This window comes from Hordeum vulgare, chromosome 2H, assembly GCF_904849725.1.
Source record: "Hordeum vulgare subsp. vulgare chromosome 2H, MorexV3_pseudomolecules_assembly, whole genome shotgun sequence".
NCBI classification, from domain to species: Eukaryota; Viridiplantae; Streptophyta; class Magnoliopsida; order Poales; family Poaceae; genus Hordeum; species Hordeum vulgare.
Window position 1 is genome coordinate 606,800,544 of NC_058519.1, and position 72,089 is coordinate 606,872,632.

Genomic DNA, 72,089 nt, shown 5'->3' on the forward strand with positions numbered 1-72,089 from the left:
GTTGTTGCTTTTTCACGTCAAGATCTTTGAACCTAGATCTCTAGTTCATTTGATGAACTTTTTTTTCGAGCAAATATGTGCTTCCAACTGGTAGCAACTTGTGCTTCACCTGGAAGCACATCAAATGCTTCACTTTTGTAGAAGCACAATTATCATGCGAGAAGCACAACCGTGATTGATGAAGAAATAGATAAAAACCCAGAAACTAAAAAACCATAGAAGAAAACAGACTCAAAAGATAGAAACTCTAGAAAAAATGAAAAAACTTACGGATACAATTGGGCTTCACTTTTTTGGGAAGCATAGTTTGTGCTTCTCTTTTTGGGGGGTACAAAAGTATAATTGTGCTTCGCTGTAAAGCATAATTGTGCTTCTCACATAAAAAACACATATCACACATGTGATTTCGCGCAATAATCACCAACTCTTGTCAGATGTAAACCAAAAAAAAAACAAAGAATTTGGAAAAAGGAAAAAAATCCCTAGGAACAACCAAGAAAAATTGAATAAACCTATAAACCCTTAAAAACAACACAACACGCGACTCATAGCAGCACTGGGTGCTCCCGAGCTGTCCGCTGGAACTACCCCGCAAGGGAAGCCCGTGAGTTAGTTGCCCCTACTTTGATTTGCATATATTTTTTTGGCTTTGAAATATAATCCAACCCATCTTAATTCCAAACCACGAATCAATTAATAGAACAAACCAACAAAATCACTAATTAACTGGTACCCTGGTGACTTGCAAGACACACATAGTTATGTAGCTCCTTCATGTCAATATTTTAAATGGTTTATCATTCCAACTAAGAGCGGAGGAGAGTGTTAATAGCTGGCCTTACGTTCACACATAAGTTATCATCGGTCTTTACTTCTTAAAGAAAAAAATTCACCAATCTTGTGTGAATTAACTATTTGAAAAATCTGCAAGGATGATCTTAGTCATGGAAGACAAATGAAAGGGAGTTAAAACAAAGTAACGAGGGCGAAAAGTAAAGTACATAAAAATTAAATTGCCGAAAATAAATCATCGTATGTCTGTAGTGGAGATGTTATGCGGGGGAAATTCGGATCATAGCTTTCATCAAATGTGCCAGTGCGACGGTAATACGGGTTACCTTGTCATGTAACTCTACCTCGTTAATTGTACGTTCAGTAGGCGGTTCACCCTTTGGTAGTAGAAATCATCCATACCGGAATTGTTCTCCTCTAGTATTCTGCATCGACGCAGCCATGTGCATGACCATTTCAACAATTAAGGTTGTGGGACCAAATCAACGCTTTAATAAGTCTAGTTAAGTCATGTTGTCCTCATACCGTCTTCGCTCCTCGTAGATATCAACACCATCATCTAGTGGGCTTGGATTCGTTGAATCATATGTGTTACATGTAAGTCTTTTGATCATGTTGCCTAGACCCTTAAACTGGACAACACACATTTCGGTCACCACATGTAGACAACTTAATAATCAAACATAGAACTAGTTTCACAAATAACATATCAAATAGGCACGAATGAATCTCACTAATCCCCTACACCTCCCATGCTTATGGAGGATTACTTGCTGCAATAAGAAGAACGATCGATCTGATCTCAATCTTCAACAAAGTATGAATACAATTAGAAGTTGGAACTAATCTCTCTATGGCGATGGTGCACATGAATGAATGGGGGTGATGTGGAGGAAGCCGAAATGGGTCTAAATGAAGTTCTCTCTCTGCTAGATCTCTTCTCAAGTGTTCTGATGGCGATCGCGATGTGGTCATCTCCTCCTCTCTTTGTGCGTCCATAGAAGTTTTCCGTATATATGAGAGGGAGGCGGCGACGGCTGGTATGAGCGATGCACTTGTACTAGCACTGGTGCAACAATGTCCTAAGCAAACAGTTTTTAACCCCTTTAAGTGACGCGGTTTCAAACTGTCACCTTGTCTGTGTGTGCGATAAAAGGGGGGTTGAGGGAGTCCAGGATTTTGGGGTCCTCGGGCGGCCGGTTAGTCAATACCAGGTGGGCCCATTGGACCGCATTGTAGAAGACCGGGCCTTACAACGACCTTTACTTTGGAAGGAATATCCTGAAGATTGGCGTGTACTTCAAGCTTAGGAAGACTAGGTCGGCTCATCTATTCCTTATTATACTCGGTAAACTTGTAAACCCTAGGGTCCCTGGTGTCTATATAAACCAGGAGCCCCTATCTGTGAGGAAGAGGCTGAATCATCTAGGGTTTAGCATATACGATCTCGAGGTAGATCTACTCTGTAATCATCTTCATCAATATAATCGAGGAGGACGTAGGGTATTACCTCCATAGGAGGGCCCGAACCTGGGTAAAACCACTGTGTCCACTTCTCCCTGCAACCCATCGATCCTAGGTCCACAGTTCAAGACCCCCTACCCGTGATCTATCAGTTTTCACACTGACATTGGTGATTTCATTGAGAGTTCCACTGTTAGATCGCCGAAGAGATTGATGACTCGTGTAATCGTCTGCGACAGGATCAGCAACGGGGACATCCTCGTCCCCGGACAGGTCCTTTCGTTCGGCAGCATCATGCTGCGCGCAGACTTGACTGGCCGCCTCGGGCATATCGGAGGTTTTGCCCCCGACCATCAAGCAAGGCTAGGGAATCTCAAATTCCCAAACAATTCGCGGGATGATCTAATTCCAGCGGATTCTGCCGATGAGACCAAAGACTCCGAAGCTTTAACTTTGGACTCGGCGTCCGACCGAGTCTTCGGATCCCTAGGAGTCGGCCTCTAGTTCGGACTCAATTTCACCGCCTGGATCACAGCCAGCGGCTATCGCCAAACATGCCTTCCTCACGGAGGCACTGGAGGTCAACTATGAAAACCATCTAGCAACGTATCCAAACAAGCCCTGAATGTTAAACGAGGTGCTTGGACAGATCCAATCGTTGCACAAATAAATTGTTGATATAAAACTCGAAAATAGCTTTTTCTTTCGACTCAATCCTCTTCTTCTCCTTAGCATTCGGGAATAACATGAAAATTTTGATCAAACCAATCCATTGCCACAAACTGTTCATGGGTTAGAAGTATTTTTCCTTTCCAATGTTTTTCTATTGGGGGGTTCTCTCATTCAAAATTTCCTTGCCAAGCTACATGAAACAGATTTCCGTATGTCCGAAGATCATTCTTGTTCCTACTTCGTTTTGACTTATTATTTATGTACAAACAGTCAGCCAAAATAATTAATCGGAGTTCCAATTAATCATTGAAGAAATAAAAAAGGGATTAAATAAAAAAATCCAAGAACCATGGTCATTCTTGAGAAATGATCACTATGAGTCAGACTCAATAGAATTAGATACATTCCAAATAGCAATAATTCTTAAAAGACTTATATTTAGGAACGGAGGGAGTATTAACTTAGTCACAGCCGAATCACACAACCCATGTTATAGTCCATACATGATAGAACAGTTGGGACATTTTAGATAATATAGAGCGGACACACATCGTCAAAGCTTTGCCTGGTGAGCCAGCATCTTCAGGTAAACACTCGGAGGTTTCAAATCATCACTGGTCTCAAGAGTTTATACTTGTCTGGGACGAGGAGGGACCAAGCAACGGTAATCTCCAGCTCAGCATCATCAACATTAAATGTCTTTTGACTGAAGCCAAAACATTTGGCAGCCAAGAAGATGTGCCCTTGTGCTGTCCTAACACAGGATGGTGAGTAGGCCTCTACAACAACTACCAGGAGGCCTCCCCGTTGTACAGAGACCACACGCCTCGACAGATCAAGGTAACCATCTGAACCCTGTGGCGTTGCATGTCTACGAGGATCAAGCAGCACGACTTCACCAAATGGGGCATCGTCAACATGCTTGGAGTACGATGTTGTCAAGCAAGCTACTCGGCAATGATGCTCAACACGCTGCCGCCTCCCTTGTTTGACAACACGGACACTGCAGACTGTGGCCTGAATTGACTCCAGGACCAGCTCCATGCATAACTCTATTTTGCAGAAGGCGTTCTCAAAGCAAATGGTATGCATACCAGGAAGACCTGCAGAGAAAGTGTGCATCGTACTGATCAATGCTCTGTCTCGAGGCATTGCTCCATGTTCAACTCTCAGTTGAATTTCAAACTGGACAGGATCTTTGAACAGGATTGCACGTGATGGCCCAATCAAGCGCAAAAAAGGATCCTGCAAGCATTATCCAATCACCCCTTCATTAACTACTAATCAACAAGAGAGATGACCAAACGGTCATATGCCAACAGAAATATCTCCAAAACAAAATCATCAAAAGGCAAAGATACTATACATACATTTTCCCGAACAATTTGGCTCATTGTGCTATCACACCAAAAGAGAAGGTTGCGATTAAAATCGACCGAGTCCCTGGCAGCAACCACACCGTACACAAACAATGGCCATTTGAAGCCGCCTTTGATTTCTGCGATTTTGATGGAGAAGATCTGCAAGGTATTTGCGACCACACCATCCACTAATCCAGGTATAGGTGTCAAGTGTGTGAAGTGCATGGAACTCAATAGTGCTGCATGCAAGCACCAAAGTGAAGCATGTGTTAGAAATCTAACATGTACTAGTGCTAGATAAGCAAAAGGGCAAATCAATCCCCATGCCACTTATAAAAGGAAGGTCGATCAATCAAAAGAAAAGAAAAAAACAGGAACTCAGGAAGGAATTGAAAACTACGTACGTGGCTAGCTAAAGAAAACTGAGTAAGTATGCGTGAATTTCAACTTACTTGTGTCTTCAAAGCGGCCGCACCCCATGGATCCCCGTACAGATTGCCAGAAACTTATGTGGCCAGAGAAATTCTTTTCCTCGGTGGCCATCTCCTCCTGCTCCGTGGCTAATTGTTGGACTGATTTATCTATGTCAATATCGTCCATCTCAACCTCCATCTTCCGGATTTGATGGCCATGAAGAAGTTGAGACTGCCCCTGCTTCCCAGATCTGCCTTCCGTCTCCTCTATCTTACAACTGTCCTCCCTCGCCGGTTTTCTAACACAAGAGACAGCTGGACCCTTGCGCTTGATCTTATTCCTAGAAAGTGGAGGAACTCGAACCATACTCTGGATCGGAGGGAGCCAATAAAGAGCTTCAGACTGCTGCCTGGTGGACTCGCCGGTTTCCCGTTCCGTCGCCATCTTACGAGGCGCCGTCGCCACCACCTGCGGCCGCCGCCGCCTCGGCTTAACTTAGGCCCTGTTTGTTTCATAAGTTCTAAGACTTTTTTAAGTCTCAACTTATGTTTGTTTACAGGGACTTATAAGTCCCGAGTCCCTACCTGTTTGTTTATAGGGACTTATAAGTCCATGTTGCACCTAATAATACACTTGTTTACATGGATCGTCATCAGCCAACGCGTACGGCACACAGGATAAGCACCGCTGCAACGAGGCTCAGGAGAGGGTCTGTCCGGCGATTGGAGGCACCGCTGCAACGAACCGAGGCAGAACGAACCGAGACGGGGCGGCGAACCGAGGCAGAACGAACCGAGGCGGGGCGGCGACGGGGCGGCGACCGGAGCGAGAGGCGGGGCGGCGACGGGGCGGCGACCGGAGCGAGAGGCGGGGCGGCGACCGGAGCGAGAGGCGGGGCGGCGACGGGGCGGCGACCGGAGCGAGAGGCGGGGCGGCGACGGGGCGAGAGGCGGGGCGGCGGCGGCGATTGGACCGAGAGGCGGGGCGGCGTGCACGGAACGAGCCTGGAGCGACGCGGGGTAGGTCTGGCCCGGGATAAGTCCCAGTAAGCTCCTCCCTGAGAGTCTTATTTGATAAGTCCCAAATCATCACAATAAGTTCCAATAAGTCCCTTGTGTTTGGTTTAGGTGGGACTTATAGGGACTTAAAAGTCCCTAAATCAATAAGTCCCTGGAAACAAACACCCGTTTCTATTACCATAAAGAGCCAGGACCGATGTTTATATATTCCGTCTCACGCTCAGCCTGGCCACGCATCCGGCTCAAACTGCACAAGATTGGGCTGGCCCAACTAGAAACAACTGTTTTGCAGCGGTTTCTTCTTTTGTTTTTGAGTTATAAATACACTGTACCTTCTCTCAAAAAAAAGTTAAATACACTGTACCTATACTCTCCGTATAAACTCACTTTTGGTCACAGTATTTTGTAAACCGCAAATTATGATCATTTTTCTTTTTAACACAGTATAGACGCAAAATGCTCATATAAATGCTCATATGCCTTCTCGGGCCGCTCTGCATCTCCGCCGGCACGCGGGATATGTCCTTCACCGCCGCTTTCTCTCACATCCTCCGTCGCGAGCTCCTCCACAACAGATGGCCATGTACAGCGCGAGCTCTTCCGGTACAAGCGGTGCTGCTGCTGTTGTGCTTTCTCTCATCAAGTGTCGTGACTGTGGTGTGGTTGTGAAGCGATTTTCTCGCAAACCCCGAAGCATACGAACATCTTATTCTACAAATGCATCAACCATAACGTGAGTAACTTGTGCCATCTTCTCAAATCCGTGTGTGTTATTATCTGCATTTGTTCATGGTTTGCTTTTATATTGTTTCTCGAACAGACAAAGAAAAGAGCTCTCATATGTTGTGCATTTGGTGAAACATGGTCATCTGGGAGGGCATGGGCATCATGTTGGTCAGGGGCATGGCCATCATGGAGGAGATGAGCATCAGGGAGGACATGAAGGGCTGGGGCATTGATACGTCTCCAACGTATGTACTCTTTTGTCGGGACCCCGATCATAAGTCATAAGAACCCAGCATGTAACATAACACATCATTTTGCGGCCTCACGCACGGTTAACTCCACGGTTGCCACCTTACCCGGGCCGGGACCGTTTGCGTCTTTTGGCTCATGTATGTGTATATGTCGCCAGCAGTCAAACGACAGAGAACCGGGTCGACATGACTAATTATAAACCCAAGTGGCACATCCGTACAGGGACAGACATACATAACCCATAAAGCAGGTGTCGGTCAACATCGTGTGTAGACGAGTCATAGCAAGCTACAGGGACTCCATTACATCGCGTGACATTTCCCCGAAGGAACAGACACAGCAGCAAAGAAGGATACATGTCGGTCAATCAATGTGTCCGGAGCAGTAGCAAGCTACCAAGGCTCGGTGGAAGCACAAAGAGCCATTTCCCCATAAAGAGTACTACTAAAGGCACACAACTAGGTGTCGAATCCCACACATACAATGCATTTCAAAACATACACACAATATACACAATATGTGTAGATACCACATGGCATCACAACATAACTCTATGACTCAAGCATTTATTAATGACTCATAAGAGTCAACATAGTATGATATTACAAACAGGGGTCACATGACCCAGCACTCGAGTCATACAAGCATCAAGCGGAAGCAAAACATGTCTGAATAGAGACATCTACTAAAATTGCTGGAGGAGCCTCAAAAGCTACAACGACCCTACCAGAGGAGCCAGACCTCTGTGTGGGATTCCCAAGCTATTCCGGTCAACATCGAACACATTGCGTAGAAACCTTTAATGAGACTAAGGTCTCCTCTGCAAAAACATAAATAAGCAACCGTGAGTACAAAGGTACTCAGCAAGACTTACGTCAGAACAATCTACATATGCATCAGTATCAATGAAGGGGTTGTGGAGTTTAATTGCAGCAAGCCAACTTTGACTCTTGGCTAACTTGTACTAGGGCTACAAGTTCTTTCTTTGAGGTGGAATAGCGAACGCGAGTCCACATATTCACCAATTTAATACACCACTATGGATCCACTCTCGTCTCCCTGCGAGAAGGCCATCCATAGCACTCACACGTATCTTGCATATTTTAGAGTATCCATTCAAAGTTGTCTATGTACCACGTAATGTTTTCAAGTAGTCCATATCCGAGGACGCGGCTATTCGAACAGATTAATTCACCCTGCAGGGGTATACTTCTTCACACATGCTCTCACCACATATCACCATATGCACGTCATGCATCTCGGCAACCTTCAAGCGAAAGAACTGGCGTGGGTGTCGGCCACGACCGTTAACCACACAAGACCCTAGTCTAGGTTTATCGCCTATTTGAGACTGAATCCGCAAGGAAGTCCGGCCGAAGTTTCCTCTGCGGCCCCAAACGATGTGTACAGGGTTCCCAAGCCCACCTCGACGGATGGTACTACGCTTGGTACACCGGACCACTGTGTATCTACCGCACTGAAGCCTATCCCGTCGGGCAGAGCTAAACACGACCGCCAACACTTTTCCTACAAACACGAGAAACTAGTTGCAACTACTGGACAGAGATCTAGGTGATTAATAAGCCCCATTGGCCTCGAATTTTTGGGTTGGGTTAATGACCGAGCGAGCTGACCGTCCCATTCCCATCCTAAATGTTAGGTTATGAGTGAATAAGAACACCATTTATGCAAAATTCTCAAACATGCACTTATGAGCATTGGGTCTTTACACATATATACTACCCCTTTGTAAACTAATATAAGAGTGTTTAGATAACTAAAATAGTTATCTAAATGTTCTTATATTAGTTTACGGAAGAAGTAGTAATGAAAAAATAATAGCTAATATTATGAACATGTTTTTATGTGAACCTATTTACTCCTATAAATAGGTGAGATCATTGCAATGATCTATGTGCACAACGAAAAGGTGCGATGGCACCCGGGTGTCCCGACCCCCTTTTATCTATACGTTCAACTACGTTTAGATTCGTGCTATGGTCTGTCCAGCGGTAGACTTTTTTCAGAGGCAGCATAGTTCACGAGGTCAGTTAATAGAGAGAAACAGCGGTATGAAGTAGGCAGGGTAGGGAACTGAGCTCCTACTCTGCGTCGAGTAGGTCTTGCAGGGAGTCGGTACTCAAGCAGGTCAAGGTTGAAAAGACAACTCGTATGTGTTGTTTTTGCTGAGAGACAACTCATGGGGGCTGGATGCGGCGTCAATAGAGTTAATCGTGCTACAGTACCTTTTGTCAGAGGAACTAGGTTTTCACATCAGTGCATGTGCATGTGCATGTTTTGTGCTATCAATATGCATACAGCCCGATGGGTGTCTGCCATATGATGGACAGTACCTTTTGTCAGTTCTCCCGTGCATAATCAAGTAAAAGACCTGTTAATTTATTTGACCAGTAGAGTATGTGGCACAGATCTCTATGCAACCTAGTCTAAACGGACGGTATAGATAACAGGGTGTCTAGACACCCGGGACCTAAAAATCCACTCTCATGTGCTCAAACACTTTGTAAGTGTTACTGTTTTCCTTCTTCTTTGTGCGAAAGGGAAAACACTTCGTTTTACTCGTTAGCGATTAACAGGCCAGCAGGAAAAAATGAACATTTCGCTAATATCGTCCCCCTGACCACGTAAGGCCAACAGAATCACAAAGCCCATCTTAGCACGCCCGCAGCAGTAGCCTAGCAAACGGGACAGGATCAGATCAGGATCGTTTACTTTTGGGTGCCCTTTTTATTTTTCTTGCGTGCGTTGCCTGTCGTCGTGGTCTAGCCGCCTAGGGCAGTTCTTGACCAGCGCCAACCCTAAAAAAATTCTTGACCAATGGTGTTTCAATCTGATCCTGAGCGGATGATTCTTGCGAGCACGAGGTTGTGTGTGCTGTTTTTTTTTAGATAAGGAGGGTCATCCCCCAGGTCGTGTGTGCTGATGAGGTGCGAGGGCCTTCCTTCCGCGGATGTGCGGCCGGCCGGCCGCGACCGGATTGAGAAGCGGCGAGCAAGGGAAAAGGGGTTAAGGTTAGTCTTGTTTCTCATTCTTGTTAGTTAGCCCTCGCTTATACCTTTCTAAATCAGATTAATCTGTGCCTCCACAACTAGACAATTCGAACTGTGGTAGCAATACAAGAAGAAAAGATCAATTAAGGAATATTTCCCTTTACGGCTTTACCCACAACGTTTTGCATTGTTTATCACATCATGTAGTAGAAAGATTTGAGTTAATTAACTCGTGAATTGCTTTTGGCATTTGCTTTATGATAACTTTTGACAAAAATATTTGAAATTGTTCACAGAAGACACATATTTCGATGAATATTTAGGCTGTCTCCTTCACAAAAAAAAAACTAAACTACCTTTGTATGTTTTTTACGAGTCTCTACATTAGAGGCAAAAAAATTGTCTGCCCCTTATGTTTGAATCCTGGCTCCATCCCTGACCCTTGCATGTGCAAAAGATGATGGACACAACTATATTTATTGCGAAGTTTTCAATCCTTACAACAGGTTAAGACAAATCAGACGCCAAATATCTGCAGCTACTAAGCAAAAGGAAAACATGTCACAACTCATGCTATAGTAACCAGTACATAATTAAACCAGGCAAACATTACAATATAAAACTTCCCTGGGGAGAGCACTTGTTGAGCATTTTTGTTCAGTTCTAGCATGCAAATCTTTGATCTTATACAAAGAGTCTTTTAATGTTTCACCTCCACTTTGCTGAAAGACAAGAATTTCTAGCTCAGGTGTCACCACATTTTCGGATAGGCTTTCCATCGCTGCTAAGTAAAAGAAAATAAACTGCATGTTGAAGTAAAAATATTTTTGTTGTGTAAATAATGCAGAAAAGTAAACTACAATAAATAAAAACGACTACATAACATAAATAACAAGGAAAATGAAGTAATAGTATTGCGAAGCCTGTGAGACTTAATATTACCACCGCGGCAAAGATGTCATAAAATTTGTTTGCTGCTCCAAGGTGTCAATCTTGATAACAATTGTTGGGACCCCAAGTGCAAGGGCTTGAAGCAAGTGGCAAGTCTTCTCCTCATTTCAAAAAACATGGATCAACCCGTAGTGGCAACGCCTAACTCTAGAAACAAACACTGCACCACAAACAAGGAACTTCACTCGTGTCCCCAACAAATGTAGTGAGATTCCCAATCTCACTAGTTTTGCTAGTTGCAACATGTTATGGGTTTATCTTTAAGGTTGGAAGTGTTTTTTTCATTTCAAAATAAGTAATTGCAGGAAACTAAATGCATGTAAAAGTAAAAGTTGTGGTACTTTGTATGAGGAAAATTGGACTAAGATTATGGTAATACCAAACATGATTCACCACTGGTACAACTCTTCCCATTTATTATTAGTACCTAGTAAATGCTTGGTTACACCGAGAGTTCCCCCAAACACTTCACATAAGCCCCCCAAAATGTGTTTCGTAAAGTGCTTGAAGGGAATTCCTAGTAATACCAAATGTGCTCCGCCATTGGTGCTTCTCTTTTTGTCGATGACATGTAATGTCGGCTAAATGCTTGGTTTAACCAAGAAGCCCCCCCCCCCCCCCCCCCCCCCCCGCGAAACACTTCACATAATACCTCAAAAGAGTGTTTCATAAGGTGCTCGAAGTAACCTCCCGGTAATACCAAATGTGGTTTGTTATTAGTGCATCCCTCTTATGGCATGTGGCTAGTATCTAGTATGTGCTTGGTGACACCGAGAGTTCCCCCAAACACTTCACATAAGCCCTCAAAAAGATGCTTCGTGAAGTGCTTCAAAGGAACTCCGGGTAATACCAAACGTGTCTTGCTATCTCTCTGGGTATATAACCTGCAATATCTGTTAAATGCTTGGCCACACCAAAATTTCCCCCAAACACTTGACATGATACCTTGGAGAGGTACTCCGTAAAATGCTTGAAGGGAACTCTCGGTAATACCAAACTTGGTTAACCATTGGTACATCTCTCTTATGGTATATGTCCCATATGTTTACTAAATGCTTGGCGACAGCAAGAGTTCCCCCAAACACTTCAGAAATGCCCTGAAACAGATGCTTCCTGAAGTGCTTGAAGGGAACTCCCGACGTGGCCAAACTCGATTAATTCCCACGTACCCATCATCATGTATATGGATTTCATACATGGACCTACCACTATAATTGAAACACAAGCACTCTCAAACCTGTATCGATATTGCTGGTCGCCACCCAGAGTTCCCCCAAACACTTCACTATGCACAACTGTCGAGCTCACTGCGCGCACTTACAAAAGTGTCAATGCACTGAGACATGGTTAAGCTAGCTACTGAAGTGATTTGAGGAGAACTCCAGTTGACAACCAACCAAACTTGTTAGGACTCTGCTCATCTCCCGTGGACCACACCTCACTTGTCTAATCTACCCTGCTGATGAGCACATAGCCGGCTGCTATTTATATGTCTAGGCGAAAGACTAAAGATCTACAGAGAGTAGTAGCTAGCAAGCTTGTTTGTGTCATGTGGACTGTGGTGTTCAAATGCATGCAAGGTCTTGGAGCCGGATAGATGAACCTGGGAATGCACCTAGCCGTGATGCAGCCTAGGTTAGAAGCTAGAGTGAAGGGAATCTCATGTGACGTGTCCTTTTTTTGGGCGGCACTATTCAGCTAGATTTGCAGCTCTAGAAAAGCTGGCTCATGGAGTAAAGATGCGTGCCCAACCTACAAATTCCTTATCTCCAGCAGCTAGCTAGAGATCAGTGTCGTCGTCGTGGTCGCTCCGTTCCTGTCCACGAACATTTCTGTCAGCCCATGCGAAGGGAGTTACAGGGATCACGCCATAATCACCGTCATATCACCATGCAAAGCTCGGGCCACTTGCAGGATAGGATTGGGGCCAGACACACGAGCAGGGATCCGGGGCAATCTTTGCTAATAATGCGCTGCAGGAAGTGCTCCATAGATCTCATGGGTCATGGGTGGACGTGTTAGTTGCTGTAGTGCTGTGAGTGCAGTATCTTTGATAAAGTGAGCAGCATGGTGAAGAACCATAAAGTGATCGGGAACTTAGGTAGACGAAGACAAAATGTTTTCCGCGCCCTGATACATGCTGAAGATTTCACACTGTTCATGACTTGCATTCTGTGATCGGTGCACAGTGGCGTAGCTAGCTCGGTGAGACAGGGGGTCCAATAATAAAAAAATTATGTAATTTTATGCATTGTAAAAAATATATATCTTTTTTTATCTTATATATTGGCTATGGTGGAATTTCAGGGTGGTCCATCGACCACCCAGTCCACCCCTGGCTACGCTACTGACGGTGCAGCCGGATGACACGGGTGCCACCTGTACTTACATAAAAATAGGAAATAAAAATCAGTGCTTATGTACAGTTTAAAAACACAGTCGGTTCACTAACTTGATGGCCTACTAATCTACTCTACTTTTCGCAGCCGTGGCTTATTCCTGCCATCAGGCTGGTTAATCCATGTTGTGATCGATCTGGACCGGAGAGTGCCGAGTTGGTCTCGTATTACTGATTATGAACTGAGCGTGAGATCACCATCACACATGAACAAACTAGTGTTTCACGCAGCACGTTCATCATCAGTGCTTTTTAAATTTTAATGAAAGGCCAGCTATCACGCAGACAAATGATGCTGCTAGGACACATTTGGTAATCCTAATGGCAGATCACATAGACCTAATCCGGCATTTTCCATTACAAAATCCGTCTAATCCAATGGGCCAGCTAGTTACCTGTCCCGTTACACGTGACTGTTATGGGCAGGCGGCATAAAGGAAGAATAAGAAAAGCAGGGACACCGACGGGGCAACGCGCCCTGCTGTGGCCTGTGCCACCACAGTGCTGCAACAGAGGGAAAAAGCTACATGAAGGCGTCCAGGTTCAGTGCACAGGATCCCTGTCACTGCAGGAGATCGATGCTGTCGTTCAAAGTTCATAAACCCGGCCAGATGACGAGTTTCAGAGCGGGTCAAATTGGGCATTTCCCAAGGGACGTGTGCGTGGAGATGCTCGCAGTATAAGTATCTTTGGTGCTGAAGCATCGCTCCCAGAGACGAGATGACGTTCTTCTTCTTCCTCGTGCCGTAGGAGGAGGAGGAGAGGCCGTCGTCATCTCCCATGGAGTTCCCTCATTCATCACTTCGTAGTTCGTGCCGTGATCGAGCCCCCTTGTGTTGTTCGTAGAGATTCATGGAGGCGCGTCTCCTTTTCTCCTCTTGCTGCTGCGTGTCGTTGCAGCAGCTTGATTGTATGTTTGTTGTATCCAAGCAGATGAATCTTTGATGAGCAGAGAGTCTGCTCGATCGTGTTTCCTGTCTCTTTTCCTTGCTTGTGTTTCGTTGGTTCTCTTGTCTGATTGTGATGGCGTCCGGAGATGCAAATGTGTGTGCGTGAGTGCGTTTCTGCTCCCGATCTGCAAGCACTTTTGTTTGTTTTTGAGGATTGAGTAAAAACCCAAGGAGCATGCAGGGTTTCAGCCTCCTCCATCGTTGTGAGAGCGCGCGCTGGCCCGGTGTTCCTGAATTTTACCCTGTCTTCCGCCATGTGTATCTACCAGCCTCTGGTAGAATGCAGCGGCATGGAAACCGAGGCAAAATGAAAAAAATTAACCCAAAAGCGCAAATGATTCACAAAATAAACCGTCTTCGAAAAAATTCCATTCGTCTGACCTTTTTTTGTGACGCTTTTGACTTAGGCGCCATACTACATTGTGTGACGTCCGATACTACGTTGTATGGTGTTCGAGACATAGTGTGGCGTCCAAGTCATAGGCACCACACCACACTGTGTGCCGCCTAAGTCATAGGTGCTACACCACACCGTGTGACGTCTAAGACAAAAACGCCACACAATGCAGTGTGTCGCCTGACTGTCGGTCGTCACACAAAAGGGCCAGCTGAATGATTTTTTTCAAACACGGTTTAGTTTGTGAAATACTTTCGTCCACGGAACAAATTCGTCAATTTTGCCGGAAACCAACCACTGCATTCTTTTACCAGTTCCACCATTTAGAAAACTTTTAGATTCCCGTCTTGAAAATCCAGAAGTCATGACTCCCTCCGTCCAAGTGTGTTGGGTACCTAAGAGAATTCTAAAATTTAAGAAGTATAAGTCATCTATGTCATTATACGTGCATCAATCTTCATAATTAACCTTTTTTGAAAAACATAGTACCAACCCATGCAATCCTCCCACTCTTAAACTTAATCTCAATTAATTACTCTAGCGTGAGAATTGGTTGCATGTTATAAATTTAAATTCATGGATTAGTCAAACTGTGTGGACCCCCCTCATACCCTTACCATACCCAATTAATTAGTCAATTCATGGATCCGTCGAGTTTGGATATTGGTGGACCCCCCCCCTCCCCATATCCTTACCAGTCATCCCAAACATTATTCATCATCCATACCCATACCCATACCCATCGATAAAAATAATTTTTTCCTATAGCCATGACCCGTCAGGGTAAATTGATACCCACGGATAAAATTATCCAGATTTGCAACACATCAATTTAAGTATTACTAGTCATAAACAACAACTTATGATAAAATGTATAAACAACATCATCATGACAACAAGTCAACAACACATACTCATAAACAACAACACATGCTAGACGTGGGTTAGCTGCACGGTTTATGTACATATAATACGTTTAATATGTGGATAAATAATATTTAAAATCATTTTTTCAGATTATATATGTTTACATGGTTTATGGGTAAATCATACCCGTATTCACTATACCCGATGGCTTTTAATTTTTTTATTTGTGTATCCATGGATATTTTTTTGACCCATATCCTTATCCTAACAGGGTTTTTATCCATCAATACACGGATAATGGATACCTATTGCCATCCTTACTTCTAACTAACAAAAGAATCTCAAAAAAATATTTTCAAAAAGAATAAAATCATAGCCAAACCGAAGACGAAATGGAGAAACTATCTGGTGCACCGAAGCTTATGATGCTACAGGTGCACCGAACTCGATTTGCATTTTAAAAATATTTAAGAAAATTTGATTTTTTTTAAGCACATTCGCACAACATCAATGTAAGTTGTCACAAAATTTCAAGCTAAAACTCGAAACATAGATTAAAAAAAACAAATTCAACACTAAATAGGAGTACATAACATAATTTAGGCTTTAGATTTTGATCCATTATCATAGCAATGTCAAATCAGTTGTTTTTATATCTTAAAAAACATTTCAAAATCTGATAGTACAAAGTTTTATGACGTCGTGCATTGATGTTGTGCTATTGTGCTAGGTATTTTTTTCCTTCAGATTTTTAAGTTGTTCTATGACATTCCGTGCACTACTGGTAGCACCACTATTGCGGGGGACTTTGCTAGACGTAGAGACTTTTACGGGAGACTAGTTAGCCGCCCGTGCGTTGCAACGGGGACATACAAATTTCGATCGATCAACACCGATCATGGGTAAATTGTATCTTTAGATAGATTCCACATGCATAGCAGGTGATATTGTATTATTTATTTTATGGGAGAAAAACAAAAGGTCCGTGTAGCTTCCCCTTCGCTCGAAGTACACTTCCGGTGCACTTCTCACTGCTCAACCACTATCTCTAAATAACGAGTTATTAAAAAGAGAAAAAGGGAAAGGATTGAGTAGGATATAAAAAACACAATACATACCCACTGGTCTCTTTGTTCACTTTGTTCATCACATGCACTCAAATGCTATGTTCATCACATGCACTCAAATGCTAGTTAACGCCTAATCTCAAGATGACAACTTTCATGCTTTGCTAAAATTCTGAACTCATGGTAGTATTTTTCTAGAAAAACAGTGTCTCTCAAGAAGGAATAAATGATTCACAAATTTATCTGCGAAAACATAGTCCTCATAGAATATCATCAAATCATACTTGATTCTCATAATAAGACTATCCTACCTCCAAACAAGGTTATCTGAAGATAATCATTCTCCCTTCTTAAAAAGAATAACCACCTTGAATTTAAAGATCGGTGCTTGCATAAAATTGTAGTTGGAGAGTAACTTCACTTTTAACAAATTTTATATTTTAGTTTTCAAATAATTCACTTGTTCCAGAAGGCCTCTTCCCACGTGTAATGGACTGACAATTTACTTTTCTAATAATTCACTTGTTCCAAGAATTAACTGTCTCAAGTTCAGCATGATTGTCTCTCTCTGATTCACACAGCAAGGCCCTAACACATTTTGTACCAAATAGTCTACCGACTAAGCTTTCATCCTCACCTGCAATGTTCAATAGAGAATAATAAGGTCCAGCAAGGCCATATAGAAAGATTTGGCCTTCTACAAAGCTTGAATTATGGGCAACATATCTGAAGAAATTCACAAGAAAGTAAGGTCAACAAAGGAAATTCACAAGAGAGTAAGCCCAACATTGATCCCTCTCCTTCTATACCAATGCCGCTCACCTTCCAGCCCAACATCACTCCCTCGATGCCAATCATGACCAGACCATGAAACCAGGACGAAGAGAGGGGGTGAGGGGGAGAGGCTGCACCTCGAGCATGTAACACGAACATGTTTCAGATCATTCTGTGCATGAACATTTGTCTATCAGGAGCAGATGTCTATGAGGACTTTTTCCTATTTATAACTATATATGGATTTCTTTCTCAAGCCATTGGGAAAAATTATATATCCAATAGTTCTCAATGTGCAGTGTTCTCCTTGGTTTAAATCAATCTACTACCATTGAACCCACTGCTTACATATATCAGGAGAGGCATTTATAAGAGGTTCAGCAAGAAAGCTTTTCATAAAAATGGACTGGGTATAAGCCGATTTTATTCTAGAAGGAGCTGGATTTCATCAATGTTCTCACCCGGACAAACTACCATCATATTTTTTTGAATGAAGGTCAATGCAAATAATGCAAAATATACCAGAAATATTGTTATTTATTGACAAAAGATATAAAAGTAGTGTTATTTGTTGGCAAAAGGAAATGAAAGCACTACTTTTCGTAATCTTACTGCCAATATTAAGTGTGCTTTCAGGTTCCATATGTATGATATCGCATAGCTAGTCATTGGTCAGGGAACAAATGTCCTGACTGATTCGCTCTGAACAACTGTGTTTGAAGATACAAAGAGTTGTTTAAACACTCACCAGAGACTTTCGTGCATTGAATTTTTGAACAATTGGCCATCTCGTGCTGCTTGCTTACTTCGACCGAAATTACCAAGCTATCAAAATCACATGATGAATATGTGTTAGCGACTGCTCACACCTCACCAATCCAGCATGCTGTCACAATCACATGACTCATTTGTATGCCATATAACAATTATATATCATTGTTGTATATACGTCAAACGTAATAATCTGTGAAAGACCCTTTATATGTACATCATTGTTGTTTTCATAGGAAAAGATAAAAAAAACATTCAGCGCCTTGTACAATTAATGTGACCGTACAACAATATGTACATATATATGTACTCTATGCTCAACAATCTTTACATATGCATTCTACCCTATTATATACCCGAATTGGATGATGAGTTAAGTAAATAGAGGGAGGGAATTCGTCCATGTAAGTAAACCAAATCAGTAAAAGAAAACTCAACCAAGTCAAGCCGAGAAACCAGAGATGTTTCGTCCAACCCACCTAGCCGGAGGAGGTCGAGCTGTTTCCGTTCAGTCGAGGAGGCTGCATCGTTGGAGGTGAAAGGCGTCGAGTGCCGGATCAGCTGCCTTCTGTCCAGGCCGGCCCACGCAGAGGGGACAACGCCGGTACACCGGCTCGCGGCTCGTCATGGGAGCTACAATGGCGACCCATCAACAACATAACCAACGGTGCCACAATGGTGGCGAGCAGGCATTGAGCTGCCACCAGCAGAAGGGACGACACCGCCGCCAAGGAGGTGGTGATGGTATCTGTCCACGACGTTGGGGGAGCTAGTACGGAGGAGATCTGATGCAAAGCAAGGGGAACAAGATTGGGAGAGAATATCTTTGCGGCGGCATGGGAAGAAGAATGGGGGTGGGATAAGAGATTGACGGCTTCTACCTGGATCGGTAGATGCGGTTGGGAGGGAGTACTTCTATTGGAACAAGACAATCATTTAACTTCTTTCTGCGGTATTCCAGTATTAATAAAGTAAATAGGTTCCTCCATAATCTTCATGGATTTCAAAGACAATCATTTGTTAGCAATATTATGAAGTGACAAAAAAATCCAATCCTGTTAATAGAGCACCAACAGAATCTCTTATATCATTTGGAGACAAAGGAATAAGAATATACGACATATAAAACCAGTGGTTTAACTTTACATGCTTGATAAAAGAAAATGGTGTAGTGGGCATATATAAGATGTCAATCAAAATCTTAAACCATGCAAAATACTTCTGGTCCAAAAAATTCTACTTTGTTCAAATCAACCTGCATATTTAAGAAACAACAATTATATTCTTTTTCGGAGACAAACATATATTAGCTGATAATACTAATAGATATTAGTGATGATTATCATAACACCTTCCATGTGCATATTATCCATATGTTATAACGGCCACCCTTATCCATGGCCAGCGGCGCCTCAGGCTCGCTGGTTTGGTGTTGCCCCTTGTAGAGTCAACATGGGTAACAATCTTATAGGGGTCACGAACACGCAAGATACTGAAAATAAATCAAACACAATGGTCTGAACCCAATGATGCTAACTACTGGAAGTCATAGCCCAGTTGACAGACAATGAATCCAAAGAAAGACAACTAATGATTTTATCAGCAATGAAGACTAAGAAACACATGTTGAAACCATACACAGGGCAGAGCCGGTGAGGCTGCTGGTGCCACCCGACAACCTCTAGCCTATCTGCTTGTTGGATATGGCTCTCGACAACAGTGTCCAATGGCACCAGGCTCGTGCTAGCCAGACCTACACACATGGGCTCCTCTGACCAATGTAATCAGAAGTATGCCAACCAAACGAACAATAAGTGTAAACGTAATCCAAGGTTTGCAGGTGTATTGTGTTGATTTTTTTAACTATTTTCTGAATAATTAACAGAACAGAACAAAACGACAGAAAAAGAAGGGTTAGGTACAAGCTAAAAAGGACAAGCAGAGTTCACCTAAATTGTTCGTCAAGAGTAAAAAAGATCACGCGGCTCGACTGTTGAGATAGAATTGCCTTGTAAAAGTGAAACAGAGAAGTGAGAAATCAATGTATTTGGCCATTTTAAGGATTGAAAGAAAGCAAAAGATCACTCCAGGTACTTGGTTCACTTGTTCCTTCTGAATAACTTTCCGGATGCCTTCTTTTTCCATTTGATGCTGATATACCTATAGTTGAATGTGGCATATCATATTGTCAGCACAAAAAAGTAACCAGCAACTCAGTATTTCTTCGTAATGGAAAAGAATTTAAAAGACATGAAAGATACAAGATTTGGAGTTGGCAACCTTCTCCTCGCTGGTTCTAGTCCCGAAGAACATGTATACGTGCACTCTCTTCTTTTGTCCATCTATCCATACTCTAGCAGCAGCTTTTGCAAGTGCCAATAGGTGAAAAGGTTCAGCTCAGGCAAGGTGTGTGGAATTAAAAAGAACCTTCAGAAGGTGATAAATTAGTGACGTGCAGATATAAACCAGCTCCGAGCCCCTCGTGTGCCTCTTCAACTCGGCTTGATCTATTCCCCAAGGGACGAGGCCGGCGCCGGCAGCGGCGGATTACAGCCTAGAGCAGCGAATGTCCGGTGGCGCCTCCAGCAGCCTGAAGGTGCGAGGCCGGCCGCCCGAGGGGAGCGCATTGGCTGTAGCTGCGCGACAGCGTTGTGTTGACTGAGGATGGGCGCATGGTGGCCTGATTTTTCAAATAACCTTTCAATTAAACTGATTTGGGGGATAAATAACATTATTTAAAAATCAACTTATTTGCTTTCTTGTTACGATGGAAGCCGGATAAATTGAACAACTCCAATTTGGTACTCTTTACTCATCTGAAGATCCTTGAGTAGTTTTGCCAAGGTCTCAAGCAACTTCTCAATCTCCCTAACCTGAATGTCATAATAACACAGAGTTCAACTTACAATAAGAAAATCATGCCACATGAATTCTACCGGCTATGTTCACACAGAAAGAGACTCGAAAATACAGAAAAGGAAAATGATGCACCTGTTCAAAGAAGCCATCCAAACCTGGTTGTGCGGTACCTGATACATCGCCTTGCAAACCTAACTCAATATCAACATTCCCCGGGGGGCGTTCCTCCTTGTTGAGCTCAAACGAATTCTATTAAATTGGCAAATGTAACTTTGAAATTACTTTTCAGTGTTATAAAGGCAAAGCCAGTATAACCTTTTACCTAAACTCACCATAGATAAGTTAAAAAACTCACTGAAGAGCAAACTATCTCGAAACACGGCATGTGGAAAGAAATTACTGAATCTTATTTTTGTGTTACCCTCCAAGCAGAAAATAATAGATTTTTGGAAACTTATGTTCTCTTGTGAAGAGTATATCAACGTGTACATGACAAATGGTGAACAAAATTTAGCAGTGCAAACGGCTTCTCTTAGCCTTGAAATTTCCCGTATCAACAAGATACTCAATTCTACGGATGATCTAAAGACTGAACTTTCCAAAACAAAACGTCTAAAACGTTTAACAAACATCAACTCAGCACATAAGAGGGGATCCTGGGGATGAGCAGACGACCTTTGGAAGCAAAATCAGGGAGGGTGGAGTCCACCAGTGCCTTGCCCCGACGGGAGCTTGGGGAAGCACCGCCCATGCGTCCTCTGTGTGGTCTCAGATTTCACCGCGCGACAATCAGCTCACCCGCCTCATATCCGTGTACAGCGAGATCCTCAGAGTCAAGAAGAGGTAATAACGAGTGTGCATGAATGGGAGACGGTTCCGGTCACGTTGGAGGCATGGTCGGGGCTCAGGAGGCACCGGCGGGTGCGGACGGGGGCTCAGGTGGCACGGACAAGGGCGGGCCGAGCGGGCGCCTAGTCGAGCGGCCGCACCGGCGGGGGCGGGGGCGAGTGGTGGCACCGGCGGGGTCGTGGGCGAACGGCGGCACCGGCGGGGGCGTGGGCGCGCGGCAACACCGGCGGGGGCGTGGGCAAGCGGCGCCACCGGCGGTGACGGGGGCGAGCGGCGGCATCGGTGGGTGCGGGGCGAGCGGTGGCACCGGCGGCTGCGCGAGAGTGGGAGCGGTTCGGCGACGGGGAAAGGAGCCGCGAGGGCGATGGCGGCGGCGAGGAGGGCCGGTGGGAAGGGAGAGGGCGCGGTGGCGGCGCGGGGGTGGTGCGGCTGCGCGAGAGGAGCGGTTCGCACGAGTGCGGGGAAGGGATCGGGGAGTGCGGGATCCCGTCGGGTGGGGGGACGAGCGAAAGAGGGGAGACGTGGGAGGTGGATGGTACGATGTTTTTTTTCTTCCTTGCGAGGTGGGATCGATCGCTCGAAGGTCGAACCATCGCGTTGGTTGAACCATCACGACGACGCATCCTGTTTTAATAATAGAGATTTACGGACTGCTTAACATCGATTGACAGGGGAGTGATTAAGGCGCACAGCCATCGGTGAAATTCAGGGGAGAAGCTAATTAGAAGAACCCACAGTTTTCAGTCCGTAAAACTCTGTAAAATGTGTCCGTTCGAGCATTATTGCTACTGCGGGTGCATCGGATACATTCCCATACGAAATGATACTTACAAAATTCGAAAAATCAACAGGAGCTTCTCCTCCGAAACCGAAACCCCGCTCACTCCTCTCCGCTCCGCTCCCCATTCCGTTCACTTCTCCGGCCGCCTCAGATCTAAACCTAGCCGGCGACCAGAGGGGGAGCCCTCCTCTTCCTCCTCCCCCCTCCACCTGTTGCTGCTCCGCCATGAACAACTTCCACGTCTACGAGGCCATTGGCCGCGGCAAGCACTCGGTAACCCTCCGGCCCCCACCCCCTCCACTCCGGCCGGCTTCGCCCCCTACCCCAGCCTCGGATCCGCCCGTATCGGGCCGGTGCCGCCTCGAATGCGAGGGATCTCTGATTGTTTCTCTGTTTCTTTTGGGTGGGGTGGGGTGGGGTTGTGGTGCGGAAGACGGTGTACAAGGGGCGGAAGAAGAAAACCATCGAGTACTTCGCCGTCAAGAGCGTCGACAAGTCGCAGCGCTCCAAGGTCCTCAATGAGGTGAGCCAGCCCCTCTCTCTCCCGCCTCGATTTTGGTTTCTGGTCAGTGTTTTGCTTCAGAAATGATGCAGTATGAAGGGGAAACTTAACTGCCCCAGGCTAGAATGCTACATGTAACCTGTGACTAAGATAATGATAAGCTTCATGTGCTGAATGCCGTGCTGTTTTTTCTCCCGGTTCTTATTTTTAAAGTGCTGGGAAAACATCAACATCCTAATAATTTTGCACAGAGTTCATTTCCCATACACAATTATACAAGAGATGTGCCCATGAGGATAAGCTACAACCGCTCACTAATGAATGTTGTTGACTTACTATTGGCAAGTGCTCTTCTTTCGTCGGGTTTGTAGTTAGTCTTTGTTAGTGGCTCTTCTAAGTACCTGTTTTTCTTTTGGATGTGCTTTTGTCTCTCTGAGCAACTGCCCAAGGGTAATTATCAATAAAATGTTACCAGATAGAGAATCACGCTCAAACTTGGTAAGCATTCTTAGATGTTCTATCATAGGTTTGATCAATGCTTATGCTCATAAGTTGTTTATTTATGGTTTGTTCCTTTGTGCCAATGGTGCTTTTGAACTTACCTTTGCAGGTCCGGATGCTTCATTCTTTAGATCATGCAAATGTCCTGAAATTTTACTCTTGGTAAGTTTTTAAGGATTCATATTGACGTATTGCTTTGGCCTGTATTAATTTTGCAGTATACCAATGACAAGTACTTTGTTAGTCTTGTTGAGGTTATCCTTATTATTCACTTAACATTTGACCATTCTAGTGCATACCATAACCATGCCTTGCTTTTCTCCCTAGGTACGAAACTTCAGCACATTTTTGGCTAGTATTGGAATATTGTGTTGGTGGAGACCTCAAGGGCTTGCTCGAGCAGGTATCTTGCTTATCCCTTTAAGCATTGTATGCATTTCTCTAATTTGAAGAAGGGAACACAAAGCATCCTTTTGTGTACGTTTGCAACTGATATATTCTGCAGATATCACAGATACGTGAGAAAAATTTGCACCTAAAGTTCAGGATCTTGGAATATTTGAACTAGAAGTACAAGAGACAAAACTTACCGTTTTTATCAGCTTTTAGGAAAATTCGACATGAAACATTATAGGACAGCTTGCTAATTGTTCTTCCAATAGGAATAGATGTTTCAAACAATCTTGTTATTGTTGCTATCTATAATTGTGCACATTGAAAGAAACTTCAATCTGACAACATGAAGTTGTGAATGCTACTAAAACTATTTTAGCTTTAGAAAACTATTTTTTATTTCATTGAAGTATGGTCAGCCCGAACCACCTGCTTTTACGATCTTAGTTCTATTTTTCTTTTATAGCATTTACGGTTTTTATACTTTGTGTTAATGCATTGAAGTACGAATGCTAGTCTTGCTTGTGCTCCACTTGGAAAAGGATTAGATAGTTAACTTTTCAAGATCGAAACTGGAGTGCTGCTCTCCATTTTCTCCAATTGGAAACACTGAAAGCACCCTGCATAGTCTTTGGCTCTAAGAAATGCTTGATTTATTTGCTATCTTGATAATGCTGATCTATTGTTTTTAGTAGTGTATTATATTGTTGCGGCGCAGTGCTTTTGCTAGCCGTTTACTAGTACTTGCTTGTCATCCTAGACAACACGTGTTGATAAGGGCGAGCCACGTGATTCTCTGTGGTGGTTGTTTGTGTTCCAGAGACCTGTTGTGCGAGTAGATTTGATCTTTTACTGTATGTAACATCAGTGAAGACAAATGCTACCCCATTTTTCTTCTGCTTGCTTGTCATCCTAGACAACACATGTTGATAAGGGTAACCCACATAATTCTCTGTGGTGCATGTTTGTGTTCCAGAGACCTGTTGTGTGAGTAGATTTGCAGATCTTTTACTATATGTAACATCAGTGAAGACAAATGCTACCCCATTTTTCTGCTTGTTTGTCATCCTAGAGAACACGTGTTTATAAGGGTGACCCACGTAATTCTCTGTGGTGCCTGTTTGTGTTCCAGAGACCTGTTGTGTGAGTAGCCATGTAGACCTTTTACTATATGTAACATCAGTGAAGACAAATGCTACCCATTTTTATGCTTGCTTTGTCTTTATGTATTCTGTCTCATGTCTCATCCTATGTATTTTCATGCAGGATAAGAAGCTGCCTGAAAGTGCCATGCACGACCTGGCTTATGATCTTGTCAAAGCCCTCCTGTAAAGTTTCTTTGGTATCTTCGTTTCATTACATCTATTGTGTTATGGGTGGATTTTGATTGACTGAAAACATGTTGGGTGTTAGGTTCTTGCATTCACAAGGAATTATATATTGTGATCTGAAGCCATCTAACATTCTACTTGATGAGTTTGGATGCATGAAGGTAATCAGTAGACCACTGTGTAATATGTAAATACAGTGACAGCAAAAGAATAGACAATTGCTGGGAACTAACAGTAGTTTCCCCTTATTATTGTAGCTGTGTGATTTTGGATTAGCAAGACGTTTAAAGGACATCGAGAAGACTGATCCTGGAGATGTGAGCTCCCATTTTATTTTCTTGCATTTCGTTTCGTTTGGTTTATCTTATTTTAATGATGTTCCCCGGTTCCAATACCGTGCATTTAGGTGCCACAACCTATGAGGGGGACACCATGTTACATGGCTCCTGAGTTGTTCCAAGAGGGAGGGGTCCACTCATATGCTTCTGATTTCTGGGCCCTTGGTTGTGTGCTATACGAATGCTATGCAGGAAGACCTCCTTTCGTGGGCCGTGAATTTACCCAGTTAGTCAAATCCATACTTTCAGAGCCTGCACCAGCTTTACCTGATAACACGTCAAGGTCTTTCCAGAATCTGATGGACTGCTTACTCATGAAGGACCCAGCTGAAAGACTACAGTGGTCTGAACTATGTGCACACAACTTTTGGAGGAACAGTATGCCGATGATTCCTTTACCTCCTCAGCCTGCCTTTGATAACATGGTTGGACTTCCCACTACGACATATTTAGCTGTGCGAAATGGGGATAAACCCTCCAGACAGCTGACGCCACCCAAGACTCGTGAACGCCTACGCAAGAAAGATGAAAATTCCACCAAGGTGTTCACAACCCCTGTTAAGAATGTGCAAACTGGTAAGAAAAATAATCCCAAAACTTGTAAGGCTGATGGTTTGAAGGGTGTAAATGTCCTTAGGATGTCTCGCATAGCTAAGAAAAATTTGCAAAGGGAAAGGGCCAAGGAGAACTACAGGCGCCCTCCCACAGAAACAGACGAAAATGAGGCTGAAGTTAAGATCGAAAATAATGACATGGAGCTTGATTTTGGTGAGAATCCAGAAGGCGATGCACCTGATGATAATGATGGATCAGATAACGCTGGATCCACATCAGATGAAAAATATAGTACTCAAGGAACTGATGAAAATGAAGAGAACTGCATAAATCAGGTGGACATGCTCACGGACGAGTGTTCTGTTAAGCCTGACACCGTTTTGAAAGCTGAGCAGAACTGTTCAGAGAATCTTGATGTGGTGGCCACTCCACCTAGTTTCTGTATGAGGAAAGCACGTCCAAAGATAACTTCTGGTGCTGCAACGGGTTCTGAGCCGTCTAACATCTTTGAAGCATTCTGGCATCCAACAGACCTTGCAGTTAAACCAGTCATGCCCAGTAAAAAAGGAGATAAAGCTACAGAGACCATCTCTATGCTTCCTTTTGAAGCTCTTCCTGCTGCTGATTACATCAAGTTACCACGAGAACAGGTGAATGCATTCAATAGCCAGATAATTCAGAGTTTGAGCGGATCTTTTCAGGTTTCAGAGAAACAGAATATCATCAGATACCTGGAGTTGTTAAGCATGAATTCTGATGCTGCAAATATAATCACTAATGGCCCAATTATGTCGTTGCTTATAAAAATGCTCCGACTATCAAAAACTTCAGTTTTGCGTGTCCAGGTTGCTTCACTTATGGGACTGTTGATACGCTACTCCACTATCCTTGATGCAGAGCTAGCTAGTTCAGGAATTATTATTGCCTTGTCAGATGGCCTAAGGGACCGGCACGATAAACTGAGGAGATTCTGTATGGCAACACTTGGAGAATTACTGTTCTACATATCAACTCAATCTGATCAGGATAGCAAAGAAAGCAATGCCGAAGAATCTCCTATGAAAGACAACAAATCTGGTGCTTTGTGGCAGGTTAGAAACTCCAAATGAAAAATATGCTAGTTTTACATTTTTTTGCATGCCAGTGGTTGATTTACATGGACTTACCTTGTATTACCCTATACTGGCATCACGTTCTGAAAAATAAGCCGTGGTGGTAAGATACTGGGACTTAGATTCCAACATCTCTAATGGTTGGTACTGATTCTTCCATGGGAGCATATTCTCTTTGCCTATCGTAATGTACTGAAGTAGAAATTCATTAGGAGTTGAAAGTATATTAACTAAAGGAACTAAATGCATGCATAGGGAGCATATTCTCTTTGCCTATCGTAATGTACTGAAGTAGAAATTCATTAGGAGTTGAAAGTATATTAACTAAAGGAACTAAATGCATGCATATACATAAATATGGTTAGATGGTAGATACCGACTTCACGTTCCAGTACATGCTCTTTTCTTTATTCATGTCTCTAGGCGCAAATTTGTTTTTAATGTGTGTGTTGAGCTTTTGCAGTTATTGTAAGTACATAAAAGGGTATGTATTGGAACATGAAGATATTTATATGAATATTTTAGCTGTATGTGGTCATGATATACATATTTAGTGGTTCATTTCCTTTGATTTGCAGCTACAAGTTCAAGCTACTGTCTTCCCATGATTTAACTTGGCAAACTGTGCAGGTCCCTAGTGCTGTAATCGCACTGGTGTCATCTATCTTGCGTAAAGGGGAAGATGATCTGGCCCAGCTTTATGCCTTACGAACAATTGATAATATATGTAGCCAAGGGACAGATTGGACATCACGGTTTGCTTCCCAAGATGCAATTGGTCATCTTTGCTACATCTATAAAGCAACTGGGAAGCAGGAGAATACAAAGCTTATTGCAATTTCTTGTTTGAACCGCCTAGCTCGATTCAGTTCGTCATGTACTCATTTAATACTGGAGAAGCTATCGTTCAAGGATATTGCATGCACACTCTTTAAGGGCAATCCACGTGAGCAACAGATCAGTCTGAATCTTCTGAATTCAGCACTAGTGAACAGTCATACCATACCAAATATGAATCGCTATATTCAGTCGTTAAACGAGGAGAAACAGTTGGTCCCTGGACTTATTTCTCTGATAGAACAGGGATCTGACATTCTGCGTGGAAAAACCCTTCTATTTGTTGCCCTTCTTTGCAAGAACAATCGAAGGTGGCTTCCACAATTCTTTTGCAATGCAAAGCTGCTATCAGTAGTCGATAGATTGGGAAAGGAGAAGGATGGTTTCATTCATCAATGCACAGAAGCATTTGTTCAGTTAGTTGCTTCGTTGGTCCCAGGCATTCTTGACACTGTATCCAGTGATATACAGCAGGTCATGGGTGGCAAACGTCATGGACCTATTACTGCTTTAACTGGACGTGCTCATCCAAAGAGCACAATTCATTTGTTCCCTGTTATCCTTCATCTTCTTGGTAGTGTATCCTTCAATCACAGAGTTGCGACGAGTCAAGTATTGCTCCAGTTGGCTAATCTTATAAAGATATTGGAGACACAATTTCAGGTATGGCCTATAACTACCTGGACCAACGTTGTTAGAACTGCTAGGTTCTCAAACCAGGATTATTCACTGTTTTCTCTTACACACATGTGCGCAAGGAACTAGTATGAAACTCTGTAGGTTATATCAGTGGAACACGCTTACTTCTACAAAACAGGGGTGCATGTCCTTTTATAGGACTAGCCAAACCGACCATGTGCCAATACTTATAGCTAAGCTAGGATAGCTCAGTTCAAACTTTTACTAGAGTCTAAGGACATACTGCTATTTGTCTATAGCTCAGAGTCATATCAGACTTTGCTTTTTTACTGCTGACAACTATATCCTATATTTGAAGGGTCTAGCTGCTGCTCATTGCTGACATATGCATAGCTAGCTAATTTTGCATGCCATGATACAACTTCCACATAACTGACCGTGACAAGATTAATATACTAACAAACCTGATGAGAAAATATGGAGACCATTCATTAATATTTGCACTGCAATGTCGAAAATAAACTCATCCTAGTGTTGATGCTGCCTTGCCTTCAGTCTTTGCATTACGCCATGTGTTCAATAAACTCTTGTCTTTTATGGTCATTTGTGTACACTTCATTGTACTTCCAGGCTCAGGATGATTTCCAAATGACATTGCTGCGAGTTCTAGAGGCAGCTATGGAGGAGCCTTCTGTTATACTTACGGAACACAAAATATTCACAAGTCGATTTCTTCCGAGCTTATTCATCTTATACAAGGGCAATAAAGACTGTGATGCCAGATTCCTATGTTTGAAGCTACTGTCTGATGTGATGATTGTGATCTTCAGTGATTCTTCATCAACTGCAGACGAACAAACATTAGCTGACCTGAAGACAATCTCTCACAAATATTTTCTCCCGCTGTACCCTTCATTTGCAGAGGATGAAGATCCAATACCTATGTATGCACAGAAACTTCTAGTAATGTTGATGGAACATGATTGTGTTGAGGTATCTGACATCCTGAATGAAGCGACAGTATCCCAGTGCTTTGAGTTTTTGCTTGGAGATCTTTCAAATGCAAACGTAAGCAATGTGAAGCTTTGTTTTGCTCTAGCATCTGCTCCTGACATGGACTCCAATATTCTTTCCCAGCTTCAAGTTGTCAGAAGAATAGGGAATCTAGTTGAGTTTGTGACTGCCAAAGATATGGATGATTTCCTCGAACCAATCTTGGAACTCTGCAGAGCTTTCATTATCCGTGGCATTGGCAGCAACAGAAGTATCGCCCTTACCAAAGAACCAGCACTCCTTGTTGACAGTGCCTTCAGCATGAGCATTGCTGTTGATCAACAATCTTGCATCACGGATATATGCGACCTCGGTGGCAGTATGGGTGTGTTTCTTGAGGTGGTTGGAAATTCAGATCCACAGATTAGCGATTTGGCGTCAGATTGCATGGTGTTGCTGCTCAAGGCAGCACCTCGAGAGGCCACGATGGGCTTGATGACAAATCTTCCTAAACTGAGCTCTCTTTTGGACTTGTTGAAGCATCGTGTCTCTCTTCAGCTGACTCGCCTGTTATACAGCATAGCATTCTCTTGCAGGCAGTATCTAGCCCAAGGAATGCTACTCTCAATATCTGTGCCAGCTCTGATGCGAGTAGAAGCGTTTGTCTCGGCTTTCAAGGGCTCACATGACAGCTGTCTTGCTGATGCTGCTTCATGTCTGGGTGCCGAACTGCAGCGCCTACCTCGCTGTGGTTGAGCAGAAATGTGGTCAAGGAGCCAGCCAGTTGGCTGCTACTGCACACAAGTGATCTCAATAGGAGGATCTAGGCTTGGTATTTCTGGTGCCAAGTGTATGAGCAGGGCCATTCTCATCATGAGAGGTACGGTGCTAACCTCCATTGCTACTGTCTGGCATGGGAGTGCTCTGGGTTTCCAAAGTGATATTCTGAGCTCGAGCTCCATTGTGCTGGTCCTTCCACTCCGAAATTCTCAACTGGCAGCGTACAAGCCCAGGTATACCGTTTGTCTGAGTTAGCCCGGCTCAGACGGTCGCACAAGATGTACGATTCTGTTCCAATGGCAGCACTTCCTGTGCCCAATGGATTTTTTAACTGACAGAAGATTGCAGTCTGAAACACATGCCTTAGCCCTCACCGGTAAAGCACCATGACCAGTGGACCTTGCACCCACACCCGTGATTGTAGAGGAGGCACGGAGAAGTGAGATGGAGCCAATCCAGTGATTTCTCTTGGAGATGTACAGCTTCAGTTGGGTGGATGACTGAGTCACTGAACCAGACTGTACCTTCAGTTCTCCCCAGCATCTCACTGTCCATGTATAGATGGTGCATGCATTCCAAGCAACTTCAGCTGGCGGATGACTGAACCAGACTGTACCTTCAGTACTCCCCAGTACCTTCAGTTTGGAGAGTAGTACACCAAGCAATCTGTCTCATGTATTCCATGCTTCAAGAATATCTGAAATTGAGCTCTTTACAAAGTTGCAGCTCATCCAAACAACTTCCAACCTGACCACCAATCAACCGGTACAAATACATTACACTTCTCTCTAAAATCATCCGTACATGAAAATGAAGTACTCCCTCCTTCACAAACATAAGATGTTTTAGATATTTTAATATGGACTACATACAGATAGAAATGAGTGAACAAGCACACTAAAATGTGTCTATATACACCCGATTCAGAAAAAGGTTTAACATTTTATATTTGTGAATGGAGGGAGTACTTATTAAGCACAACAACAATGATAAGCAAACAACCATAACATGTATTCTGAACAAACCACTACATCGTTTCATCAAATTAGTGGACACATAACTTCAACAAATTTTCCTAGTCTTACACGCCACCTATGCACATATCCAGGAGTCTCAGTTCTGGAGCTTTGGTGCAGACGTGCAGTTGTTTCGCCGGTAACCCTCGACCCCATAGTTCTTGCACCAGACAGGCCTTTTGAGACTGCTTAAGATCATTCCATTGTCATTCTCTTGTGATCCTGCTTTCGACAAATAGTGCAAAGATCTTGTCCGTTTACTCAACCATTCGTATGCTGCCTTCTCCCTACTTGTCGTAGGTCCAGTAATCCAGCTAATATATTACCCGACTCATTAGTAGATTGATTATACCATTGACATCACCATTCTGTCCTTCTTTTCCTCCAATTACAATCACCCCTTTTGCCTGAATTGGGTTGACAACAAAACATTTGCAGCAATTCTATCATGTAATTCCAGCCCACTTGATGGATTTTTGTGGGCATTAATGTGAAGGATGAGATGGAGAATGTCCCTTGCATCTCTAGTCCATCTCTCCACTAGGACAAGTTCTAGATAACTTCTCCCTTCTATATTAATTGTGTTATTAAAGTAAACCTCCATGTTCACATATGTATTGCATACTATTGATCGTTGATGGACAGTTTCCTCTTAATTGTTTCTAGAATGATGGTGATGCAGCAATTTGGTCTAAAGTTTCTCTATTTTTCTTATATATTTAGCGTTTGAGACTTCAAGCTACAAGAAATCGCTGGAACTACATCTGCTTAGTCAGTTGTATTCATGCATATTACGATTTGCACGATGCATACATATACGATAACTATTGCAATATGCATATTAGTTTCTTCCTCATTCTAGTCTAGTGAAAACGGAAGAGAAATTCGAATGGATCTGGAAAAAAATCAAGTACCTGAAATAGTAATTGTGTATTACTATTAAGCTGCAATAAAACTGCATTTATATAGCTACAAGAACCGAATTCGTTTGTTAGATGCTACCAAAAATAGTATTTTTGTTTGTTTGTTTGTTTGTTATATTGCCTTTGCAGCTGATGTAATCACTACCGAGGGAATGACAATGTGTGATGGGCTTAATTTTGCTAACTTAGGATTTTCTCGTTTGGAAGCATAATCTGACTCCCTAAATGTGATAGACTACTTGTCAGCCAATATGGTGGGATGCGGCTTCAGCCATATTTGCGGAGTGTGTAGACATTCTTCGATCGGGAAGATCAATCTTAATTGTTTTTGTTCTGCTAATCAAGCGGCGCATGTGCTAGCTAATTTTTGTGATTGTAACAAGACTTCACTTGGACAGACGAGCCCTAAGGTTACCAAGCTCGTGGACGATCGAGTGCTTGTTTAAATTCAATAAAGCTAGCCATGATGGCCTTTCCACAAAAATATATTTTTCATTTCAAAGAAAAGGAATGAAAGTCTTTTTGTTTACAAATCTGACATATAATTATAGGCACAGATCTAGTACACCCATTATATATCCACATAAAACAACAAGTACATCCATTATCCGTCCCCTAACACGAGCAGAACAAATTACTATTATGTACTCTACTTATTATTGTTGTACTTTATTTATGGTTGGGTTTTGGAAGAGGACCAGGTGGTCGGATCTTTCCGGTAATGCCTTGAAGGTGGAGGAGACGGGACCGAAGGGCTTGCAGTCGGAGGGAAGAATGGTAATGGCGGGAAAGGCCAAGGGAAGGAAGGCGGCGGAGGTGGTGGCGGAGGAGGAGGAGGAGGCGGTGGCGAATACAGCGACGGCAGAGGCGGAAAATGAGGAAAAGGAGGCAGCTGTGGAAACGGCGGCAAAGGGAATGGGAATGCAGGCGGTGGTGGCGGCGGCGGCGGAGATGGTGCCGAGAAAATCGGTGGCAGATGAGGGAACCGGAACGACGGTGGAGGTGGCGACGCCGGCGGGGTCCATGGCCACGGCGGCAAAGGGAAAGGAAAAGCCGGCGGTGGCGGCGACGGTGGCGTGAAGAACGGTATCGGCGGGAATGGCGGCAGAGGAAACGGGAACGCCGGCGGCGGCGGCGTGAGGAACGGTATGGGCGGGAACCACGGGCGGGGCGTGCAGAACGGGATGGGCGGCCACGGCCAGTGCGGGCAGTAGAAGAGCGACGTGTTCAGCGCGGCCGCCGGCGACGCCCCAGCGCCGTCGCACCGGACGGCCTTCTTGCCCGGGCGGTAGTAGAGGGAGTTGAGGTTGTAGAGGCACGCGCCGGGGTCCTGGGCCGACGAGAAGGAGATGTGGCGGGCGGTGGTGGTCAGGGCCGGCACGTCGCAGAGCGGCGAGGGGTTGTGCAGCACGGCGGCCCGGCAGAAGGACGCGGCCTCGCCGCCGGTGGTGCACCCGAGGCCGGCGACCGCCGGGATGTCGAGCCGGTAGGCGCCGTGGCTGTCGGTGGTCCTCTCGGCCGTGATCTTGACCTCCTCCCTGGACGGCGAGCTCGCCCTGATCGCGCAGTCGATCCTGACCTTCACGCCTGACGAACGAGCAAAGGGAGGCTGCTTCAGAAATCAGAACAGGACACGAGAGGAAATGAAATGAGAAATGGAGGGAAGAAATGGGTAGTAGTACGACGGCAATGGAACCTGGCAGGAAGTAGCTGTGGTTGGAGAAGGAGCTGGAGGAGCAGGCGTCGCAGAACACGGTGCCGGTCACCGTGAGGTTGGCGTTGGCCCCCTGGGACCCCTGGCACCGGCCGGGAAGAAGCAGCAGAGCGGCGACCAGCAGAACCTCCAGCGCAAGAAACAGCATTGGTTTCTTCATGGCAGCCTAGAGCTGCGAGCTGAGAAGAAGCTAAGCTAGCCGATAAACCTTCACTCCGGCGTGCTTTATATCCGGGCAGCCATGCCTTGGCTAGTTGTGGGTGGGAGATGATCCATCCGATCCTTTTTTTTTTTTTTTTTTTTGTGAAAGCCCAATCCAAGTTTGTTTATGCGGGCAATTCGCTCAAGATGAGCAGCTAGCTAGCGGAAAGGGACGAGGATCACAAGGAACAAGCGCATGTGAAGGGCATTTGGACCCTTTTGTTGTGACCAAGCCGTGCCGCCATTCAACAAACGGTAGGCAGGCTTGATTCGATTTCACGGGCTCAACCCGTGACTCAAATGCTCACTTCCACCGCGTGTTCCGGTCTCTTTTCTGGAAGGATCACGGCTTGGAATGTACTATGTCGAGTGCCACAGGCCCACCACCCACCACCCACCGCGTGGCAACAGTTTTTTTCTTTCTTGAACTGGCGTAGCAGCAGTTCTCTTTTTGCCTGATAATATGTGTCTTATTGATGTCATAAGATCACATTTTAAGTCAGGTACTCTCTCCGTTTTTAAATATAAGTCTCTTTTAGATATTTGACTATGAACTACATACGGCGTAAAATGAATGAATCTGCATTTTAAAATATGTTTATATATATCCGTATGTAGTTTATAGTAAAATCTTTACAAAGACTAAAATTTATGAACTGATGGAGAACATACAATTCTGACAAAACTGAAAAGACCGTAGAACCCTAACTTTTACACAAACTGGCAGCAGTTGGAGCGTGGCGTCAGCTAGCAAATGTATGGATACACATGCCTAGTGTATTTCTGTATGCACATGATTTATTTATTTTGAGTGGTTGTATGCACATCTTTTTTTTAGAAGAGTATGTACATCATTTATTTCTGTACTTTCTGCAACTGGAGCCTTCAATTCCAATTATTTCTGTAACTTCTTAAATCTGTATTTCAAACCGGTTGCATTTCAACTATCTCAAATTTCAATCATTTCAATAAACTATTTCCTTATTTTAAAAAATGATTCATTCAACCTGTATAATAATTAAAAAAATGATTTATTGTTTCAAAAGGGTGGTTTCAATTATTATATTGTTTTAAAACAACTTGAGTTATGTTATTTCAGAACAGCGATTTCAATTGTTTCAAAACAGTGATTTCACTTACTTCATTTTAGAGAAAACAATTCGTATTCTTGTTTAAAAAAACAATTCGTAGTTCATTGTACCAACAAAGTGATTTCATTTTATTTCAAGATATTATGATTGCATTATTTCCAAAAAAAAATCTGTTCTGTTTTTCTTAAAAAAAGCAATACAATTTATTTCAAAATAGCAGTTACAACTATTTTAAATAAGTGGTACAATCAATTTCATTAGTGCAAAAAATGCGATTTCAATTATTTATTATTTTTAAGATATAGTCATTTATCAAAAAACCAACTCTTTTGAATAAAAAGGTTATTCATTTATTTCAGACAAGTGATATAAATAATTTATTTAAATCAAAAAAGAGATTTCAGTTATTATGATTTTTCCCCAATGAATTCATTTTCTTTACAACATATATTTCTAGTAACATTTTTGATACATTTAAATATTTCAAAAACATATATCTGAGTGATTTAAGCAACTAGTTCTAATAATGTTCTCTGAGTGAAGTGCACTCACAAATTTTATGTACATTATTTTGGTAACTTCACAACTATACATTCCAATCTAGAGATTTAAACTATTTCAAAACAATGATTTTAATTATATGTAAACAATTATTTAAATAATTATTTGAGTTTTTCAAAAGAGTGATTTATTATTTCTAAAAGGTGGTAAATTAATTCATTAATTTAAAAATATTGATTTCACTTATTTCTAAAACGTGATCTCAATTATTTCGAAAGAGGAGTTTCAGTTATTTCATTATTTAAAAGTAGGGTGATTTTAATTATTTGTAAAAAAAACATTTCACTTTTTCAAAACAGTGCGACTTCAATTAGTTTGTTTGAATTTATTTACTTTTATTATACTTGGATATGTACTTAACATTAAATCATTTTACTTCTGTAATATTTATTCTAAGTTGCCCCTCATATATATCTAAACAACATAAGTATTCTCTTGTTCTCGATCATATGTTAGACTCAACCGTTGTAGTAGGTGCAGGTTTTTTGTGAGGAAGATAAAGCGTTCCATGTGATCACTCCTGTCATACGTTATAGTGTCAAATCGTTTTGTGTCCTGTCAAAAAAATGTTTTCGGTGGCCAAGACCAATCGTGAACTAAATAGAGTCGTTAGCCAAATTTGGATGGGACGGTTGGTATCACCATTTTCACCGCATTTCATATTTAGATTGAATCAAAATTTCACAACTTTGGTTCAATTTATTCTTTGAAACTTAGCAAAATCACACTTATGAGTTTTGTAGATTATAAAGAAATGTACGTCATATCAATATTAGGTAGAAAATGGTGCCTATAATTTGTGGTAAAACAATATGATCATTTGAAATTTGTGAAAAAATGTGGAACATATTATTGTCAAGAACAAGTTATGTAACTATTGCAGAAATTCGTTTTATGTTATTTTTCGCATAGGTGTATCATATTATACTCCCTTCGTTCCTAAATATAAGTCCTTTTAGATATTTCACTAGAAGACTACATACGGAGCAAAATAAGTGAATCTACACACTAAAGTATGTCCATATACATCCGTATGTAGTATTTTAGTAAAACATCTAAAAAGACTTATATTTAGGAACGGAGGGAGTATATAATTTCTCAAAACTACAATATTTTTCCTTCGAGCAACAAAAAAACTACCATTTTCTATCACCGTCTTGGAAAACTAACACCTAATTATCCTGTGCCTTTTTAGGAAGAATTTAATTGTCCCCCCCCCCCCCCCCCCCCCCCAAACACTTGATGTGCTAATGATGTGTGGGCCGTGACTATCAGTTTTCAAAGTTGTTTTTTTTAAACAATAAATAGCAAGTGTGATTTCATGACAATTCTAAATAACAACCATTTCACGCAGCAAGTTCACACCAGAACTCCTCCATTTTATTCTCAGTAGGAGTAAGCATCAAGAAACACAGAACGGGTAAGTAACCATCTATGAAGAATCACCTATTCTACCTGTAGCTATGGATGTCGTCTAATCCATGTTATTCCTGCACAACGATGCATCATCTAACTGAAGTTCAGGCCCACTTTTATCTTTTCGACAATGAAGAGTTCAGACCCAATTGCTCAGTCATCTTCATTGTCAATGCAGGACTGGTTGCAGGGATACGGGCAGTCAATCCGCTGAGACACAGCCCGGTCGAAGAACCAGTCCCCCACCGCTTTGCCAATTTTCTGCAAACAAACAGATAGTGGAGATCATAGATAAGCTAAGCTGCGACCGGGGTTTCGCACATTCTCCCTGAATCTCTGTTAATTTGAAATGTTTGAAACTGAATTGTCAAGAAACTGTTTGGCCAATGTCATAACTGTTACACATACCGTCTTCTGAAGCGAAGGGGAACCGTCGGCATTCCACGAGTCTTGGGCTCCAGATTGGCAGTGAGCAAAGCACGAGTCTATGAACATGCCTACCGAAGGAGATTGCCCCGGTTTAGGGAGCGCTGACAGAAACTCGTCCCTGAAATCTGTGCCAAAAATAACAAACAACAGAGATAAGTAACATGATCAAACAATCCAGATGAACATTAGAGTTGGATCATCCAGGAGGATCACTAACGTTGTAAGGTCACTAGCTGGCTGGAGGAGCAGCCCTTTATGTCAAGCTTGCATTTGGCCCACTCCTTCTTCTTATCGGCGGCGCTAGGCACCAGGATGTTCCTGATCTGCAATGAAATGTGCCATGTTGTTTAAACGAATCTTTTTTTTTTACTCGGCAGCTTGTTATACTGCAGAAGAAAACACTACTGCCATTGTGCAGTGCTGAAAAATTACCTGCCATGAATCATACGCCGCGTTAAGTATGAACAGCGGCGTTTTCAATGTTGGGAGGACATGCTGTGGGAAGAAGCACTGCATATACATTTTTTTCCCTTTCATGTTAGGTCACCTGTTATAGGTAGCTAGGAGAAGAGCGTCTTCTTCAATCTTAAGTGAATAATACTGACCAGCTCAGGCGACGTCCTCGAGGTACATGAAGATGGCAAATTTTTAACCGATCCCTGCAGGAGATTAAAACGGTTATCGAGCTCGAAATGGCGAAAAATCACATGCAGTGTTCATGAATTATTATTCAGGTAAGATAGTCAGCCATGAAGTTCATGATAATGATGGAAGAAGAACCGGTGAGAATAAAAGGTGTGTCTAATTGTCATTGGAGAAAAGGTATAAAATGCAGATAGTGAACTGAATTACAAGGCTGGTGATTGCAAGATATGGCCAGTACTGTAAGGTCAGAAGAACATACATGTAGGTTTACAACGTTCTTGAAGGATGTCCTGACAAACTTGTTGCCGGTAATATCCGTCCTGCAATGATAGCGGTAACAATCACTTGACACGAAATGGTTACCCATAACCAATAGGACACCAGGAGCATGGTACTTACCCATCAATAAAATAACCAGCATCAGAAACGCACTTTACAGATGCAGACGGTGGAAGGAGGTCATTGAATTTGTCACAATGCAGTATTGCCGCTAGACCTCCGGCCGAACACCCAGAAAGAATGGCCTGAAAAGGTGTAACGCATTCAGCACCTCAATTTTCAGAATCATAAGGTTCATGGAGGAAGATCTGCAAATTGGAATTTATGTATGCACTACTGCAGGTATAGTTCATGATTCTAATTGCTGAAATGAGTTTACATTCATTAGTGGCAACTTTTTTTTACTTCATAAAATCAGCATCATTATAGAAAGGGAAAGTTAATGTTGGCATCATTAACTAACTGCTACTCTGCTGATAATAGCAGTGAAGAGTAAACATACATTCTTGGCCTTGCTCATCCCTCTGTTGAGCAGATCTTCGATGATGGCGTCCCAAACTCTGGCCCCCCTGTAGTGCAGGTTCGTCGACTGCATTGCAAACACGAGGTCAATCTGGATACATATCTTGCACATAAATGAAAATGCATACAATCCAACTCCAGAACATACGGAGTCCACTTCTTCAACATCGCCGGTGAACGATGAGCCGTCGCAGTATCTGACCTTGACTCTGTTCCAGTTGTAGAAATCTGCGATTGGTCTGTTTTAGATGGGGAAGTTGTGACTGCAAGGGGGCAAAGGCAAAGGGCAAGAATGGCATACCGGGGTTGTACTGCTGGCTGCCCCCAAGGATCCCTGAGAAGGAGAGTGGCTTCATGTACTTGGAGGAGCCCCTGAAGTTGCCCTTCCGGACTGCACACTCTTCAGGGGTCTTGCACCACCCTCCTCCCTTCCAACCAAAACAATAATGATGTTACTAAAAAGAGATCGTTTCATCTCCAGAAGAATGATTACATCGTTGCTAAGCGTTTAATTACATTACACTGGCCTAACTAATTACCTCCATGTGAACCACCCAGTTGTCGGCGCCGGAGCCGGAGCCCGGGGAGAAGTGGTACACCGGGGGGCTCCCATCCAGGCACACTGCGCCAAGAAAATGCCAGCCATGAGTGACCGAACAACAAGAACACAAGAATGGCGGCGAACGAACGCAATGGAGTGCGCAGATGGATACCCGCTCCTTTGGCCACCGCGCTTTTCACGAACACCATCGACACCACATCGTCCGACGCGGCCGACGCCGCGGCGAGGCACAGCAACAGCGTCACCGCCGCCGCGCGGGGCAGCCCAAATGCCATCATCACGCGACGCGATGCAGTGGCCGGACCTTTTCTCTTCTACCTATCAGACGACGCCTCGTTGGAGTGGGAGAGAAGCAGGGAGACGGAGATGGAGATGGAGATGGAAGGATCCTGGAGGAGAAAGACAGTGAGGCAGAAGAAGTGGAGCGGAAGAGCTGCGCAGCCTCAGGCTTGGGCAGTGGTCACCGTATCTGGTCCTCTCTCCTGGTGGAGCAAGCGACATAAATAGCAGCAGCAGCCCTGTGCAAGTGGCCATAAAGGACGGAGCCAGGGCGCCGACAATGCCGGTGGCATCAAGCAAGGTATATATGGATGGCCATGGCCGATGCCGGCTCTTCATGCAGCAATGCATATATCCAAACCATGGCTCGCTCGCGGTACATATATGTATAGAGGAGTATATATCGAACCAAATAACATTGGATTGCTGCTGGTCACAGATCAGATAAGGACTGGTGTTCTGCAGTATTAATTCTATTCTTTCTGTAATATCCATGTTACGCATCACGGGCACACATGAGACATGACGTGAAGTGGCCAGCTGCTGGCTTGTGTCGTGTGGCCAAGTAGCATCCAAACGCCTGCAGAGCTAGCACAACTGTTTGCGTTGGCTGGCGTACACCAGTGAAGTGAGCAGAGCAGTGGTAGCGAGCTAATATGATAAGCAGTACATTAATTTAGATCGCTGCGCTTTGGTGCAAAAGCTTTACCGGAAAATGCTTTCGTCCTGCTTTATATGTAAATCAAACCGTCACAAGCCGAACAAGTTCGAAACACAAGGTAGCATCTAGATTTCCACACACGAAACACACAAACTGAAGTTCCACAAGAGGTTCCGCTCAGGGCAAAAACTTTTTTGTTTTCTTAGGTGTAAAAACTTTAAAAGTGTAGCGTGATACAACAACTTCGCAGGATGGAGTGAATAGTACTCCCTTTGTCTCAAAATTCTTATTTTAAGTTTATTTAAAAATGAATGTATCTAAATACCAATACGTGATTAGATACATTCATATCTAGACAAATGTAAGACAAGAATTTTAAGACGGAGGAAGTAATATACAACTATCACTTTTTATGTTAGGGTTTCAAAAAATTATCAGAAATTTGTTTATTACCTACCAAAAGTATGGTCGGCTGTTTCTAGAAAATTCAAATCGTTCCCTGATAACACCTTAAACCGGCTTATGTCAGGTTTGCCCGCTCCTAAACAATCTGTTTATTTGACCGTTTTATTTGACCATTAACTTATATGTGCGACATACGTGTAATTTGTCTCTTCTTCCTCTTGTCTTTTCTTCTCTCCTCATGTCCCTTTCTTCTCCAGTCTCCTCCTTCTCCTCCTGAGAAAGGCCCGAGCTCTAGCATCTCCACCACCCGTCGCATGCCAAGCGAGGGCCAATCAAGGGAAGGAACGTCGTATGAAGGAGCATCCACCACCTAGGAGCACGGTTTGCCGCCAGCCGCTTGTCATGGCTAGGAGCATGGCCGGGTTGCCCTTCCCAGAAGCACCGTCAACCGCGCCCAGGAGCAAGGGCCGCCATCAATCACGTGAAATGCCCAGGGGCCAGGCTGCCGCGAGCCGCGCGCCATGGCCAGGAGCATCAGCGGAGGCAGATAAGGAGCACCGCTTAGACCGAGCACGTCGCCCATTGCCCGCCTAGAGGAGCACCGCCTTCGCGCTGGGGAACATGGCGGCGGAGCCGCCTCCTTCCGCCTGGCCCGTGACCTGATCGTCGACGTCGTTCCTAAGGGCGGGCACGACTTCTCCTCACAGACCCGATTGCTTTTAGATAACATACATGGATCCAATTGATTTTTAAAACAAACTTACATGGACCTGATTGTTTTTTTGCAAGGACCCAATTGCTTTTTTTTAGAAAACTTATAAGGGTTATTCTATAAAAGAGAGAACATATATTTATGAATTTGTAAAAGTACAAGCGGATTGAAAAAAATTACATGAGCTTTTTTATTAGAATATGAGGAAAAGGCATGTGGCCCCACATGTGAGATGATGGCTCGAGAGTTTGTGATTATTTTCGAGTGATTCTTATTTGGTTTCCATGGGGCTCATTCCACTTGTCGATTATTTCTAGCGCCAATACTTTTAAAAAGAAGAAAATTTGTTTTCCCATTGTTGGGCAGGAAATAACAATCATGGAAGGAAACCAATAGAGATTGCTACAATTCAAGTCAAATGGATCAACTTTCATGTGGAGAGCCAAGCTACCAGGCCCACCACAGCAAAATACGGCTCTTGAGCTGAGTGAACCCACCACAACGTCGAAACCATCGTCTACCGAGAAGGAACAACACTGACAAAACAAGAAAAGAACACATTCAATGCAATGCAGCAAACATGATGTATGATATGGCATGTTAGGGTACTGAATTCACCTAGTTCAATATTTGGTCATATTGATTGAAGTGAAATTGAAATAGACATCAAATTCCAACTCCAAACTATTTATCAAATTGGTCCTAATCATTAAATGTCCTACTTGGTTATGTTAACTTGCTTAAACATGCATGTATATGATATAAACAGATTCCTTGCATTTTGCCGATCATTTTTCGTATATATATTATTTTTATTAGATTATTTTCTATGAATTTTATTAGTTTTAGGTATTTTATGGAATTAAATAGATCCAGAATTCAACCAAGTCAACGGCACCGGGTCAAGTCAAATTTGACGTGTGGGTACGAGACGTAAGTGACTCGGCTTTAATTAAAAGGTTTAATTAAAAATTGGAGCTTTATTAGCACATGGGGTCCACACGTGAGTGGCACAGACGGTTAGCTAGCAGGTCATTAGCCTCTAATGGCGGTGCCACGTCACATGCACCGGCGGCGACCATATCCCGTAGCGGAGACACGCTAGAGTTGCTCGTAACGGCGCTAGAGAGCACCTCCGAATGCGGTGCTCACACCGGGGTGTTCCTAGCGCTCGCGCGCGTCGAGTAGTGGCGGTGGATGGCACTGGGTTGGTCTGAAGCTCTGGCAGTGATACATCAGCGGCGGGCGAAGTTCGGGCGTCAATCAATTCGATGCCGCAACGCACTAGGGGAGGATCCAAAGGCTCCTACGCATTCCTGGTCCCCTCCCTAGCACAACCACGCGCTCGGGTTCAAGCTTCCGTGGCCATAGCCACGACAGCGACATGGCCGGCGGCGAGGAGCTCTCGAGCTCATGGGGGCGGCGACTACAGCAGGTAAAGGAGCATGGGGACAGGGGGAAAGGCTCAGTGGCTCACGACGCGGCTGTTGGTGCTGCTGGAGAGCCCGGGGAGGCACGAAGCGAGGTGAATCGAAGCCCGCAATCTTCAGCACCCGAGGAGGAAGTCGATCTCGTCGGTGGCGATGCAGGGCTCTTGAGCTCGATTCCTTCGGCGAGGAGACGAGGGGGAGCACGGTGGAGCTAGGTGACACCTCAGGGGGCCTCGGCGAAGCTGGTGGCCGCGGTGGCTGCGAGCGGCGGCAATGATGGCGCTCGGCCATGGACGGGAGAGGGCGAGAGAGAGGGAAAGGGGGCGAATGGCAAGGTCTTCTCGATCTGGACGACAACTCGGGTCTCATCCCTGTCCTCAGTGTGGCTCAGGGCATAGGCAGGCAGCCTGGTGTGTGGCACGCACGGCAAGCGTCGTCCCGTGCTTCTCCTCTGCCTTCCGGCAAGAGGTAGAAGACAGGGATGCCCCTGGTGGGCTGGGCAGGGCTGGTGAGCGCCAGGTAAGTCCAGTCTCTCTCTATTCTATTTATTTTAGTTTCTTTCTATTTTCTGCAGCTCTGTTTTAAGTTATTTTTAGTACCAATTCACTTTCATAAATTCTGAAAATTACTATGCGGCCTCTTGAAATATATCCAAAGCCACTCATAGATTTCGAGAATAATTGGAATTGTAATTCCTTTGTAGCAGAATTAAATCCAACTCAAATATTTATTGTTTTAATTTAAAGCCCTAAAATAAATGCTTCTCTGATTACCAAAATATTGGTTTAGGTTTTTCCTCTTGCCGATATTTTGAGACAACAACATGAACATTTTGTTGGTGATATTTGAAGATTTTTGATCTTGGTCAGTTTGAAAAAAATGATTCTTTGAGGCTTGCTAAACCCTCAATTTAATTTCATTTGAATTTAAATGCATGCATGAATGATTATGATGCAACTAATTACAAGCAATATTCTAGGGCTATGACACTGCGTCCGCTTTGCGTCCCCGCCGTTGCATTTCACGCGCAATTTTGAACCGGAAATGGAACCACGCGGATGCGAAGCGGACACGATTTAGGTTTGTGTCGACTCGTTGGACCGTCATTTTTATCCGTCATGATCCAAATAGACCCACGTGAACGAAATGGGTCGGTGTGTTAGAGTTTATCTCACAATTTTTCCCTTGAGGAGCCACCAGCAAGTCGCCCAACTCCAGGTCCAGCTTGTTGTTGCGTAGTCTGCCTAGATGCATCACGTGCAACAGCACGCACATGGCGTCACTTGTCGTCGTCGCTGTCACCATCGCATGGCGCATACGACGCATCGGAGCGAGAAGCTCATCCACACGGTTCATGTCATTGCCTCATTTTTTTTTCTTCAAAATAACAGTTATCTTACATTCATTAAAAAGAAAAGAATTGCTCAGTTAATTAGAAAAAACCGAGTGAAAACCAGATTGCCTATTTGATTATGGAAAACCGGGTGAAAACCATTACAACCGTTGAGAGACACATAAAAAGCCCACGCACACCATTTCAAAGAGGGTCTCGACGAGACAGCACACAGGCGTCATCGTCATCACTCCTCCCCTAGAGGCGTCATCGCCATCCCTAAGCTCTGAGCAAACGACTTCGACTCCGTCGTAGGCGATCATCGACTCAACCAACACTAAAGAGGGCACGTGAAGCTGCATGAAGATCTATGCCAAAATCTCAACCATCTCTCGCCAAACGACGTAACTCCGACTCTAACGGAGAACTCAGTAGGACAAAACTAGGTACGACTGACACCACGGGAAATTGTCGAACGGGTTACGTGCACCCAGACATCGTATACCACAGGGCCACACCGCCTCAGCTTTTAATCCGTAGCAACAAATAAATCAAGGCAAAACCATGGACACGCGGAAGAAGAGCCGACTACCGCAACCAATATCGCGTCGTGGACATCGCTCCCACCATCTTCGTTGCCACAGAAGCCTGGACGCCACACCTACCGCCAACCGCCATCCAACGGTCCCGCTCGCCGACGCCAAGCTCCCAAGACGAAGCCCCCAAGAGGGAATACGACACCAAGGCGTCGCCATTGTCCGAACATAGATCAGGGTTTCCCTTGGAGAGGCCAAAATGACCGGATTCGCGCAGGAGGGGTGGGAGAACAGAGCAACGATGCCTCCATGAAGGTCAACGACGGCCACAGCTGCCGCCATCGCTGGTCACGACACAAGGCCAAGGCATGGTTTTTACCAAGCTCCACACCACCTCGGCAGCACATCATCCCGCATTGGCATCGTCAAGCCCATCAAACATCACCATCATCGAAGCTACCCATCGACGAAGAAGCCCAAGATCCGCCGCCGCCAACGACACCTTGCGGAGACCACCGACGGCTTGAGACCAGATCTGCATCACACGCTGCCGGAGCGCACTTCCTCGTAGCCATGGGCCTTCGATCCGCGCACCTCTAGGGACGTCCACGCGATGCCAGACCACGCAGACACCCACCAGCCGCAACCCTCGTGGCCGAAGCCGCCACTCTAGCACCGTACAGGCCGCTCAAGTCCCTCCACCATCCGCTCCTCGCCAGATCCGTCCGGTGCCAGAGAGCATTGACCCTCGTGTGTACAGGACATCATAGAATTGTGCAACCCCCCACCATCGTCACCGCCAGACATCACTGGCCCGGCGCCCTCGTGCTTGGACCTCACAGCAGTCGGCCCGGCTCCGTCGTGCCTTAGAGCGCACCGCCCCGCCGCATCCGACGTAGCGTCCTCGCACCTCTGTGCCTCGTGCACGGAAGGACTCCACCTCATCTTTTATAAGCCAATGAACCAAGGTGTAGGCTTGTAAGAGCAAGGTCGCCGATCCATGGACATCGCGACGGTAGCGCCAACACAGCCCGAGGGTGTGGGTGGCAGACGCACGAGCGCGCTGCCTAGCCAAGCGTCCAGTGACCACTGCACGAGCATGCGCGCGACTTGCACATGGCGTGCATGAGGTGCACCGGGCGACGCGAAGCCAATAGTGTCAGCAACCTTCGCTCTCATCGTCGTGGGCGAGACCATGAGCCACCGCTATTGGGCTTGGGCTTATTAGAAGTCACGAAGGGCAACATTTACATACATACGAGGGGATGGGTTACACAGAGCTCAGCTAGGATTTGGACGGCTTCGGCCTCATCTGCTTAGGTCTCTTCTAGCTCTGGTGCTCCTCTCCTTCTGTGCATGGCCTGATCCTCAAAATCAATGGTTTGTAGTTAAAATCATTAAACAATTTACCTCTATAGTTATGTGTTGCTAACAATTGGTATCAGCGTCAGTCGATTCCTCCACGCAAAGTCAGCAAAAAAAAATCCCACAATTTCTCGGTTTGAGCCAAATGGGCACATCCGAAGGCTTCCCACCGTGATCGATATCTAGCCATGTCACACGGATTAGATTGGGTTACCCGCCGTTATCAAGCGCTCGCGTCGGTTGAGGACCCGCAGCAACCAGGACAACGCCTCGCCGAGTGGACGAACCAGGACAAGCCAGCACGGCGTCACGCCGAGTTTGGCGCCCGTATTACATCCATTGCGGCGCAGGTTGCTTCAGAGGTGACAGTTGCCGTAGCATTGGAGGTGTCATCTCCTGTTGCAGCATCGCTACAGGCTGCGCATGCGGGGCACCACGACTACCTCGGCGTTGCACTGATGACCACATAGGCCCGGGCGAGCACGTTGTTGGCCTTCGCAAGGCCTCGCGTGGTGTGTGTTTGCCACGGCGGGCTTGCAACGGGCGACGGTGGTGGCGCATGCGGCAGTCAGCAAGACTTAGCCATGGTGCAACCGCGGCACTTGTACGGCCAGCAGGGCCATGGCTTGGCTCGATACAGCGTCATCTAGGCATCGTGTATGGCATTGGAATGTCAAAATCGTCTTCGGGATGTTACGACACGTGTACGACGGTTACATCGTGACGGTGTCTACTCAACTTGAGCACGTGTGATCATTGTCTCACTAGGTGTATTCAACATATTTCTTCGGATGCAAGATCGGTTAGCATTGTGTTGGCGACACGAGTACTACTGCTCGATCTCGCAAAGAAAATCAACACCATAGATAAACTAAATCATAAAAAAAAACTAATGGTAAAACCAAAATCACAATGACATAAAGAATCCATTCATGTAAGAGAAATCATATCTTACCCCGCATGAATTAAGAAAGCTTGCTTGTAATGAGGAGTTTTTTTTTTTTGAAACAAACGTAAAATCTTTGCATTTTTCATTAATTCAAAAAAAGATTGTTGTGTAGCTAATTATGAAAAGTCAAACAGGACCCTCATGGTGGACCCGGTTTCCCAACAAACGCGACCCCGTTCTATAATCCTTTTTCGAAGCTGGTTCAATCATTTTAACTTCGGTCCAGCGGCGAACGCCAGCCTTTTTGGACATGACGTCCAGCTCAGCCTCGGTTAACCAGGCGGCGAAGCCATGATATATTTCATGGTATGTGGCCACCATGCGTGGTTTACCCGAGTCAGTTAGTTTGCTAGGGAGGAAAGACTGGAACCAACTGTTGCGTGCACCATCGTCCATGATATCAGCTTCTGAAGGTGGCCTCTGGATGTGCACGATGTACTCCTTGTATGACGAAGAAGGTGCATGTGGCATGGACGTTGCAGTAGAGAAGAGGCATAGCAAGACTGTTGCAGCAGAGAAGAGGCATAGCACCAGTATAATGTAGAATGCCTTTGCCATTTCTTCAATGTGTCGGTCGACTATCAAGACCGGTCGGGTGTTTCAGAACCTGTCATAGAATATTTGTATATATAAGGTACAATAATCAAATACTCCCTTTGTTCCACCATATAAGATATTTTGGCTAGCCAAAACGTCTTATATTGTGGAACAGAGGAAGTAGATGGTAGTATAGAAGAGAACTCAGCAGGAATAATGACAAGAATAAGAACACCAAGTCAGAATCGAAAAGGAAAAAAGCTAAGCAGAACAACTTTGTAAAAACATGTTTACATTAATTACTGTTTGAAACTGACAATTTTACCGTAAAATCAATTCAGGTTAACGGTACCTCAACCTACGTATAAAAGTAGATAGAAACGGCTACAAAAATAAATAACTAAATGAGAATACATTATATTTGAGCATATATAAAACTAAAAAGGAATACGATATTACACATGCAACAATTTGCTGGTTATGCAAAACATCAAAATTGTCAGTTTGTTAAGACTGAACATGTCTTACGTATAAACACTAAACTGAGAATATATTATTTTGTTAAGACTGAACACTACCAACTGATGGCAAAACAATAACCTAGAACGTACTGTCAAATCCGCTGATGCAAACAGTAATTGAAACATACACACACAGACACACCAAAAAAACCAGAAAACAAATCCACTTGTCCACTAGAGCAAAAAATTCCAGATTCATCAGTAAACAAACGCAGACTAGTCAAGATTATTCAAAATCATGATTAAGGAGACAAAATTAAGATTTACTGAGCATATACATGATACGAATTAGGACAAATACATAATTACAAAAACAAATCTGGGTAACAAATTATCAGATTGCTGCATGAGGTAGTTAAACCACAAAAGGTCATATGCCATAAACAAAATTTGATAGAAATATGTTCTGGAGTACAAGTACAGATCACATAGTTGTGCAAAAATTTAAGCAGCTAGATTCAACTACTTTGGGCATGAAATGTGGGTACACCTATCGAGGACTTGCATCAAAACAATGTGGCATCAAAGTGTCAGTGCATGAACAAACAGATAATAAGGACTCGTACCACTTAACAAAGGCTTTAACTGTTTAGCATGTTATAGAGGAGTTACGGAGGTTAGTCATAGTTGAAGAACCAAAAAAGTAAAAAATGCATGTTTTCAGCAACATATTTTTTGATTATATAAAAGCAGTAAATTGTCTACAACTGTTTTTTTGGCCATGTACTGGGTAAAATCATAAAAGCATGGAAAGCACAAATCAGTAATCAGGAAGGGGGGCTTGGGGATGATGCAATTGATCATAATACAAGTGTACAACTCCGGCAGAAAACCTGGCCTCTTTGATAAAAATATAGACAATTTGAGCAGTGATGCATGCTATTATCACAATATCATGGACCGATCCGAGCAGCGGCATGAGCTGATTAATATTGTAGCATTTGAGATGGTCAACAAGCATTTATTCAATTGGGTGTCAACTCTCAACAACTTGAACTGATCTAACATTATCTGAGAATACCAGGACTGCAGATTCCTGAATCCTGACAGTACCTTCGTAATTATACCTAGTGCTAGTGGGATCAAAAGATGTACAGTACTCCGAACAAAAAGGAGCATGGCGCAATCATTAACTAACCAATCCCGACGGAAGCGTCAAGAATGCAGCAGAATGGGCAAGGGAAAGGGAATGAAATTGTCAAAAAAAGACCACTAGCCGAATGTTATTGTCAAAAAAGACCACATGCGGTATGAAATGCGAGAAAAGACCCCCCCTATTTTTCGTGGCGGCAGGCGCGTCAAGTAACGCGTGGCACCTGCCGCCACCCGGCCAGGCGGCCAGCCGGGAAGGTGGCACCTGCCACCACCACTCCAAGCGGCAGGCTGCCCATGCTCGCACATGCATGCAACAAAAGCTGGCTGGCCATGCCACGGCCATGCACGGCCATGCATGTTGCCATGCACAGCATCCCGCCGGCCGCTTGGGGTGCCGACGGCAAGTGCCACCTGCCCGGTCGGCCACCTCGCCGGATGGTGGCGGAGCCCAGCCGCCTAGGCCCGTGACGGCAGATGCCACGCGTCACCTGGCGCCTGCCCTCACGAAAAATAGGGGTCTTTTCTCGCATTTCATACTGTATGTGGTCTTTTTTAACAATAACATTCGGCTAGTGGTCTTTTTGGACAAAAAATCGGGGGCGCCGGGGGCCTCCGAGGGGAGTTTTAATAGGCTGGTTTATCGAATATGGTCAATCCTAACCAGTTGGGCGCGCAACGCGAATCGTTGCCGTCACTGCTTCATGTGGATCCGTGCGAGCGTGCCCTACATGGTCCCACCCAACAACCCATATTCACTTTTTTTTTCAGCGCCATACGCGGCAGGAATACAATCACATCGTATCTCCTCGTTCTCTCGTTCCCCACTGCCCCTGCTCATTCTTCTTTCTCGTTCCCCATCCCCATCGCTATCGAATCCGGCGCACTGTCGGCTCCCTCCTCCCCCATGGCCATGTACCGCTGGGTCACTCCTCCCCCATGGCCTCAGACCCTCTCCCCTGTGACGTGCTTCTTCACCAATAAGCGATTGTTTTCCGCCCAAGCCCTGCTGCCTCTGTCCCCAGATCCGCCATCGAATCGTCAGAGGGCGGCAGCCTGCAGCTCGTCGCGGGCGTTGGGGAGCGGTGAGCCGTCGAATCGTCGCTGGTGGTCGCAGGCGCCGGCAGCCAGCAAGCGGCAGTCCTCCCTCCTGCGTTGCCCCGTGTGTGCACGTGGCGGCGCGTCCGGACGGGGGGGGTGGGGGGGCGGAATTTTTGTCCAAAAAGACCACTAGCCGAATGTTATTGTCAAAAAAGACCACATGCGGTATGAAATGCGAGAAAAGACCCCCTATTTTTCGTGGCGGCACGAGCGCCAAGTGACGCGTGGCACCTGCCGCCACCCGGCCAGGCGGCCAGCCGGGCAGGTGGCACCTGCCGTCACCACTCCAGGCGGCGGGCTGCCCATGCTCGCACATGCATGCAACAAAAGCTGGCTGGCCATGCCACGGCCATGCACGGCCATGCATGTTGCCATGCACAGCATCCCGCCGGCCGCCTCGGGTGCCGGCGGCAGGTGCCACCTGCCTGGCCGGCCGCCTCGCCGGGTGGCGGCAGGGCCCAGCCGCTTCGGCCCGAGACGACACGTGCCACGCGTCACCTGGCGCGCCCGCCGCCACGAAAAATAGGTGTCTTTTCTCGCATTTCATACCATATGTGGTCTTTTTTAACAATAACATTCGGCTAGTGGTCTTTTTGAACAAAAAATCGGGGGCGTCGGGGGCCTCCGAGGGGAGTTTTAATAGGCTGGTTTATCGAATATGGTCAACCCTAACCAGTTGGGCGCGCAACGCGAATCGTTGCCGTCACTGCTTCATGTGGATCCGTGCGAGCGTGCCCTACATGGTCCCACCCAACAACCCATATTCACTTTTTTTTCAGCGCCATACGCGGCACGAATACAATCACATCGTATCTCCTCGTTCTCTCGTTCCCCACCGCCCCTGCTCATTCTTCTTTCTCGTTCCCCATTGTTGGAAATATGCCCTAGAGGCAATAATAAATTAGTTATTATTATATTTCTTAGGTCATGATAATCGTTTATTATCCATGTTATAATTGTATTGACTGGAAACACAATACTTGTGTGGATACATAGACAAAACACTGTCCCTAGTAAGCCTCTAGTTGACTAGCTCGTTGATCAAAGATGGTCAAGGTTTCCTGACCATAGGCAAGTGTTGTCACATGATAACGGGATCACATCATTAGGAGAATCATGTGATGGACTAGACCCAAACTAATAGACGTAGCATGTTGATCGTGTCATTTTGTTGCTACTGTTTTCTGCGTGTCAAGTATTTGTCCCTATGACCATGAGATCATATAACTCACGGGCACCGGAGGAATGCTTTGTGTGTATCAAACGTCGCAACGTAACTGGGTGACTATAAAGATGCTCTACAGGTATCTCCGAAGGTGTTCGTTGAGTTAGTATGGATCGAGACTGGGATTTGTCACTCCGTGTGACGGAGAGGTATCTCGGGGCCCACTCGGTAATACAACATCACACACAAGCCTTGCAAGCAATGTGACTTAGTGTAAGTTACGGGATCTTGTATTACGGAACGAGTAAAGAGACTTGCCGGTAAAACGAGATTGAAATAGGTATGCGGATACTGACGATCGAATCTCGGGCAAGTAACATACCGAAGGACAAAGGGAATGACATACGGGATTATATGAATCCTTGGCACTGAGGTTCAAACGATAAGATCTTCGTAGAATATGTAGGATCCAATATGGGCATCCAGGTCCCGCTATTGGATATTGACCGAGGAGTCTCTCGGGTCATGTCTACATAGTTCTCGAACCCGCAGGGTCTGCACACTTAAGGTTCGACGTTGTTTTACGCGTATTTGAGTTATATGGTTGGTTACCGAATGTTGTTCGGAGTCCCGGATGAGATCACAGACGTCACGAGGGTTTCCGGAATGGTCCGGAAATGAAGATTGATATATAGGATGACCTCATTTGATTACCAGAAGGTTTTCGGAGTTACCGGGAATGTACCGGGAATGACGAATGGGTTCCGGGTGTTCACCGGGGGGGCAACCCATCCCAGGGAAGCCCATAGGCCTTGGGGGTGGCGCACCAGCCCTAAGTGGGCTGGTGGGACAGCCCAAAAGAGCGCTATGCGCATTGGAAGAAAAATCAAAGAGAAAAGGAAAAAAAGAAGGAGGTGGGAAAGGGAAGAAGGACTCCACCTTCCAAACCAAGTAGAATTCGGTTTGGGAGGGGGAGACCTTCCCCCTTAGGTTCGCCGACCCCTTGGGAGTCCTTGGACCCCAAGGCATGGCTCCCCCCTCCTCCTCCTATATATAGTGGCGTTTTAGGGCTGATTTGAGACAACTTTGCCACGGCAGCCCGACCACATATCTCCACGGTTTTACCTCTAGATCGCGTTTCTGCGGAGCTCGGGCGGAGCCCTGTTGAGATAAGATCACCACCAACCTCCGAAGCGTCGTCACGCTGCCGGAGAACTCTTCTGCCTCTCCGTCTCTCTTGCTGGATCAAGAAGGCCGAGATCATCGTCGAGTTGTACGTGTGCTGAACGCGGAGGTGCCATCCGTTCGGCACTAGATCGTGGGACTGTTCGCGGGATAGTTCGCGGGGCGGATCGAGGGACGTGAGGACGTTCCACTACATCAACCGCGTTCACTAACGCTTCTGCTGTACGGTCTACAAGGGTACGTAGATCACACATCCCCTCTCGTAGATGGACATCACCATGATAGGTCTTCGTGCGCGTAGGAAATTTTTTGTTTCCCATGCGACGTATGTCATTCCCTTTGTCCTTCGGTATGTTACTTGCCCGAGATTCGATCGTCAGTATCCGCATACCTATTTCAATCTCGTTTACCGGCAAATCTCTTTACTCGTTCCGTAATACAAGATCCCGCAACTTACACTAAGTTACATTGCTTGCAAGGCTTGTGTGTGATGTTGTATTACCGAGTGGGCCCCGAGATACCTCTCCGTCACACGGAGTGACAAATCCGAGTCTTGATTCATACTAACTCAACTAACACCTTCGGAGATACCTGTAGAGCATTTTTATAGTCACCCAGTTACGTTGCGACGTTTGATACACACAAAGCATTCCTCCGGTGTCAGTGAGTTATATGATCTCATGGTCATAGGAATAAATACTTGACACGCAGAAAACAGTAGCAACAAAATGACACGATCAACATGCTACATCTATTAGTTTGGGTCTAGTCCATCACATGATTCTCCTAATGACGTGATCCAGTTATCAAGTAACAATACCTTGTTCATAATCAGAAGACACTGACTATCTTTGATCAACTGGCTAGCCAACTAGAGGCTTGTTAGGGATGGTGTTTTGTCTATGTATCCACACATGTAAATGAGTCTTCATTCAATACAATTATAGCATGGATAATAAACGATTATCTTGATACAGGAATTATAACAATAACTATATTTATTATTGCCTCTAGGGCATAATTCCAACAGTCTCCCACTTGCACTAGAGTCAATAATCTAGCCCTCACATCATCACGTGAATTACATTGTAATAAATCTAACACCCATACAGTTCTGGTGTTGATCATGCTTTGGCCGTGGAAGAGGTTTAGTCAGCGGGTCTGCTACATTCAGATCCGTGTGCACTTTGCATATATTTACGTCCTCTCCCTCGACGTAGTCGCGGATGAGGTTGAAGCGTCGTTTGATGTGTCTGGTCTTCTTGTGAAACCGTGGTTCCTTTGCTAAGGCAATGGCACCCGTGTTATCACAGAACAAGGTTATTGGATTCAGTGCGCTTGGCACCACTCCAAGATCCGTCATGAACTGCTTCATCCAGACACCCTCCTTAGCCGCCTCCGAGGCAGCCATGTACTCCGCTTCACATGTAGAATCTGCTACGACGCTTTGCTTGGAACTGCACCAGCTTACTGCACCCCCATTAAGAATAAATACGTATCCGGTTTGCGACTTAGAGTCGTCCGGATCTGTGTCAAAGCTTGCATCGACGTAACCCTTTACGGCGAGCTCTTCGTCACCTCCATACACGAGAAACATCTCCTTAGTCCTTTTCAGGTACTTCAGGATATTCTTGACCGCTGTCCAATGATCCACTCCTGGATTACTCCGAAACCTACCTGCCATACTTATGGCCAGGCTAACATCCGGTCTAGTGCACAGCATTGCATACATGATAGAACCTATGGCTGAAGCATAGGGGACGGAGCGCATATGCTCTCTATCTTCATCAGTTGCTGGGCACTGAGTCTTACTCAATCTCATACCTTGTAAAACTGGCAAGAACCCTTTCGTGGACTGTTCCATTTTGAACCTCTTCAAAACTTTATCAAGGTATGTGCTTTGTGAAAGTCTTATCAGGCGTTTTGATCTATCCCTATAGATCTTAATGCCTAGAATGTAAGCAGCTTCTCCTAGGTCCTTCATAGAGAAACTTTTATTCAAGTAACCCTTTATGCTCTCCAAAAACTCTACGTCGTTTCGAATCAGTAATATGTCATCCACATATAATATCTGATACGCCACAGAGCTCCCACTCACTTTCTTGTAAATACAAGATTCTCCAACCACTTGTATAAACCCAAATGCTTTGATCACCTCATCAAAGCGTTTGTTCCAACTCCGAGATGCTTGCACCAGTCCATAAATGGATCGCTGGAGCTTGCACACCTTGTTAGCATTCTTAGGATCGACAAAACCTTCGGGTTGTATCATATACAACTCTTCCTTAAGGAAACCGTTAAGGAACGCCGTTTTGACATCCATCTGCCAGATTTCATAATCGAAAAATGCAGCTATTGCTAACATGATTCTGACGGACTTAAGCAACGCTACGGGTGAGAATGTCTCATCGTAGTCAACTCCTTGAACTTGTGAAAAACCCTTTGCCACAAGTCGAGCTTTATAAACGGTCACATTGCCGTCAGCGTCCGTCTTCCTCTTAAAGATCCATCTGTTCTGAATAGCCTTGCGGCCCTCAGGTAGTACCTCCAAAGTCCACACTTTGTTCTCATACATGGATCCTATCTCGGACTTCATGGCTTCCACCCATTTGTTGGAATCTGGGCCCACCATTGCTTCTTCATAATTCGCAGGTTCATTGTTGTCTAACAACATGATTGATAAGACGGGATTACCGTACCACTCTGGAGCAGCACGTGGTCTCGTCGACCTGCGTGGTTCGACAGAAACTTGAACCGGAGTTTCATGATGATCATCATTAACTTCCTCCTCAACCGGCGTCACAACGACAGAGGTTTCCCCTTGCCCTGCGCCACCATCCAGAGGGATGAGAGGTTCGACAACCTCGTCAAGTTCTATCTTCCTCCCACTCAATTCTCTCGAGAGAAACTCCTTCTCGAGAAAAGCTCCGTTTTTAGCAACAAACACTTTGCCCTCGGATTTGAGATAGAAGGTGTACCCAATTGTCTCTTTTGGGTAACCTATGAAGACGTACTTTTCCGCTTTGGGTTCCAGCTTTTCAGGCTGAAGCTTTTTGACATAAGCATCACATCCCCAAACTTTAAGAAACGACAACTTTGGCCTTTTGCCATACCACAGTTCGTATGGTGTCGTCTCAACGGATTTTGATGGTGCCCTATTTAAAGTGAATGCAGCTGTTTCTAATGCATAACCCCAAAATGATAACGGCAAATCAGTAAGAGACATCATAGATCGCACCATCTCTGATAGAGTACGATTACGACGTTCGGACACACCATTACGCTGTGGTGTTCCAGGCGGTGTTAACTGTGAAACAATTCCACATTATCTTAAGTGAGCACCAAACTCGAAACTCAGATATTCACCCCCACGATCAGACCGTAGGAACTTGATCTTCTTGTTACGATGATTTTCCACTTCACTCTGAAATTGCTTGAACTTTTCAAATGTTTCGGACTTGTGCTTCATCAAGTAGACATAACCATATCTACTCAAATCGTCAGTGAAGGTGAGAAAATAACGATATCCGCCGCGTGCCTCCACGCTCATCGGACCACACACATCGGTATGTATGATTTCCAACAAGTCACTTGCACGCTCCATTGTTCCGGAGAACGGAGTCTTAGTCATCTTGCCCATGAGGCATGGTTCGCACGTGTCAAGTGAATCAAAGTCAAGTAACTCCAAAAGTCCATCAGCATGGAGTTTCTTTATGCGCTTTACACCAATATGACCTAAGCGGCAGTGCCACAAAAATATGGCGCTATCATTGTTAACTCTAACTCTTTTGGTCTCAATGTTATGTACATGCGTATCGCTATCAAGATTCAATATGAACAATCCTCTCACATTCGGTGCATGACCATAAAAGATGTTACTCATAGAAATAGAACAACCATTATTCTCTAACTTAAAAGAGTAACCGTCTCGCAATAAACAAGATCCAGATATAATGTTCATGTTCAACGCAGACACTAAATAACAATGATTTAAGTTCATCACTAATCCTGATGGTAATTGAAGTGACACTGTGCCGACGGCGATTGCATCAACCTTGGAACCATTTCCTACGCGCATCGTCACTTCATCTTTCGCCAGCCTTCGTCTATTCCGCAGTTCCTGTTTCGAGTTGCAAATATGAGCAACAGAACCGGTATCGAATACCCAGGCACTACTACGAGAGCCGGTTAAGTACACATCAATAACATGTATATCAAATATACCTGATTTTTCTTTGGCCGCCTTCTTATCTGCCAGATACTTGGGGCAATTGCGCTTCCAGTGACCCATACCCTTGCAATATTAACACTCCGTTTCAGGCTCAGGTCCAGCTTTGGGTTTCTTCGTCGGATTGGCAACAGGCTTGCCGCTCTTCTTCGAATTGCCCTTCTTGCCTTTGCCGTTTCTCTTGAAACTAGTGGTCTTATTCACCATCAATACTTGATGCTCTTTACGGAGTTCAGACTCTGCGACTTTCAGCATCGCAAACAACTCGCCGGGAGACTTGTTCATCCCTTGCATGTTGTAGTTCAACACAAAGCCTTTATAGCTTGGCGGCAGTGATTGAAGGATTCTGTTAGTGATAGCTTCTTGCGGGAGTTCAATCCCCAGCTCAGCTAGACGGTTTGAGTACCCAGACATTTTGAGCACATGTTCACTGACAGACGAGTTTTCCTCCATCTTGCAAGCATAGAATTTATCGGAGGTCTCATACCTCTCGATCCGGGCGTTCTTCTGAAAGATAAACTTCAACTCCTGGAACATCTCAAATGCTCCATGACGCTCAAAGCGACGTTGAAGTCCCGGTTCTAAGCCATACAAGACTGCACATTGAACTATTGAGTAGTCCTCCTTACGTGCTAACCAAGCGTTCTTAACATCCTGATCAGCCGTAGCGGGTGGTTCATCTCCTAGCGCAGCATTAAGGACATAATCCTTCTTCCCAGCTTGTAAGATTAGCTTAAGATTACGAGCCCAGTCTACAAAGTTGCTTCCATCATCTTTCAACTTAGCTTTCTTTAGGAACGTATTAAAATTCAGGATGACTGTCGCGTGAGCCATGATCTACAATACAAATATATTCAAAGTGGACTTAGACTATGTTCAAGATAATTAGAGTTTAACTTAATCAAATTATTCGCTAAACTCCCACTCAAAAAGTACATCTCTCTAGTCATTTGAGTGGTTCATGATCCACTTATACTAGCTCAAGTCCGATCATCACGTGAGTTGAGTATAGTTTCAGTGGTAAGCATCCCTATGCTAATCATATCATCTATATGATTCATGATCGACCTTTCGGTCTCATGTGTTCCGAGGCCATGTCTGCACATGCTAGGCTCGTCAAGCTTAACCCGAGTGTTCCGCGTGCGCAACTGTTTTGCACCCGTTGTATGTGAACGTTGAGTCTATCACACCCGATCATCACGTGGTGTCTCGAAACGACGAACTGTAGCAACGGTGCACAGTCGGGGAGAACACAATTTCGTCTTGAAATTTTAATGAGAGATCACCTCATAATGCTACCGTCGTTCTAAGCAAAATAAGGTGCATAAAAGGATTAACATCACATGCAATTCATAAGTGACATGATATGGCCATCATCACGTGCTTCTTGATCTCCATCACCAAAGCACCGGCACGATCTTCTTGTCACCGGCGCCACACCATGATCTCCATCAACGTGTTGCCATCGGGGTTGTCGTGCTACTCATGCTATTACTACTAAAGCTACATCCTAGCAAAATAGTAAACACATCTGCAAGCACACACGTTAGTATAAAGACAACCCTATGGCTCCTGCCGGTTGCCGTACCATCGACGTGCAAGTCGATATTTCTATTACAACATGATCATCTCATACATCCAATATATCACATCACATCGTTGGTCATATCACATCACAAGCATACCCTGCAAAAACAAGTTAGACGTCCTCTAATTTTGTTGTTGCATGTTTTATGTGGTGACCAAGGGTATCTAGTAGGATCGCATCTTACTTACGCAAACACCACAACGGAGATATATGAGTTGCCATTTAACCTCATCCACGGACCTCCTCGGTCAAATCCGATTCAACTAAAGTTGGAGAAACCGACACTTGCCAGTCATCTTTGAGCAACGGGGTTACTCGTAACGACGAAACCAGTCTCTCGTAAGCGTACGAGTAATGTCGGTCCAAGCCGCTTCAATCCAACAATACCGCGGAATCAAGAAAAGACTAAGGAGGGCAGCAAAGCGCACATCACCGCCCACAAAAACTTTTGTGTTCTACTCGAGAAGACATCTACGCATGAACCTAGCTCATGATGCCACTGTTGGGGAACGTCGCATGGGAAACAAAAATTTTCCTACGCACACGAAGACCTATCATGGTGATGTCCATCTACGAGAGGGGATGAGTGATCTACGTACCCTTGTAGATCGTACAACAGAAGCGTTAGTGAACGCGGTTGATGTAGTGGAACGTCCTCACGTCCCTCGATCCGCCCCGCGAACAATCCCACGATCTAGTACCGAACGGACGGCACCTCCGCGTTCAGCACACGTACAACTCGACGATGATCTCGGCCTTCTTGATCCAGCAAGAGATACGGAGAGGTAGAAGAGTTCTCCGGCAGCGTGACGGCGCTCCGGAGGTTGGTGATGACCTTGTCTCAGCAGGGCTCCGCCCGAGCTCCGCAGAAACGCGATCTAGAGGAAAAACCGTGGAGGTATGTGGTCGGGCTGCCGTGGAAAAGTCGTCTCAAATCAGCCCCAATACCTCCGTATATATAGGTGGGAGGGAGGGGACCTTGCCTTGGGGCTCAAGGGGCCCCAAGGGGGTCGGCCCAGTCCAAGGGGGGAAGGCTCCCCCCCCCAAACCGAGTTGGACTTGGTTTGGTGGGTGGGAGTCCTTCCCTTCCTTCCCACTTCCCTTTTTTTTCTTTCTCTTTGATTTTCCTTTGTATGGCGCATAGAGCCCTTTTGGGCTGTCCCACCAGCCCACTTAGGGCTGGTGCGCCACCCTCATGGCCTATGGGCTTCCCCGGGGTGGGTTGCCCCCCCCCCGGTGAACTTCCGGAACCCATTCGTCATTCCCGGTACATTCCCGGTAACTCCGAAAACCTTCCGGTAATCAAATGAGGTCATCCTATATATCAATCTTCGTTTCCGGACCATTCCGGAAACCCTCGTGACGTCCGTGATCACATCCGGGACTCCGAACAACATTCGGTAACCAACCATATAACTCAAATACGCATAAAACAACGTCGAACCTTAAGTGTGCAGACCCTGCGGGTTCGAGAACTATGTAGACATGACCCGAGAGATTTCTCGGTCAATATCCAACAGCGGGACCTGGATGCCCATATTGGATCCTACATATTCTACGAAGATCTTATCGTTTGAACCTCAGTGCCAAGGATTCATATAATCCCGTATGTCATTCCCTTTGTCCTTCGGTATGTTACTTGCCCGAGATTCGATCGTCGGTATCCGCATACCTATTTCAATCTCGTTTACCGGCAAGTCTCTTTACTCGTTCCGTAATACAAGATCCCGCAACTTACACTAAGTTACATTGCTTGCAAGGCTTGTGTGTGATGTTGTATTACCGAGTGGGCCCCGAGATACCTCTCCGTCACACGGAGTGACAAATCCCAGTCTTGATTCATACTAACTCAACTAACACCTTCGGAGATACCTGTAGAGCATCTTTATAGTCACCCATTTACATTGTGACGTTTGATACACACAAAGCATTCCTCCGGTGTCAGTGAGTTATATGATCTCATGGTCACAGGAATAAATACTTGACACGCAGAAAACAGTAGCAACAAAATGACACGATCAACATGCTACGTCTATTAGTTTGGGTCTAGTCCATCACATGATTCTCCTAATGACGTGATCCAGTTATCAAGCAACAACACCTTGTTCATAATCAGAAGACACTGACTATCTTTGATCAACTGGCTAGCCAACTAGAGGCTTGCTAGGGATGGTGTTTTGTCTATGTATCCACACATGTAAATGAGTTTTCATTCAATACAATTATAGCATGGATAATAAACGATTATCTTGATACAGGAATTATAACAATAACTATATTTATTATTGCCTCTAGGACATAATTCCAACAGTGTTTGCGTAAGTAAGATGCGATCCTACTAGATACCCATGGTCACCACGTAAAACATGCAACAACAAAATTAGAGGACGTCTAACTTGTTTTTGCAGGGTATGCTTGTGATGTGATATGGCCAACGATGTGATGTGATATATTGGATGTATGAGATGATCATGTTGTAATAGTTAATATCAACTTGCATGTCGATGGTACGGCAACCGGCAGGAGCCATAGGGTTGTCTTTAAACTAACGCTTGTGCTTGGAGATACGTTTACTATTTTGCTAGGATGTAGCTTTAGTAGTAATAGCATGAGTAGCACGACAACCCCGATGGCGACATGTTGATGGAGATCATGATGATGGAGATCATGGTGTGACGTCGGTGCCAAGAAGATCGTGCCGGTGCTTTGGTGATGGAGATCAAGAAGCACATGATGATGGCCATATCATGTCACTTATGAATTGCATGTGATGTTAATCCTTTTATGCACCTTATTTTGCTTAGAACGACGGTAGCATTATGAGGTGATCTCTCACTAAGTTTCAAGACGAAATTGTGTTCTCCCCGACTGTGCACCGTTGCGACAGTTCTTCGTTTCGAGACACCACGTGATGATCGGGTGTGATAGACTCAACGTTCACATACAACGGGTGCAAAACAGTTGCACACGCAGAACACTCGGGTTAAGCTTGACGAGCCTAGCATGTGCAGACATGGCCTCGGAACACATGAGACCAAAAGGTCGAGCATGAATCGTATAGTTGATATGATTAGCATAGAGATGCTTACCACTGAAACTATTCTCGACTCACGTGATGATCGGACTTGAGATAGTGGATTTGGATCATGTACCACTCAAATGACTAGAGAGATGTACTTTTTGAGTGGGAGTTCTTAAGTAATATGATTAATTGAACTAATTGTCATGAACATAGTCTAATGGTCTTTGCGAATTACGATGTAGCTTGCGCTATAGCTCTACTGTTTTTATATGTTCCTAGAGAAAATTCAGTGGAAAGTTGATAGTAGCAAACTTTGCAGACTAAGTCTGTAAAACCGAGGATTGTCCTCGTTGCTACGCAGAAGGCTTATGTCCTTAATGCACCACTCGGTGTGCTGCACCTCGAGCGTCGTCTGTAGATGTTGTGAACATCGGACATACACGTTTATGATGACTACACGATAGTTCAGTGCAAAATACTTAATGGCTTAGAAGCAAGGCGCCGAAGACGTTTTGAAACGTCACGGAACATAAGTGATGTTCTAAAGAGATGAAATTGTGATTTCATGCTTTTGCCCTTGTTAAGAGGTACGAGACCTCCAACAAGATTCTTTGTCCACAAAGTAAAGGAGAAAAGCTCAATCGTTGAGCGTGTGCTCAGATTGTCTGAGTACGACAATCACTTGAATCAAGTGGGAGTTAATCTTCTAGATGAGATAGTGATGGTTCTCCAAAGTCACTCCCACCAAGCTGCGAAAGCTTCGTGATGAACTATAACATATCAGGGATAGATACAATGATCCTTGAGCGATTCGCGATGTTTGACACTGCGAAAGTAGAAATCAAGAAGGAGCATCAATAGTTGATGGTTTGTAAAACCACTAAGTTTCAAGAAAGGCAAGGGCTAGAAGGGATACTTCGTGAAACGGCAAAACAGTTGCTGCACTAATGAAGAGACCCAAGATTAAACCCAAACCCGAGACTAAGTGCTTCTGTAATGAGGGGAACAGTCACTGAGGCGGAGCAACTCTAGATACTTGGTAGATAAGAAGGCTGGCAAAAGTCGAGAGAAGTATATTTGATATACATGATGTTGATGTGTACTTTACTAGTACTCCTAGTAGCACGAGGGTATTGGATACCGGTTCGGTTGCTAAGTGATTAGTAACGCGAAATGAAAGCTACGGCATAAACGGAGACTAGCTAAAGGCGAGGTGACGATACGTGTTGGAAGTGTTTCCAAGGTTGATATGATCAAACGTCGCACGCTCCCTCTACCATCGGGATTGGTGTTAAACCTAAATAATTGTTATTTGGTGCTTGCGTTAAGCATGAACATGATTGGATCGTGTTTATTGCAAAACGATTATTCATTTAAAGAGAATAATGGTTACTCTATTTTCTTGAATAATCACCTTCAATGGTTTATTGAATCTCGATCGTAGTGTTACACATGTTCATGATATTGGTGCCAAAAGATACGAGTTAATGATGATAGTACCACTTACTTGTGGCACTGCCGCTTGAGTCATGTTGGTATAAATTGCATGAAGCGGCTCCATGCTGATGGATCTTTGTACTCACCTGATTTCGAATCACTAGTGACATGCAAATCATACCACATGAGCAAGGCCTTGTTTTCATTGAGATGAAATAAGATAGTAACTTGTTGGAAGTGATACATTTTGATGTATGCAGTCCAATGGGTGCTGAGGCACACAGTGGATATCATTATGTTCTTACTTCACTGACGACTTGAGTAGATACAGGAGTATTTACTTAATGAATCACAAGTCTGAAATATTGAAAAGTTCAATTCCGTTTCAGAGTGAAGTTCGTCGTAACAAGAGGATAAACTGTCTACGATATGAGCATAGAAATGAATATCTGAGTTATGAGTTTTGGTACGCAGTTAAGACAATGTGGAAATTGTTTCGCAGTTCATGCCACCTGGAACATCATAGTGTGATGATGTGTCTGAACGTCATAGCCACGCACTATTTGGTATGGTGCATGCTATGACGTCTCTTATCGAATTACCACTATCGTTTATGGGTTATGCATTAGAGACAACTGCATTCACTTTAAATAGGGCACCGCGTATTTCCGTTGAGATGACACAGTATAGACTGAGGTTTAGAGAAATCTAAACTGTCATTTCTTGAAAGTTTGGGGCTTCGACACTTATGTGAAAAAGTTTCAGTCTGATAAGCTTGAACCCAAAGCGGATAAATGCATCTTCATAGGATATCCAAAACAGTTGGGTACATCTCCTATCTCAGATCCGAAAGCAAAGTGTTTGTTTCTAGAAACGGATCCTTTCTCGAGGAAAGTTTTCTCTCAAAAGAATTGAGTGGGAGGGTAGTAGAACTTGATGAGGTTATTGAACCATCACTTCAACCAGTGTGTAGCAGGGCGCAGGAAGTTGTTCCTGTGGCGCCTACACCAATTGAAGTGGAAGCTGATGATGGTGATCATCAAGCATCGGATCAAGTTACTACAAGCCTCGTAGGTTGACAAGGTCGCGTACTACTACAGAGTGGTACGATAACCCGGTCTTGGAGGTCATGTTGTTGAGCAACAATGAACCTACGAGTTATGGAGAAAGCGATGGTGGGCCCAGATTCCGACAAATGGCTGGAAGCCATGAAATCCGAGAGAGGATCCATGTATGAAAACAAAGTGTAGACTTTGGAAGAATTACTTGATGGTCATAGGACTATTGAGTAGAAATGGATCTTTAAAAGAAGACAGACGATGATGGTGATAAGTCACTATTAAGAAAAGCTCGACTTGTCGCAAAGATGTTTTCGACAAGATCAAACAGTTGACTATGATGAGACTTTCTCACTCGTAGCGATGCTAAAGGTCTGTTAGAATTATGTTAGTTGTTGATGCATTATTTATGAAATATTGCACGTAGGATGTCAAAACATTGTTTCCTCGACGGTTTCCTTGAGCAAACATTGTATGTGATACAACCAGAAGGTTTTGTCGATCCTAAAGATACTAGCAAGTATGCAAGCTCCAGTGATCCTTCAATGGACTGGTGCAAGCATATCGGAGTTGGAATATACACTTTTATGAGATGATCAAAGATTTTGGGTTTGTACAAGGTTTATGAGAAACTTGTATTTCCAAAGAAGTGAGTGGGAGCACTATAGAATTTCTGATAAGTGTATGTGGTAGACATATTGTTGATCAGAAGTAATGTAGAATTTCTGTAAAGCATATAAGGTTGTTTGAAAGGAGTTTTCAAAGGAATACCAGGATTGCGCTACTTGAACGTTGAGCATCAAAGATCTATGGAGATAGATCAAAAGCGCTTAATGAAAGTTTCAACAAGATACATGCCTTGACAAGTTTTTTGAAGGAGTTCAAAATAGATCAGGAAAGGAGTTCTTGATTGCGTTGTAAGGTGTGAATTTGAGTAAGACTCAAAACCCGACCACGGCAGAATAAAGAGAATAGACGAAGGTCGTCTTCTATGCCTTAGCCGTAGAATCTAAAGTATGCCATGCTGAGTACCGCACCTGATGTGTGCCTTGACTCAAAGTCTGTTGAGAGGTACAGAAAGTGATCCATGATTGAATCACTGATCAGCGGTCAAAGTTATCCTTAGTAATTAAATAGACTAAGGATTTTTTCTCGATTATGGAGGTGGTTAAAGAGTTCGCCGTAAAGGGTTACGTCGATGCAAGCTTTGACACTAATCCGAATAACTATGAGTAGTGAAACGGATTCGTATAGTAGAGTAGATATTTGGAGCATTTCCGAATAGCACGTAGTAGCAGCATCTATAAGATGACATAAAGATTTATAAAGAACGCACGGATCTGAAAGTTTCAGAACCGTTGACTAAAACCTCTCTCACGAGCAAGACGTGATCAGACCCCATAACTATATGGGTGTTGGATTCGCTGGAATCACATGGTGATGTGAACTAGATTATTGACTCTAGTGCAAGTGGGAGACTGTTGGAAATATGCCCTAGAGGCAATAATAAATTAGTTATTATTATATTTCTTAGTTCATGATAATCGTTTATTATCCATGCTATAATTGTATTGATTGGAAACACAATACTTGTGTGGATACATAGACAAAACATTGTCCCTAGTAAGCCTCTAGTTGACTAGCTCGTTGATCAAAGATGGTCAAGGTTTCCTGACCATAGGCAAGTGTTGTCACATGATAACGGGATCACATCATTAGGAGAATCATGTGATGGACTAGACCCAAACTAATAGACGTAGCATGTTGATCGTGTCATTTTGTTGCTACTGTTTTCTGCGTGTCAAGTATTTGTTCCTATGACCATGAGATCATATAACTCACGGACACCGGAGGAATGCTTTGTGTGTATCAAACGTCGCAACGTAACTGGGTGACTATAAAGATGCTCTACACGTATCTCCGAAGGTGTTCGTTGAGTTAGTATGGATCGAGACTGGGATTTGTCACTCCGTGTGACGGAGAGGTATCTCGGGGCCCACTCGGTAATACAACATCACACACAAGCCTTGCAAGCAATGTGACTTAGTGTAAGTTACGGGATCTTGTATTACGGAACGAGTAAAGAGACTTGCCGGTAAAACGAGATTGAAATAGGTATGCGGATACTGACGATCGAATCTCGGGCAAGTAACATACCGAAGGACAAAGGGAATGACATACGGGATTATATGAATCCTTGGCACTGAGGTTCAAACGATAAGATCTTCGTAGAATATGTAGGATCCAATATGGGCATCCAGGTCCCACTATTGGATATTGACCGAGGAGTCTCTTGGGTCATGTCTACATAGTTCTCGAACCCGCAGGGTCTGCACACTTAAGGTTCGACGTTGTTTTATGCGTATTTGAGTTATATGGTTGGTTGCCGAATGTTGTTCGGAGTCCCGGATGAGATCACGGATGTCACGAGGGTTTCCGGAATGGCCCGGAAACGAAGATTGATATATAGGATGACCTCATTTGATTACCGGAAGGTTTTCGGAGTTACCGGGAATGTACCGGGAATGACGAATGGGTTTCGGGTGTTCACCGGGGGGGGGGGGGCAACCCATCCCGGGGAAGCCCATAGGCCTTGGGGGTGGCACACCAGCCCTTAGTGGGCTGGTGGGACAGCCCAAAAGAGCCCTATGCGCATTGGAAGAAAAATCAAAGAGAAAAGGAAAAAAAAGGAGGTGGGAAAGGGAAGAAGGACTCCACCTTCCAAACCAAGTAGAATTCGGTTTGGGAGGGGGAGACCTTCCCCCTTAGGTTCGGCCGACCCCTTGGGAGTCCTTGGACCCCAAGGCAAGGCTCCCCCCTCCTCCTCCTATATATAGTGGGTTTTTAGGGCTGATTTGAGACAACTTTGCCACGGCAGCCCGACCACATATCTCCACGGTTTTACCTCTAGATCGCGTTTCTGCGGAGCTCGGGCGGAGCCCTGCTGAGATAAGATCACCACCAACCTCCGGAGCATCGTCACGCTGCCGGAGAACTCTTCTACCTCTCCGTCTCTCTTGCTGGATCAAGAAGGCTGAGATCATCGTCGAGCTGTACGTGTGCTGAACGTGGAGGTGCCGTCCGTTCGGCACTAGATCGTGGGACTGTTCGCGGGATAGTTCGCGGGGCGGATCGAGGGACGTGAGGACGTTCCACTACATCAACCGCGTTCACTAACGCTTCTGTTGTACGGTCTACAAGGGTACGTAGATCACACATCCCCTCTCGTAGATGGACATCACCATGATAGGTCTTCGTGCGCGTAGGAAATTTTTTGTTTCCCATGCGACGTTCCCCTACACCCATCCCCATCGCTATCGAATCCGGCACACCGTCGGCTCCCTCCTCCCCCATGGCCATGTACCGCTGGGTCACTCCTCCCCCATGGCCTCAGACCCTCTCCCCTGTGGCGTGCTTCTTCACCAATAAGCGATTGTTTTCCGCCCAAGCCCTGCTGCCTCTGTCCCCAGATCCGCCATCGAATCATCAGAGGGCGGCAGCCTGCAGCTCGTTGCGGGCGTTGGGGAGCGGTGAGCCGTCGAATCGTCGCTGGTGGTCGCGGGCGCCGGCAGCCAGCAAGCGGCAGTCCTCCCTCCTGCGTTGCCCCGTGCGTGCAGGTGGCGGCGCGTCCGAACTGGGGGGGCGCCAGAATTTTTATCCAAAAAGACCACTAGCCGAATGTTATTGTCAAAAAAGACCACATGCGGTATGAAATGCGAGAAAAGACCCCCTATTTTTCGTGGCGGCAGGCGCGCCAAGTGACGCGTGGCACCTGCCGCCACGGACCGAGGCGGCTGTGCCCCGCCGCCACCCGGCCAGGCGACCAGCCGGGCAGGTGGCACCTGCCGCCACCACTCCAGGCGGCAGGCTGCCCATGCTCGCACATGCATGCAACAAAAGCTGGCTGGCCATGCCACGGCCATGCATGTTGCCATGCACAGCATCCCGCCGGCTGCCTGGGGTGCCGGCGGCAGGTGCCACCTGCCCGGCCGGCCGCTCGCCGGGTGGCGGCGGGGCCCAACCGCCTCGGCCCGTGACGGCAGGTGCCACGCGTCACCTGGCGCGCCTGCCGCCACGAAAAATAGGGGTCTTTTCTCGCATTTCATACCGTATGTGTTCTTTTTTAACAATAACATTCGGCTAGTGGTCTTTTTGGACAAAAAATCGGGGGCGCCGGGGGCCTCCGAGGGGAGTTTTAATAGGCTGGTTTATCGAATATGGTCAATCCTAACCAGTTGGGCGCGCAACGCGAATCGTTGCCGTCACTGCTTCATGTGGATCCGTGCGAGCGTGCCCTACATGGTCCCACCCAACAACCCATATTCACTTTTTTCAGCGCCATACGCGGCAGGAATACAATCACATCGTATCTCCTCGTTCTCTCGTTCCCCATCGCCCCTGCTCATTCTTCTTTCTCGTTCCCCATCCCCATCGCTATCGAATCCGGCGCACCGTCGGCTCCCTCCTCCCCCATGGCCATGTACCGCTGGGTCACTCCTCCCCCATGGCCTCAGACCCTCTCCCCTGTGACGTGCTTCTTCACCAATAAGCGATTGTTTTCCGCCCAAGCCCTGCTGCCTCTGTCCCCAGATCCGCCATCAAGGTAAGATGGAGCAGGGTGGATGCCTCATCGCCATCGAGCCTCGTGGCGAGAGGATGCTGGGCATCGACGAACAACGAGCAGCAGCATCACCACAACTGTGAGGAGCTCGGTGGTGGCGAGATCTATGCATCAAGGCAGTTAGGAGTCACGCGCTTAGCGGCAAAGCCCATACACACACCTCCCGCAAGCACCCCGGTGGTCAAGAGCTACACCTCATATCCCCGTCTTCTTCAGAGGTAGCAGCAATTTGTCTCCTTGTTTTTACTTGACCAAGATTTGCATCTGGTTTCGTGTGTGATAGTGGCTTTTATGTGATGGATTTTTCATCCAGCACACTTCGGAAGATGGATGAACATGGATTGATCTTATTTTGTTTCCTCTCCTGTAGTTTTAGGCAAATGACTGCTCTTGTTTTGCCCCTCTCCATCAACAGGAAAACGGGGAAGATCTTGATGTACTTTTGTAATTCATAGCTGAAATTTGCTATAACAAGGACCTTTTTGATGGCTATCTCTTAATTCTCTGCCTACTGTTGTTGTTATGGCCTCAGTTTTATACATGAAACAAAATAATTGGGTGAAGAACTATTTGGGATATTTTTTGAAGAACAATCTAACAATACAAGAATATTTTCTAAAGATTTTTTTCAAAAATCCAAAGGACTGTATAGAAACTACGAAAAACGTTCTAAGAAACGAATAACATTCTAACAGGACTTTGCTAACATGCTGTCCGAACTTTGCCATAAAAAATAGAAGAACTTTTGAAAAAATATTGCCATGACTAATTATTTCTTTCGATTTTGTAAAGTTCTTTGGAATTTCCAGCAGAGTTCGCCACAGCCATCTAAAAACTACTTTGGTACAATCCATTAATTAATTTCATTAGTTACTTCTGAGAATAATTTCGTAATTTCTTTAGTAACTGATAAACCACAATTAGTTAATACGCGAGCGGAAGGGCCAACCCCAGTGCCGCCACCTCCAACCCTCCCTCACCCCCTCCCTCGCCCCTGCCCGCTCCCGCGAGCGGAAGGGCGAACCCCAGCGCCGCCACCTCCAACCCTCCCTCACCCCCTCCCTCGCCCCTGCCCGCTCCCGCGAGCGGAAGGGCGAACCCCACCGCCGCCACCTCCAACCCTCCCTCACCCCTCCCTCGCCCCTGCCCGCTCCCGCAAGCGGAAGGGCGAACCCCAGCGCCGCCACCTCCAACCCTCCCTCACCCCCTCCCTCGCCCCTGCCCGCTCCCGCGAGCGGAAGGGCGAACCCCAGCGCCACCACCTCCAACCCTCCCTCACCCCCTCCATCTCCTTCGTCGTCGCCGGGACGCGCCATCAGGCAAAGCCCCGTCGGTGTCGGTGGCGGAGGGGCCCATCCCCTCTCCTCGCGGTGGCTCTGGTGGGGGACGGCGGCATCGGGCGGAGGCGCGGCGAGGCTGTGGCTTGGGTGGTCAGTGATGGCGCCTTGGCGCGGCGGAGCGGGTGGCTGCACAACCAAGAGGTGGCGAGGCGCGCCTTTCGGGAGGGTGGCGCATCGGGGTGGCAGCTCCCTGTCTAGATCTGGGTGGGCTGCTCCTATGGTCGTCGGCTCACGGGCGGCGCGAGCGGAGGCGGTGAGGGCCGGCCGCCACCGACGGTCTTTGCTCATGGTGGTGGCTGGTGTGGGGGTGTGCCATGGTGAAGGTTCGGAAGCGTCTTCGCTCGCCGGTGTTTGCTGGTGGTGAGGTCGGTGGCTCCTGCGTAGCGGTGGCACCATCGTCTCGTAGGAGGTGTGTGGGACAGCGGGCTTGCGGACCGATGGTGCGGCATCGCTGGTTGCATGGGGTGCTCGGCAAGGTGGCTCCGGACGAAAGCCTAAACGACACGACGTCCATGGAGCCAGATAAGATGGTTTGGAAGTGGAACGAGGCCGACACATACACCACTAGATCTGCCTACGACGCATCCTTCCACGAATCGATCGACTCCGATGACTGGAAGCTCATCTGGAAGAGCTGGGCGCCGTCGAAAGTGAAATTCTTTCATTGGCTCGCCAGCTTAGATCGTTGCTGGATGGCAGATTGGCTCGCTCGGCATAGATTGCAACACCATGTGGCTTGCCCCTTTTGCACCACCTCCTGCTACCATGCCCATTATTATTTTTTGAATGAAAGGGTTCCCCCCCCGCCCCATTTTATTAAAATGAAGCAAGCAAAGATCCTGAACAAAGAGCAGCGAAACTCCAACTACCAGCAGCCTAAAAAAAACCTCACAGCCATAGTACGCTGGAACTTATTACAAGCCAAAATAGCCACCAAACTGGGGGATTCAACAGACTCAAAGGAAAAAGGCCTAACACCTAATCTCGCCCCTCCACGATCATCTCCAGGCAATGCGAAGAAGTTCCCCTCGCAGTCTGTCCAACTGCCTGATGAATCCACGGAGTAGTTCTGCCTGAGCACCCGAGAGCAAGACCTTCCATTGATCGAGATGAATCCCCAGCTTTGCAAGAATGCAGTTGACATTTCTCCAAACTCGCCCCTGAAAACACATTTCATTCCTAAGTTTCCAAACACTCCAAAGGGAGGCAGCAATAATCATATTAAGCACACGATTCTTCTTATGATCCCTCCAAAGTACAATCACATCATCAAAACTTAAAATGTCTTGGATATCAAGTGTTTCCACAAGGAAACCCCATACCTGTCTAGCAACGATACAATCAAACAAAAGATGTTGCACCATTTCTTTACAGCTACAGAAGAGGCAAGAAGTATCCTCAACAGGTCTACGTTTCTCTAAGTTATCTCTAGTTAACACCTTATTATGCACACATAACCACAGAAAAACATGAATTTTTTGGGGACAGATCACTTTCCATAAACTCGATCCTGTGGTAGAAACCACACCCCCAAAGTTAATCTGATGGTAAAATGACTTAACAGTATATACACCTTTTGATTCAAGTCTTCAAAGAGGCTTATCCGGGTTACCAGACAGCCTTGTCTGCTTAACCACTTCTACCAACTGGTTCCACAAAGCCAGTCCTGCCTGATCAACACATCGTCTAAACGACAACCTAAGTATATGGCCATCCCAGACCTGTGCAACACTGCAATCCACCTGATTACAAATATCATATAAAGGCCAAAATTGTGTTCTAAGGGAATATTCCCCAACCCACACATCT

General features: G+C 45.2%; 3 protein-coding genes across 4 annotated transcripts; 1 reads left to right on the plus strand and 2 right to left on the minus strand.

Annotated features, from left to right (window-relative positions):
• The first annotated feature begins 22,421 nt into the window (after nt 1-22,421).
• LOC123427713 (serine/threonine-protein kinase RUNKEL-like) lies at nt 22,422-31,092 on the plus strand. Its single transcript, XM_045111823.1, has 10 exons — nt 22,422-22,648; nt 22,809-22,898; nt 23,488-23,540; nt 23,706-23,781; nt 25,038-25,099; nt 25,185-25,263; nt 25,360-25,419; nt 25,509-27,086; nt 27,738-28,607; nt 29,214-31,092. Exons 1-10 carry the CDS (start codon nt 22,601-22,603, stop codon nt 30,330-30,332), a joined length of 4,035 nt encoding a protein of 1,344 aa, XP_044967758.1. The 5' UTR covers nt 22,422-22,600; the 3' UTR covers nt 30,333-31,092.
• Nucleotides 31,093-32,767: 1,675 nt separating this feature from the next.
• On the minus strand, nt 32,768-34,566 carry LOC123427714 (leucine-rich repeat extensin-like protein 3). Of its 2 annotated transcripts, none has more exons than XM_045111824.1 (2): nt 33,992-34,566; nt 32,768-33,904 (listed from the first exon to the last, which is right to left on the minus strand). In XM_045111824.1, the coding sequence occupies exons 1-2, from the start codon at nt 34,167-34,169 to the stop codon at nt 32,952-32,954; spliced, it is 1,131 nt and encodes a 376-aa protein (XP_044967759.1). In that variant the 5' UTR covers nt 34,170-34,566; the 3' UTR covers nt 32,768-32,951. The 2 variants fall into 2 exon arrangements, with proteins under 2 accessions (XP_044967759.1, XP_044967760.1); XM_045111825.1 differs by having other exon boundaries at nt 32,768-33,882; nt 33,992-34,544.
• Nucleotides 34,567-37,220: 2,654 nt separating this feature from the next.
• On the minus strand, nt 37,221-40,209 carry LOC123427715 (pectin acetylesterase 7-like). Its single transcript, XM_045111826.1, has 12 exons — nt 39,867-40,209; nt 39,693-39,775; nt 39,455-39,581; nt 39,302-39,381; nt 39,134-39,220; nt 38,752-38,876; nt 38,612-38,672; nt 38,313-38,366; nt 38,140-38,217; nt 37,925-38,030; nt 37,687-37,832; nt 37,221-37,539 (listed from the first exon to the last, which is right to left on the minus strand). The coding sequence occupies exons 1-12, from the start codon at nt 39,991-39,993 to the stop codon at nt 37,432-37,434; spliced, it is 1,182 nt and encodes a 393-aa protein (XP_044967761.1). The 5' UTR covers nt 39,994-40,209; the 3' UTR covers nt 37,221-37,431.
• Between the last annotated feature and the right edge of the window lie 31,880 nt (nt 40,210-72,089).

Excerpts from the sequence above, each read along its gene's own strand:
- LOC123427713 (XM_045111823.1), top strand. The coding sequence starts at position 22,601 with ATGAACAACTTCCACGTCTACGAGGCCATTGGCCGCGGCAAGCACTCG. Across the intron at positions 22,649-22,808 it reads TTGGCCGCGGCAAGCACTCG|ACGGTGTACAAGGGGCGGAA; the intron begins GTAACCCTCCGG and ends GTGGTGCGGAAG. Across the intron at positions 22,899-23,487 it reads GCTCCAAGGTCCTCAATGAG|GTCCGGATGCTTCATTCTTT; the intron begins GTGAGCCAGCCC and ends TTACCTTTGCAG.
- LOC123427714 (XM_045111824.1), bottom strand. The coding sequence starts at position 34,169 with ATGAAGAAACCAATGCTGTTTCTTGCGCTGGAGGTTCTGCTGGTCGCC. Across the intron at positions 33,905-33,991 it reads CCACAGCTACTTCCTGCCAG|CCTCCCTTTGCTCGTTCGTC; the intron begins GTTCCATTGCCG and ends TTTCTGAAGCAG.
- LOC123427715 (XM_045111826.1), bottom strand. The coding sequence starts at position 39,993 with ATGATGGCATTTGGGCTGCCCCGCGCGGCGGCGGTGACGCTGTTGCTG. Across the intron at positions 39,582-39,692 it reads ACTGGGTGGTTCACATGGAG|GGAGGAGGGTGGTGCAAGAC; the intron begins GTAATTAGTTAG and ends TTTGGTTGGAAG. Across the intron at positions 38,673-38,751 it reads GCTGGTTATTTTATTGATGG|GACGGATATTACCGGCAACA; the intron begins GTAAGTACCATG and ends CTATCATTGCAG.